General features: G+C 39.2%; 2 protein-coding genes, 2 long non-coding RNA genes and 2 pseudogenes across 6 annotated transcripts; 2 read left to right on the top strand and 4 right to left on the bottom strand.

Moving 5' to 3' along the window:
• Positions 1 to 1,495: 1,495 nt before the first annotated feature.
• Positions 1,496 to 4,498, bottom strand: LOC133738814 (putative laccase-9). Its single transcript, XM_062166466.1, has 7 exons — positions 4,342 to 4,498; positions 4,087 to 4,238; positions 3,480 to 3,724; positions 3,250 to 3,375; positions 2,421 to 3,015; positions 1,967 to 2,319; positions 1,496 to 1,825 (listed from the first exon to the last, which is right to left on the bottom strand). Exons 1-7 carry the CDS (start codon positions 4,444 to 4,446, stop codon positions 1,689 to 1,691), a joined length of 1,713 nt encoding a protein of 570 aa, XP_062022450.1. The 5' UTR covers positions 4,447 to 4,498; the 3' UTR covers positions 1,496 to 1,688.
• A 24,246-nt stretch (positions 4,499 to 28,744) lies between these two features.
• Positions 28,745 to 31,808, bottom strand: LOC133737491 (beta-glucosidase 24-like; annotated as a pseudogene).
• Positions 31,809 to 32,358: 550 nt separating this feature from the next.
• On the bottom strand, positions 32,359 to 34,267 carry LOC133739465 (nuclear pore complex protein NUP205-like). Of its 3 annotated transcripts, none has more exons than XM_062167244.1 (3): positions 33,719 to 34,253; positions 33,437 to 33,577; positions 32,359 to 32,804 (listed from the first exon to the last, which is right to left on the bottom strand). In XM_062167244.1, exons 1-3 carry the CDS (start codon positions 33,890 to 33,892, stop codon positions 32,739 to 32,741), a joined length of 381 nt encoding a protein of 126 aa, XP_062023228.1. In that variant the 5' UTR covers positions 33,893 to 34,253; the 3' UTR covers positions 32,359 to 32,738. The 3 variants fall into 3 exon arrangements, with proteins under 3 accessions (XP_062023228.1, XP_062023229.1, XP_062023230.1); XM_062167245.1 differs by having other exon boundaries at positions 33,437 to 33,574; positions 33,719 to 34,236; XM_062167246.1 differs by lacking the exon at positions 32,359 to 32,804 and adding an exon at positions 32,828 to 33,233 and having other exon boundaries at positions 33,719 to 34,267.
• Positions 34,268 to 42,142: 7,875 nt separating this feature from the next.
• LOC133741173 (uncharacterized) lies at positions 42,143 to 45,133 on the bottom strand. Its single transcript, XR_009861665.1, has 3 exons — positions 44,345 to 45,133; positions 43,993 to 44,260; positions 42,143 to 43,540 (listed from the first exon to the last, which is right to left on the bottom strand). It is a non-coding gene; the product is annotated as an uncharacterized LOC133741173 (long non-coding RNA).
• Positions 45,134 to 53,160: 8,027 nt separating this feature from the next.
• On the top strand, positions 53,161 to 53,772 carry LOC133735327 (18.1 kDa class I heat shock protein-like; annotated as a pseudogene).
• Positions 53,773 to 57,723: 3,951 nt separating this feature from the next.
• Positions 57,724 to 58,643, top strand: LOC133735176 (uncharacterized). Its single transcript, XR_009858802.1, has 2 exons — positions 57,724 to 58,027; positions 58,288 to 58,643. It is a non-coding gene; the product is annotated as an uncharacterized LOC133735176 (long non-coding RNA).
• Positions 58,644 to 72,089: the final 13,446 nt, after the last annotated feature.

The following is a 72,089-nucleotide window of genomic DNA, read 5'->3' as shown; positions in this document are numbered from 1 at the left end:
CTAATAGGATTGGAGATGGACCTAGAAGATCATTCAAACGCGATCCCGATAGCAGCCCGGAGAACCACCGGAGCCCATGGCAGCAGATCATTCAAGCATATGTTGATTAAAAAAAGCTAGGGAGCATCGATCTTTTATTTTATTTTATATTCTCTCTCCCTTTTGCAGTTCTCTTTTTTTTACATGTTCCAGATTCGATTTGCTGGTCAAATATTGAAGAGGGAATTGAATTTGGTGTGGAAAGTCAATATCAGAATGATTCGGTCCGTCAAATCCCAGCTAAATTCTGCAAGGGATGGTGAAAAAGAGTTTTCGGGGTTGAGGCGCATGGTGAATGATGAACACCCGGGGTTCCTCTCCTACACAACTAGATCCAAGATCCACTTCTAAAAAGTGATAAACAATCCAGCCAAGACCAGGTAGAACTCCACTCAGTTTGCGTAAAACTTAATTCACCCCAGTCTGCTAGCCACCCTCAATCTGGACGATTGTTCACAGAGGTTTTACCAAGAGAAAACGAGTAAAATGATCATGGTGATTTCTTGAACTGAAAACGAGCTAGTAGGTCAGCCGGTTTATATAAGTGAGTGGTCAGGATTGTGAGAACACATCTGACGGTTAGAAAGTGTGGTGATGTGCCCGAGCACTTCATGCTCTGAGCATGGAAGAACTTTCGCTATATATATATATGCAGGCCGTCTCTGCTAATGATATCCTTAACTTAGCTTACGGTACTGATTTTCATATTTTGACAACTTTTCGATCACATATTCACATCTTAATCGTTCAGTTTTTAGGTATATATGAGTGGATCACTTCTGCAAATTTTCAGCAAAATTGATAATCGTTAAGGCATCCAAAACTGCAATTTACACGAACGGTTCAGGTTTGTCAGATTCTGTTCGTTCGTGTAAATTGCAGTTTTAGATGCCTTAACGATCATCAATTTGGCTGAAAATTTGCAGATATGATCTATACATTATGGCCTAAAAACTGAACTAAGATGTGAATATGTGATCGAAAAGTGGTTAAAATATGAAAATCTGTACCGTAAGCTAAGTTAAGGACCTTCTTAACATAGAAGGACTGTGTGTGTATTAATTTCTATTAACAGTGCCGACATCCTAGGCTTATTTCACAAACTACACAATAGATGTCATTATTGGAACCATCTATCATTTCGATTTTTTACTAAAAATTAACTCTGCAAAAATTTCAGCCATGTGAAATCAAACGGTCATCTAAAATGATATACCATTTAGACAAATGTAACGTGTGGGATATACTTGATAAAACTTATAATTCAACTACTAAATAGTTTTCAGTTTGACGAAAAAATTGATGGTTTGGACTTTGGATGATCAAGCCTGATGGTATCCTCCGACTTTATTAAAAAAAAATAAAAATAAAAAATTGCTAAAGCTGCTGCGGTGTAACTCCATTATATGACTATATTAAATTATTAGGAAGAATCTTCAAGACACAAAACGAAAGATAAAAAAAATAGATAAGTTCTTGTTGGCCATTAACTTGCATTAACTTTCTTAAGTTCAAACTACTTTATGAATATTCCGACCATCATTGCCACGGATACAGAAGGCAATTATTAGTCCCACAAAGAGAGGGGAAGAAAACAAAAGGAAAGAACAAAGAACAAAGAACAAAAAAATTATTAGTCGAAAGATTAATCAACCACAAATTGGCAAGTTTCTAGGGGGTCGGCGAATACTGGTTCCTCTCTTGCTCGATCCATTCTTCACAATGAGTACTGTGTCCATTCCCCAACTGGCATGACGTTCCAAATGACAATGCATAAACCATACTCCTGAAATATGAAATTTTTTGTAATCCACAATTACATGTCCGATTCTTTGTGGAAATTAAACATACTAATCATATGTATTTGCATTTCAGTTTGAAATGTATACTTCAAAAGCAATGAAATAAGAGAAGAGGGATTATGTACCAGGATTATCGGCAACAAAGCGAATGGCAGTCCATCCATTCTTAGGAACTCCGACAGTGTTGACCGCCGGTGGATCGATCAAGTTGTAAGTGGCCGGAGAAGTGGTCTCATTCCAGTTTCCATAAGCTGATCCAACCACATAGAAGCTGTAACCATGCAGATGCATTGGATGGTTTTCTGGATTTCCGACATTAGTCCCTTGGAACACAATTTCAACTGATGCCCCGTACTCGATCAATAACACCTTTGTCCCGACTTCTGGTAACAAATAAGTTGATGAATTAACCCCTGAGAAGTTAAAGAAAAGTGGCGGTTGATCCGGGAAATCACTGTCGAAGACATTAGGTAAACTCCTGCATAATTGTTAAAAGCCAATTAATTAATGTCTCAGTCGAATCGATCAGGTACAATTAACTATACACATTTTATATATGCATGAAACTCTGTTTATTACCTGTAGTATGCTTGCAGTATATCAGTGGTTGGGGTATCAAAACTGATATTGTTCAAGCTAGCAGAAATCCTATTACCATTTGGACCACCACATAAGCCAGCACCAAGTTCACAAGGTAGCTGATTCACAGAAACTGTGATGAGGATTTGTTTGGTAACATTTTTCGGCACACTAATTGGATGGTCCCTGCTTGCCAAGGCCTTTATCTTGCTTGTGAAGTTATCTGCAGAGTCGTGGTCCGTTTGAATCGGAAGTGTTGGCATGGAAATATTAGTCGGGGCAGCAATTACGTTTGTGTATTGGAGAATGGCTGTAGTTGTGGTGTTGTCAAAGGGAGCTCCCGATTCGAAAAATGGCCTAGCAGCCATGTAGTAGTAGCTGGGTGGCTGGTTCGCTGTTAGTAAAATATCCATGGTTTGGCCTGGAGTTATCATTATGTAGCTGGTCAGTATGGGCTTGATGTATGCACCATCTTGAGCCACCACCGTGAAGTTGTGTCCGGCAATTGCGAAAAACATTTCTTCATTCATGACGGCACTGACTAGGCGAAGCAGGTAGGTCTTTCCGAACACAACTGGCAAACGAGATATAGTTTCTGCAACATAATTGAACAAAGTAAATTTTAAATTTTGTCAATTTAATTATTGGTAATGCATATTATACACTAGCTAATTAATTATCATGTACTTTTGTGTCTATTTCAAATAACATATTGAATATTAAGTGCATAAAAAGAATTAAATAAATAAAATAAAAATTAAAAAAACAGTAGATTCTGAAAAAGTGCTCGCTTCACAGACTAACTACTGTAACGTTTTTATATATGTACCATTGGAACAGTTATATAAAGCTCCTGGCCAGCCATTGATGGTGAAAGCATCGGACGGATCTGGGTCTCCTCCGATTGCCATGGCGTCATCGATTAGTTCCTTCACGTCAGTATTGAACCATGAAGCTGCAAATATAATACAAAACAGTCTCACATACTGAGAGATGAGGAGATAATAATGTGCAATAACAAAGTACGTATAGAGGATGACATAGGGGAAATATGTTTACCAAGCACAATGGTTTTCTCAGCATAAGGCTTGGGAAATGGATAAGATTTTCCTCTCTCGGGTAAAATAACAATAGGGCCATGAACGGTGGCACGTGACCAGTCACTATGTGCATGCCACCATAGAGTTCCTTCTTCATCTGAAAATATGACTTCATAGGTGAAGTTTTTTCCTGGCTGAATAGGACATTGCGTAATGTTTTCTGGACCATCTGACCATGGGTTTTGTGGCTGCTTTACTCCATGCCTACAGAGATTAAAAACCATTTCAGTTTGAGATGAAATTAGCATATTATTTCCATGATTACCGGCCATAAACTATATATCTACAACTTATAACAAATGGTGATTTTATTATGTATGTTAAACATATTATTATGTATTTCTAGTCTCCAAGAGGGAATAATTGCCTGCGTTGCATACGCAATTTACTATAAATTTACAGTCCTCCCCATGCCCCAAAATTGTTCAAACTGGCCCCTTTCTTTTTTGCAATTATTTCTTCAATGTGATACCATGGCCCAGGAGAGGGAGGGAGGGAGGAGAGAGAGAGAGAGAGAGAGAGAGAGAGAGAGAGAGAGAGAGAGAGAGAGAGAGAGAGAGAGAGACCAGTGAATGGTGACACCATATTTGCCATTGTTGTGGACATTAACAAAAGCTCTATCTCCTTTGCGAACAGTGATGGTTGGACCTGGGAACTGCCCATTTACAGTCAGCATTGGCTTTGTGGTGCATAGTCTCGTGAAATTGGTTTCCTTCAGCTGCAGTTAACCACAAGATGATTATATTGCTTAACATAAAAAATAAAAAAAACTTGCCAAAAATAAAACCAGAAATTCGACTGCTCATTATCTGAGTACTTACGATAAAGCTATAGCGATGAACGTTATAAGCCATGGACAGGAGCAGTCCATCCAGGAGAAAGATCCCTAAGAGCCCTAGCATGGAACCCATTTTCCTCAATCCCATATTGATTGATTAGCCTAAGTAGCTGATATCTTCAGTTCATTGTGAACTTTAGCTTTGCGTTTAACAGGTATTTATGGGCTAGGTTTCTGACACAAACCGTGTCTGGCAACACATAAACTATTCATAATTTCAAAAAAAAAAAAAATATTCATTTGAAATACCTACGACCACTTTCCTTAGTTAATACCTTCTATTCTATATTGGAGCAGCCTTTCATATCCTACCCAACAGTCTACTTAATTACCCAAGTTTAAGAAATATTAACTGGATTAACTATGTACCTCATATTCATGGATGTCCAGGTTGTTTTATATGTATATATCTCCATCTTCTTTTTTTTTTTTTTTTTTTTTTTGAATAAATTGCTAGTGCGGCTGAATAGGGGGGGGGATTCCTGAGCCCGCCGTTGGCGCCTCTCGGTTGGCGTTTTCCAGCCACTAGGGGGGGCGGACATTGAGCCTAAACCCCTGATTACAATAAACATCTAGAGAACGTCCTGAAATACTATCATGAGTTTCTACCAAATAATTATATTCAACTAGGTACCAACTAGCAAAGAGCACTCTACTGACGACTCTATTTGCTTTGATATAGCGGTGACATAACTCAATATGTAACCTGATTATAACGTAGCATAATGACCATACGCACAGCTTTCCTCCTTTAATTACTATCAAGTTTTTGAATCGGGCAAAATTTACAAATGTGAAGCCAACCATCAAGGTTCCACATGCATGTGGAAGAACCCATCTAGCATCGTAAATTCGTGTATAGCGGTTAGAAACAGATTTATTTATGTAGGTGTAGCATGACCAGTACAATTTTAATATTGTTTCTACTTTGTATTATATTTAATTTTGGGTGAGTGAGCTGTTTATTATTGTAACTTGATTAGTGTTTATTACTTATTTACAGTCAAGGCTAAGACTAAGATTAAGGGTTTAAAACTTATTAATCTTCTCACCACCCAGAACCAAAGAACTGAGAAGTCTAAACTGTTAGTCCAGGGAGTGAATATAGTGGCATATTGGTGATAAAGTAATTAGATTCCAACGTACTTAGTTTCCCATAATTGCGTTTTTTGTGATTAGAAATAAAAATAAAATTATAATGTTTTAAAAGACAATTTTCTGTTGAAGTCTAAGATATGATTGCTGCTAATTGTCAAATACGTGTTGAAAATTGTGAACATACATCGCGTCGTCCAAAAAGAAAAAATATATGAGTGTACCGATTTTTACAGACAATCTGTATATGTCTAAGAACTCGATGATCAGTATCCTAAACTAAAAAGTCGATCAGTATCCAATTTGTTTGTTATGCTAGCTTATGTTTACTTCAGTTGCCGGCTAACCCTGCGCGCTAGCTCGTTGGAAGCTTCTGTATTGAAGAGACATATAATTCATGCCGTGTGCCGTGTGCCGTGTGCCGACTCCAGATTCTTTTTTCTTTTCTATTTTCCTAGCAACTAGTTTTCAGTTCTGCAAAAGATGTTTAGGAAATTTCTGATAATTTATTCTTTTCATCCCGATAGTATATTGTATTACATTGTATAAAAATATGGAGGAGGACTCCAGATTCTTTTTTCTTTTCTATTTTCCTAGCAACTAGTTTTCAGTTCTGCAAAAGATGTTTAGGAAATTTCTAATGCTTTATTCTTTTCATCCTGATAGTATATTGTATTACATTGTATAAAATATATGGAGGAGCCTCAAAGTCTACACGTTATCCCCTCAACTCTCTCAGCCAGGGTTAGGTTTTGCAAGCACCTTGTCGAGTGTGCTTTTAGAATTCTCACGAGTAAATCTGGTTCTTTCCTTGACTCCTTGGAGGTTCTTGGCTGGAGCTAGCTAGCATGGAGGAATTATTGATGCATTTTTTTATTGATTTTTTATGTTGGTCATTGTGTTTCTAGACTGTTAGGGTCTGTTTTCATAGTCCGACTTAAAATCTAAACTCTCTATGGAGTTTAGAATAAAGATTCAACAATACTTTCAAACTAACAGTTAAATGTATATATGTTTTAATTTCTATATAAAAATTAGACGAATGATAATTTAAGAATTGCAATAATTGCGTTAAGGGTTGGCACGGTGCCATTTCTGAAAGCAATTAAGACGTTAGTTTATAAGAAGCTTTTGGCAGATCTTGCACTTGGTGATTTTGCCATTTTCTATCGCTTTGATGGAGACCTTGAGCAAAAGGAATCAATCAATCAAATGTGCCGTGTGGATAATGAACTAGCTAGCTAGAAGGTGTGTGTGTGTGTAAAATACACAATCAATTTTAAAGAATCAAAAGGAATCAAAGTAAGAGGTTGTCGACAACATAATATTAATCTTAAAACTTAATTGCGTACGTGTGTATCCCTCGACCATGGCCTGCTCGACATGTTTAACTAAAAAAATTTCACATCATGGAACAATATATATCTTGTTAAGCAATAGACGTGACATGGTAATCTTCATATGTAGTCTTTTTGCTTCATTACCAAGCAAATAACATTTATTCAAATTTGTTATATTCTCATGCTGAAACGTGCTTGGAATACGCAAAGTTCAAGAGCTGCTGCTTCTTCTTCTTCTTTTTTTCCTTAGATTATCTGATAACTATTAACGCCCAAAGTCATAACCCTACACATATGATTAGCATATGTTTAACCCTACATCATCATGCAAAATATAATATATTTTGAGGAGTGAAATCCACACTCTCTATTTTATAATTCACACTCCTTTCTATTTGTAATTCATATAAAGATACAAAATTTTTAAGTTATTAAAGACAAATCTTTAAATTACTAAAAATAAAAAGAGAGAATGTGAATCGTAAAATAGAAAGTGTAAATTTCACTATTCTACATTTTTTCTTCTTACATTGGAAGGATTATTATAATCCAATTCTTTTCTGTCCTTCACAACTCAGACTAATCTTATATGTATAGAAAGTCACCAAGCGTCTTGGGCTCCAGTTATTTATAATATTGCGCAAAAGATCAACTAAAATCATTAGGTGGGGGAGGAGGTGAAACTACACCCTATTTTTTTTTGCAAAACACACCTCTATTTTCCTCTTTTGTCATACATGTGTCCCTTGTAAATATAGTCATGCAAGATGGAAGAAGGGTGTGGTTTACAAAAAAGATGTTTCAATTTCACTCTCCATCATCAATTATTCATTATCATTCTATTGATCAATGGTATACTAAATATATTTTTATCTATAAATGAAAGTTTAGAATTTAAATAATTCGAATCGTCCACACGAGATTATAATGTAAAGTCGTTTAACTTGAAACAAAAGAAAAAAAATAAACAAACAAACACTTCTAATCAAGAGCCTGACTATTTCACATGTGATGTAATAAGTTACGTCATATATTCTCCCATAAACTATTACACCTTGATTAGTTTTGACTTTTGAAGGCGCGCGCTAGGATTTTAATGAGTCGATGACCATATAATTTACATGCATATTATACCAAAAATGTATTTTTAGACGACTCAATAAAGAAAGGCCACCATTGTTATAAGTTGTCATTAAATTCTAATTTGAATGCAGTTTAGGTACCATTATTACTAAAAGTGTGGTACTTATGGTCGATCATAAGGTTAGACTAGGTTGGAGAAAAGGCGCTTTATTTGAATAATGGCATATCACTTTACAATGAGGCTCTCTTGGTAGGTAAAAAGTGTTCTTCTTTTCTACAAAAACAGGAATGGATATAATGGTATGTGCCCATCGACAGTATATATTGTCTATTAGAATAAGAGTGTATCATATGCAGCGAATCTTTTTCGTTTGTTTAATTTCCACTTGATAATAAATCAATAGCTCCAACATGAGATGGGGGATTGTTAATGTTATTAGGGTTTCCCACGTTTCTGTAATTTTGTCTTTACATCTAATGTGAGGTGCATATCCAAAAGGGACAATTGCAGGAACAATATACTCATTATTCAAATGGATCAAGTCCAAGATCAAATAAGGGTGATCATAGTTATAATCAAGTTGGGGAGGTGCTAGCTTGTAAGAAGGCAATGGAATTTGTGCTGGACCATGCTTTCTTTCCTGCCATATTGGAGACAGATGTGTTGGTAGTTCAAGGTCAGTTGAGTGTTTCTACTACTGGTAATACGTCCGTTCTGGGACGATTATATGATGATATGGTGACTATGTTGCAGTCTCATTCTTTTGTGAAGGTGACTCATGTAGGCCTCCTGGGCAATGGTGTAGCCCATCAGTTAGCAGCTTATGCTTGCTCTTTGCAGCAAGATTGTTTTTATTTTTCTACTCGCAAGATTGTTTTTATTTTTCTACTCCTCCATTTCTTTCAGCTGCAGTTGCAGCGGAACTTTGTATGGTTTGATTGACTTTCTATTGCAATAAAGGGCTGACTTCTTCTTTCAAAAAAAAATAGTTATAATCAAGTTAATTAACCACTGCAAGTGGCATAGTGGTTCTTGCTTAGTTGGGTGTGCTCCTCAACCTAGGTTCGAATCCCGAAGCTGTCAAAATGGCCAGACAGACACTTGCTGCAATGCACAGTTAGAGCATTTCACATGCGCTGAAGGAGTTTATCTTGGGCCTAGGTAGCCTTTGGGTTCCCCTTGACAAAAGTAAAAAAAATAGTTATAATCAAGTTTCTTATTTTATCGGAAAATATAACGGTTACTTGTGGAACAGAAGCCACTAGAGTTAAATCTGAATCGCGTATTTTTTTAATATCATGAAATATTGACGCTGTTAATCTGTATTATTAGTGGAATAATATTTTTTTTTCCTTTTGATGTGCTCTTTGGATGTATATACACTTTAGCTGAAATGCATAACAATTTATGCATTTTTATTTTTCATAGTTGGTTGATTGAAATATTTTGCCACTGTGAAAAAAAAAAACAGTAATTGATAATTTTGCCACATGATATATGTGCACGTATGTGCAATTATTGTACCAGCACTATAAGAACTTAATTACTCAAAAGCAAACTTGTTTTGCTTTAGTGAAAACTCTATTTTAATGCTATATATTTTTTTAATTAGCACTTGAGTACATTGTCAAAGTGATCGATAATATGTATTATTGAAGTGGTCATATATTAAAAAATGCTAGAATGCTAGCATTTTTCCACGCATGTTATTGCAGAGAAAATAAAGTGGGAGAGAGAAAAGTGGGTTGTGGATATTTTTTTTAAAATTTTTTTTAATAAAAATACATTTTGTAAATGTCTTAATTATTCTTGTGATTTAATTAATTCTCAAAGTTTATTAATTTTCTGTCAAATTCTGTCAAAATTTTAGATTTTAACTAACAAAGCCTATTCTCTTAATAATAATATAGATATATACATGTATAAAAAGTCTACATGTACCATCATCTGACCTTAACTCAATTGGTAGAGCGAAGAACAATAGTGAAGTCTTTGGGATTAACCCAAATGGTGCAGAAGGGTTGAGAATTTGGTTATGATTAGGATTAAGTTAGAACATGATTGAGGTACGTGTATTTGGTGGGATAATTATTTTCAATTTAGGAGGTCATGTGTTCGAGCCTCATGAAAGGACAAAAATGGGTGGGGTTAAAAAAAAAAAAATTAGAACACGATTCGATTTTGGGTGATTCTAGTTAGACCTCCAAATTTGATATTTGGATCTCTCTTATTTATTAAACCTCCAATTCACTTTTTTGAATACTTAAATAGCTAAGTTCACCTCTATAATTTTACCAAAACACCCTTGAACAATTAAATTGGTATTTTCAACAACTTTTTATTTTTTTATCTCTATGAAATCAACCAAGAAGAATTTTGTGAGCTAACTGCCTACATTTTTGGCGTACTTTTAGTGGTAGAACCATAAAGTGATTCTTGGAGGGCCGAACAAGTACACAATTACAAAGATATTTTGTTAATTCAGATCATAGTGTTTTTTTTTTTTTTTTTTTTTTTGCTATATGGATGGTTCTAGAAAAGACTTTGGTTCTCAAATAATAAAGATATATCGATTAAATTGAATTAAAATGAGTCAATATCGGATCCTAATTAGTAACAACTGCACCAAAATATTCAACGAATTATAAGAAAATATCAAATTAGATTGTTTTGAATGTACTTTTGTATTAAATGATAGAGCCATGTATATAATTTATTATTTTTACTTAATTATTTTAGGTAAATTATAAAATTATATAGGTAATATAAGGAAATTCTGAAGAAAAAAAAACAATATATTGAATGTTACATGGGGGAGGTAAGAGCATCTTTAGCAGACTCTCTACTTTGGCTCCGTAGCTATTTTAGAGAGCATGTTTAGCTTTTTATCTATTTTAGCAGCTGTACCAGACTCCTAAGTGGCTCTCCATTATAACTTTTAGCTATCTCGCTCCTAAATATTGAGAGCGAGATGAGGCTCTCTATAATTTAAAACATTCATTTTGAGTTATTTTATGTAATTTATAAATACATTTAAACTATTTAATCTTCATTTAAAAAATAATTTAAATTCAAAACTAGCTAAAATAGAAAGCACTGATGCAGACGTATTTCTAAAATGGCTAGCCAAAATGATTTTTTAGCTACTTTGGCTAAAATTTGACTCAAAAATAGCTAGCATTGCTAAAGATGCTCTAAGAAGAGTATTTCTTTTTTCTTTTTCTCTTTTATCCTTATTTGTCTTTTCATATGAGTTGATAAAATCTATTGATAATTGAAAAAATATGGAGGTCCAAATATCAAATTTAGAGATCCAACTAGAACCACCCTTCAATTTTCCTCTAATATAACTAAAAATAATTTTTAAAAAATCTAAAGATACCGAGTCTCTCTCGTAACATAATTTTAAATAAAAAATAAAATATACCATCATATATAAGGATTTGGAAATGATCCTAATATGGGGATAAAGATATGATAGTAACAAGTAGGGTTTCTCTTTCGGAAAGTGGTCATTTTTTTAATTTTTACTTTTTCTTGCCTTGGTTGGCCCCAATGATGTTTCCAGAAAGGTCTCATTGTCGTTCTTAATTAAACTATTGAAATTGTATAGTTACGCCTATCAATAATTAAAGCTCTTTTATACCCAAACCATGTCATCTGTAGTTTCCACATGCATTGTCTGTCTGGCTTAACTAACTTTCGGAGAAAGTTAGTTGTTGGCTTGTTGCTATTGAATTAGTAAATATGCCAACACTAATTTGAGATTTTGAGGCCAATGAGAGCATTTTTAAGTTATTTTAGCTTTTTATTTATTTTAAAGAGCATGTTTAGTTTTTTTTTATCTATTCTAGCAGCAGCAAGTGACATATTATAACTTTTAGCTATCTCACTCCTAAATATAGAAAGCGAGATGAGGTTCTCTATAATTTAAAACATTTATTTTGAGTTATTTTATATAATTTATAAATATATTTAAACTATTTAATTTTTATTTAAAAAATAATAGAAATTCAAAATTAGCTAAAATAGAGAGCACTGATACAAATGTGTTTCTAAAGTGAATAACCAAAATGACTTTTAGTTATTTTGGCTAAAATTTAACTTAAAAATTGCTAGTATTGCTAAAGATGCTCTTATATTATTATGTTATCTATGTACAAATTGACTAATTGATTTACGTCATTGTCGTTTGCATTGTTCCACGCATTGTTCCACCAAAGTTTAACAAAGCACGATGGATGCCTATGAATATATAGCTCTTTTACTTAATTAGATTAATTAATTGTACATCTTTCGGTGATAAACATGAACATGTGCAATATTTGTATTTTCTTGATAAAACGGTCCACTTATTTTACACACATATTTATCTATATTGACTCAATAAAAAAATGACATTGAGGTTGAGTGACTCCATTCGAAATGATGACCCAAAAAAATTATAATACATGAGTGCAAATTGTTGCTCTTCAGATAACTTTTAAAAATGCATGTTGCTCTTTTATACTTCTAGTGTTATATCGGTATAAAAATAAACTTGTATCTAAGTGAAAAACCAAAAACATACGAGTCATAATACGTGAAGTGTATACCAACAAGTAACACTAAACCTGGTAATACAAAGTTTATCACAATTTTTAATCATCAACTGATGCGTGTTTTATAAGTTAGATGAATGAATTAAATTTCAAGCTAAGTCATATATATTAATGATTAAGATACTCGCATAGAAACAAGGAACCATTCTATATATGACATATGGCAATGCAAGCAACATAGGATGCAATTGTTTTTTAGAAGCTGGCATAAACATGTGATGCATATTTTATTTATTTACAATATGGACCTTCCCCTAGTTATAGCGTAGGGTTCATATACCAGGATCTAAGCTCCAAACCCGGATCATCTCTCACAGTATTTCTGTACATATACATGTGTTCGTATTTATATATGGATGTTAGTCGTCAATTACCAAGTACATAACATAACATGCGATCCTGAATCATGAACATGGCAGTACATGAAGGGAACCAGTTAATTAAAATGATTTGTATATAGGAAGAAAAATATTTTGGTAAAGATAAATTTACCCCAAAAGCACTCTCATATTTCCAGCCATCGATTCGGAATGGATTGAATCTTCTAATCCAAAATAAGACTGAAGCCAAGGATATGTTTTGAGTATCATCAGAATTAAGCTTGAAGATGGCAAAATAGTGAAGAGGGAACGATTGATTTTATAGCATAAACGAAGAGGTTTTGATGCAGTACACTATGTGCTATCTATCAAGTACAATTCATATATGCATGTACTACACCTTTTCAACACTTCCCTACCTATCATCGCTCTGTCCAGTAGTACTTCCCTCATATCTAAATTTGAATTAAAGAATACCAACTTAGGAACTTAGATATATAAGCACATATATTATATATAGCTCAAAGAATGTAAGCCCTCTACCAAACTTATTTTTTATCACTATTATCATAAAAGGAAGCCAACGTTTGGCGTCAAAGGTTTCATCAAATTTTAAAATCACTTGTAATTACAGAATGTATATGTATTTCTCATAACTAACGAAACTGATCAGTATGTCAACAACTTTAAGAATTAGTTTTAGGAGTGCAGGCCTATTCACATCCTAATACAGGATTGTAGTATAACTTGAATCCTAATCGAAACTGCAGATCTTTGATTATGTTATGTTTATTCAATTTGCCAAACCATCCAAAGTAAAATCATCACACATAACACAAGATCTGTTGACGCAGTAAAACCCTCCAAAGAGGTAAACAACTGCGGGCACTATGTCGGTGAACAATCCACTATATGAATAGGAAAGTACATAAAGATCTTACACAACTCATCTATTAGAACCAATCTAGTGGGCAGCAATGTCTTCTCGTCTTTGCTACTTTCAAATCAGTGAACTTATTCTCCTTTGTCAATCTTGAGATGACACAACTCTCACCTCGGTTGTCAATCACCTCAAGGCACAAATCATGCATGAACTACCAACACACATGAAGTATAAAACCAGAAAAAAATTTTAATAGAAAAAGCTTGGGATTTGATAATCCTTCAAAAGCTAAATAAGGAATAGCTTATGAAGGATTCTCACATGAAACTTTAGCTCAATGCTTTCTGAAGATAAAGGCAGAAAACTCTCAAGAAGGCAACGACCAAATATTCTAATATGTTCCACACCTTGAACAACCCTAAGAGAAACATATATATAGGAGAGTACGAGCTAGGGTTTCTGATGTACATGGGCTTTATGACGTCTTTTAAAAAGCATGGATTAAAATAGAATTATCATTTAGAAAAGCCCATAAACCAATTTAAGAAAGTTTGAATGCTTTGGATAAAACCATTTGAAAATTCGCAGATCAGTACAAGAGGATTGAAAAGAGGATCACATCCTATAATAGGATTTAAAGGCAAATTCAGTCCTAACCACTTTACAAGCATGCACATGTATGCAAGACATACTTGATTGATGAGAGTTGTGCATGAAGATTGAAGCATTCCATTCTTCTAAGGATCCAAGAGTAGAAAGCTATTACATGAAAACATGACTTTTGGTTGTTGTGCTTAGGAAATGCCAATCAATTAAACATTGCACTAACAATCTCCCCCTTTGGCATTTTCTAGGCAAAACAACATATACATTAAACCATACAATAGTTGATCCTATACTACCATGACCCAAGAAATATGAACTTCCAAGTTGTAATCTGCACACAAGAAACATAACACCCGTGAAGAACATGTATGTTTGAAGTAGTGTAGGCATAAGCATATGAAACATTAAGCTTGGTTGAAGTAGTGTAAGCATAACCATATGAAACATTAAACTTCCAATATCTCCCCCTTTTTGCCTGGAAAGGACAAAGGGACCAAAGCATATTGTGCATAAGATTTCACTCCCCCTAAATTCAATACTCATGTATTGGTAGCAGCGGAAACAAACATTAATCAGGGGGCTAGGAATAAAATGTCAAACTGATCCTGCAATAGAATTGAACCTTCAAACACTCTTGAATATCAGTATGTTATGACAACTTTCAAAAGATCAAGAAGAATAGTGTATATGTTTGAACCAAGGTAACCTGCACTTTGTATCAGACACAATTGAGAAGAACCAAATAGAGATGATGCATGAGACAGACTATTACCACACACAGAGCAATCAAGCAGAGCTTTTCCAAGATAACATCAAAATGAACACTTCTCAAGAGAATCAACCAGCAGATTTGAAAGAGAGCAGGTCTCAGTAATTAAACACTATTTATTTCAAAACCAAATTGAGTTAGGGTACGACTAAAGGTGCTATGCTGAAAAGTGAACCCAGGTCATCAAAGGCTTTAGAGAGAGTATCACGAAGAGGCACAATATATATAATTTTTTTTTAGTAAATATAAAGGGAGACAAGATCTTGGAGGGTACTTGGAGCTTTGAGCAACTGATATACCTTTTTGTTTTGTTGCTACCCTCTTATTTTTTTGTTTTTTGTTTTTAACACAAAGATCATAAGTCAAACCATCCCCGTTTTGATCTGAAACACACTAGCTTTACAAGGCAGGTGTCCCATCTACATTTGGAGATAGCTTGACTTGCCTAGACCACCACCGTTTCAACCTGAAACACACTAGCTTTACAAGGTAGGTGTACCTACATGTACGTTGCAAAGCATAATTAGCTATAATCAGACACACTCATCGTACCGCCAGAGGTACCAACTATCATCAAAGGAGTAACCCACAGATAGGCAGCCAGGCGGGCCACGGCCGGAGCACAAGAGTTCCCCAGGATCACCGCTGACGCGCCGCCACGCACTCTGCCAAGACGGCATCAGAAGCTACTGAAACTGGGAACTGAAGCACATCAGTCCCACATCGAAAACAAGGAGAAGATCAGACCTCTCCTCACCTATAAAAGGTCCTCTCTTCTCCCTTCATTAAATTACGCATTAACTCTCATTTATTACTATGCTGCCTATATATATCAACTGACTTAGGCATCGGAGAAGTGAAGACCGCCCAGCGCGGTCTCCCTCTGACGCCCTGCCTTTCATTTGGCAGCTAGCAGGAATCACCAAGTATACAGAGTAGCGGTCCGCCCGCCGGACCCGCGTTAAACGAAGGCTTGGCTACCGCCAGACTTTGAGCATTAACATTGGCGCCGTCTGTGGGAATCCTTGAACAAGAGGTCATCCCATCACAACTACCATGACTAGCGGTAGCGGGGGAAACGCCCATGAGCAGGCAGACCAGTCCGCCATTCCCCAACCATCCAATCCAGCGGTAGGTGTTAACCGCGCACTATTCAACACCCCAACTAACCCTGGCGGTGAGACGGATCCAGGCAGCAGCCGCCCACCAGGCCAGGACCTCGCCGCCATGTACGAGTTGGCACTGGCAGACCTTCACAAGGCAAACAGAGAACGTGAAGAGGAGCGCAGAGAGAAGACCGAGGCCCAAAAGCAGGTGGCTGCGCTGATGTCACGTTTTGATGACCTGAAAAGGACGTTAGAAAGAACCGCCAACCCGGTACAAAGCGAGCATTCGCATAGTACAAGGCGTAGTCATCCCAACGCTGGTGCATTGGGACCGGAACCAGTTGTACAGATGCAGGTCCCGCTAGACCCCCCTGAACTACTGGGGATGGGACCACCGCCCATTCCCCAACTCATGTTGGAGCAGGAAGCAGAGTCGGTACCACGCACCAACCGCTCGGAAATTAGGGCAAGAACTGAGGGTGGTCTGCCTGCGCCAAGGCATAGGCAGACCCAGCGGAGTACATGTGCAGGACCCGCTGGCGACGCAACAGCCCAAATTCTGGAGAGGATGCAGCAGTTGGAACAAAGGCTGGTCCGGGCGGAGTCGGGCGCCGCGCCATCAACTCAAAGTCCACTTTTCACGTCCAGACCAGGGCCCTTCACCGCTGCAATCCTACAGGCTATCAGGCCTGCGTACGCAAAAACTCCGAAAATGTCGCATTACAGCGGTACAACCGACCCCTTCGTCCATATGGACACCTTCAAGAAGGTCACCAACAACAAGGGATTTGACGACCCCACTCTGTGCCACTTGTTCAGCGAAACACTGGACGGGGAGGCAATTAATTGGTTCTTCAAATGTCCGCCAGGATCCATCGACTCATTCAACGCACTGTCACATACCTTCCTCTCCCGGTTCATCTTACTGTCCGCCGGACATCATAACACGAGTCAGCTGTTCAGCGTCAAACAGGGAGAGAATGAGTCACTCAAGGCATTCGTCACAAGGTGGCGAGCGGCGGCATCTCAGTGCCGCGATCTGGACAAATCGATGGCATCGGCGGCCTTCAAGCAAGGACTCCTCAAAGGGCCGTTCCTCTATCACCTCAACTACAATCATCCAAATGCGGCATATGACCATATCATGAGTGAGGCGGTCATTCACGCCCAGGCGGAATTCATTACATATGGAGAAGTCCCACCGCCACCGGTAACGCCAGCAAAGGCCACACAGCCTACCTCCAGTCATGAAACCGTTAATAAGGCACCCGCCGCATCACCAACTGACAAGAAGAGGGAATGGCCACAGGGTCACTACCAGAACAAGCGGCAGAAGGATCAATACCACAAGGGAAACCGCCCAACCCAGGAAGATAACCGCAACAGGCAAACGGAGTCTTCTCAACGGTATGCAGTGTTCACGGTCCTCACAACCTCGTACGAGGAAATATACAATCAGTGCAAGGATCAGATCCCGCCACCTTCTCCAGCAAAATACCCAAAGACGGGCAAACCCAAAAACACCGGCAGATGGTGCAAATACCACGAGGACAGCGGCCACAATACCAACAGCTGCAACGCACTCAAGACGGCAATTGAGACCTTGTACCGTGAAGGCAAGATGGAACAGTTCAAGGTGCGCCAACCGCCACCAGTGATCGCCAACGTAGAGACGTTGGGCCGCATCAACACAATCGACGGCGGTGCTCCAATCACGGGCTTGTCTCACAGAGCCAGGAAGCGTTACGCACGCGTTAATCACCCAAAGGAAGTCTGCAATATCCGTTACGAGAGATCCGCCAAGGTCCCAAAGGTTGGTTGGGAACCTATCACATTCTCTGAGGAGGAAGAGCGCGGGGTGCACCTGCCCCATGATGACCCCTTCTTGGTCGACGCCATTCTTGGTAGGTTCTCAGTGGGGAGAATATTGGTAGATAGCGGGTCCGCTGTCAACGTCATATTCAGCGGTTGCTACAGCCATCTCAAGCGGAATAACAAGTTGCTCCAGGATCATGAGCCACTGCTCAGCTTCTCTGGTGACGTCACACAGCCGCTTGGTTCTGACTACATGCGGTTGACTATTGGCACTAGTCCGTGTATGGCGGAGGTACATACAGAATTTATAATCGTTGATTGTCTCAGCTCATATAATGCCATCCTCGGACGACCGGCGCTCAACAAGCTTAAGTGCATTATCGCCGGGTACATGCTTCTCCTGAAGTTCCCCACACCTAACGGCACTGGCAGTGCGAGGGGAAGCCAGCAGTTGGCACGCGAGTGTTATTCAACGACTATGGCACGGTCAACACGCCGCCATGATGTCCTAACGGTAGGAAACCAGGCACCGCCACCAAATATCTTCGAGGACCCTAGGGATGAGGAGAAGAAGTATGTAAGGAAGGAGCCGGTCAACCCGGACAAATCCCTGAAGGTTGTCTGTATCTCGGACGAGCACCCTGAGCGGACGGTCCGTATAGGCGCCCAACTAGATCCAGAAGTAGAGGCAGAACTCATTCAATTCCTACGTCATAACGCCTCCGTCTTTGCATGGTCCTACGCGGACATGCCAGGTATCTCCCCTGAGATTATCACTCATAAACTGACCATCAAACCCTCTTTTTATCCCATCAAGCAAAAGCGGAGGGCCTTCGATGAAGAAAAATACAAGGCAATCGGAGAAGAGGTCGCCAAACTCCAGGACATTGGATTCATCCGCCAAGTCATCTATCCCCAGTGGATCTCAAATTTAGTAATGGTCAAAAAACCCAGCGGCAAGTGGCGGATGTGTGTTGACTTCAAAAACCTCAACAAGGCATGCCCAAAGGATAGTTTCCCGCTACCCCGTATCGATCAGCTGGTCGATTCCACCGCCGGACATGAGCTCCTCAGCATGATGGACGCTTTCTCCGGATACAATCAGATCAAAATGCACCCCAGTGACCAGGAATGCACAACCTTCACCACCGACAAAGGCCTCTACTGCTACAATGTCATGCCTTTCGGTCTGAAGAACGCCGGTGCCACTTACCAGCGGTTGATGAACGCCATGTTCGCGGAGCATCTGGGAAAAATCATAGAGGTCTACGTGGACGACATGCTAGTTAAGAGCATAAAGGCCGGCGGACACGTGGCAAACCTCAGGATCATAGTAACCATTCTCTTGGCCTATGGTATGCGCCTCAACCCGGAAAAATGTTTCTTTGCGGTCACCGCTAGCAAATTCCTGGGATACATTGTCAGCGAGCGGGGCATCGAGGCTAACCCAGACAAGGTCCAGGCCATCCTTGACTTGGCGGACCCAGAGTACAAGGTGCACGTCCAATGCCTCCAGGGCAAGTTAACCGCCCTTTCTCGATTCATCTCTCGACTCACTGACAAGTGTGCCCCATTCTTCAAACTCCTCAAAACAACGCACAAGAAGGTCATCGACTGGAATCCGGAATGTCAGGCGGCGTTCCAGGGCCTGAAGGAATATCTGGCGGCAGTCCCTCTCCTCTCTGTCCCTGTCCAAGGAGAAACCCTATTCATATATCTAGCGGTATCTGCATCAGCGGTAAGTTGCGCAATTGTCCGAAGGGAAGGCCAAGATGAGCTCCCGGTTTTCTACGCCGGCAGAGGCATGAACGGAGCGGAGACAAGGTATCCTCCCTTGGAACAACTGGCCCTTGCACTTATCGTTGCCGCCAGGCGCCTCCGCCAGTACTTCCAGGCCCACACGATCCATGTGTTAACAAATCAACCGCTGAGACAAGTAATGCAGAACCCTGAACACTCGGGGCGCCTCAGCAAGTGGGCCATCGAGCTCAGCGAGTTCGACATAGAATACAAACCAAGAACCGCCATAAAGGGCCAGGCAGTGGCGGACTTCATCGCTGAACTCACCGAACGTCAACCTGAACCCGGTGTAGAGATGGTACCTGGAGCGGAAGTGGTAACCGTCGGGGAGGCAGGTCCCCTCCAGTCGGATTGGAACCTACATGTGGACGGATCCGCCAGCGCCAAGGCCAGCGGCGCCGGAGTCATCCTAACAGGACCCGGGGGACTGAACGCGGAGTACGCGTTGAAATTCAACTTCAAAGCTTCAAACAATGTGGCGGAGTACGAGGCACTGATCGTCGGTCTACTTCTCGCCATTGACTCGGGGGCTGACAGCGTCAACATATTCAGCGACTCTCAATTAGTCGTTAACCAGGTCAACGACAGCTTCCAGGCAAAGGACCAGCAGCTGGCGGCATACTTGGGATATGTCAAAACGTTGCTCAAAAAGTTCAACTTTCACACTATCACACAAATTCCCAGGGAAAAGAACGCCAAGGCTGATTCCCTGGCAAGACTGGCAACCGCCCAGCCACATCAAAGTCCAGCGGACACAAAGGTGGAATGCCTTGACAAGCCAAGCATCACGAAAACCCTAGCGGAGATCTTCAACATTGAAGTCAACCCCAGCTGGATGGACGAGATCACTGCATACAAGCGCAGCGGCACACTACCAGAGGATAAGGTCAAGGCACGCCAAATTCAGCGGAGAGCAACCCGCTACAATATCCAGAATGGCAAGCTTTACCGACAGGGGTTCACTCACCCCAACCTCCGCTGTTTAACCCCGGAGGAAGGAAAGGTCGTGTTGGCAGGAATCCACGGCGGGGAGTGCGGAAACCACTCGGGCGCCAGATCCCTGGCCAATCGTACAATGCGACAGGGCTACTTTTGGCCTACGCTTGGTGAGGACGCCCGGCAGGTGTCAAGATCTTGCCACAAATGCCAGCAGTTCGCCGATCTCCCGCATGCGCCAGCTGAACCACTTTCAGTCATCATCGGTCCATGGGTCCACTCTACATGGGGCCTCGACTTAATGGGAAAATTCCCAACCGCCAAGGGACAGTTCAAGTACATCATTGTCGCTATCGACTACAACAGCAAGTGGATAGAGGCAGAGCCACTGACGGCCATCACTACCGCCAAAGTCATTCACTTCCTCTGGAAAAACATTTACTGCCGCTATGGTGTCCCACACACAATCATTACAGACAACGGCACACAGTTCAACAATGAGGAGCTCATTTCGTTCACCGCCAATCTGGGCACCAGGATGAGCTTTGCCTCTGTCGCCCACCCCCAAACCAACGGCCAGGTCGAAGCGGCAAACAAGATAATCAAGAAGCTGCTAAAAAAGAAACTCGACACTGCCAAGGACCTGTGGGCGGAAAAGCTTCCAGAAGTGCTATGGGCCATCAGAACGACTCCATCCTCCGCCACTGGTGAAACCCCCTTTTGTATGACGTTCGGAACTGAGGCCGTTCTGCCTGTCGAGGTAGCTCAACCCACCGCTCGGGTCGAATGCTACCACCCAGAGACCAACGGCGATGGCATCAACCTGGACTTGGACCTCCTAGAGGAAAAACGACACAAGGCCCATTTGCAAAACCTGCAAAACAAACAACGAGTTTCGCGTTTCTACAACGCCAGAGTCAAGGCCCGCAACCTCCAACTGGGGGACTGGGTAATGAAGGAAGTCATTCCAGCACCAACAAAACTCCGCCCAACTTGGGAAGGTCCATATAAAATAGTAGAAGTCGTTAGCCCAGGCACCTTCTACTTAATGGACAAGGATGGAGTCACTACGACCCACCCTTGGAATACCGAACACCTTCGGTATTACTACAAATAGTCATGTCGCTACCCAGGAGCATCTTGACTTAGCTAAATTTTTGTTCAATATTTAGCTAAGGGAAGCTACCCAACGGGTACATCCCCACTTTTGTTAACACTGACCAGTCAGTTATCAATGAAACGAGGAATTATTCAAACCATTGTTACCAAGTCTAGCACTGAGGGCAGCTGGCAACGCCGGCAATCGTCAGCGGACCTCGTCCGCTACGTTGTGCACTTGGACCAATCTTAATTCCTTTAATTTTTCATTGATTGCAAAAGAACATCCTAAGTCAAAACTCTAGCGGTATAGACATGTCATCACACAACGTCAAAAATTCCATATTTCATATATTCAGGGCCGGGACTCCCCACCCAAAAATTGTTCATTACATTCAAAAAAAAAAAAAACAACAAAAGTACATATATTTTCAGCCTCAGCGGCTACACAATCAAAACAGGGCACGTCCGGCATGTCAGGGGTTGGCCTCGGCGTCGCCTACTTCAGCCTGCGACGGCTGTTCACAGCTTGCTTGGTCAGTCCCTCGAGCGGTAGGACTTGGCGTCTCAATGGTCCCATCCGCCGGAGTCTGATACCCACTGCCTGAGCTGCCACCTCCTGCTGGGGGACTGGGTACTGGCGGGGGTCTCTTCGTCGGCGCTGCATTTTTTGCCTGCGGCGCCTTGGGCAGGGACGCCTTGGCCCAATCAATGGTACCCTTCGCTCGCAACATCTCGACATTCGCCAGGGCGCCGGCCTTCGCCGCTTCATTCAGCGCGTTTTTGTATTCCGCGCTCTGCTTGAAATTCTCCACAGCGGCGGCGGCGGCTCGGCTTCCATCATCCCTCAGCCGGGTCAGCTCACCCTCCAGTCTCTTCACTTCCCCTTGCCTGGCGGCAGACTCCCGCTGCAGGATGTCAATTTTCTTCTCCTTGGCGGTCACACGCTCTTGCAGCAAGGCCTTGTCTTGCTCCAGCTGGGAGACTTGATCATTTCGTTCTATGTCCCGCTGGATGGCGACGTCTAGCTTGCCTCGAGCGTCCGCCGCGTCACAGTCTGCCTTCATCAGGCGTCGCTCCACATCTGCCAGCCTGTCCTTGGCTTCCCCCAGCTCCCTCTCAAGCCTCTTAACCTCCTCCCGGAGCTGACCCTCAATTCGAGGTTGCTTGGGCGCCGCCAAGAACATTTCGTTCAGCCCCACCGCCAGATGCCCAAAGGCTGAGCTAAAGGGCGACTGCTCGATCGCCGTTGGCCGCGTCATCCCTGCCAGACCGCCGAACCCCAACCGCTCGCACAAATGGTAGAGAAACTCCCGCTCGCTGTCGGTCATGAACTCGGTGAAGGCAGCGAACGAGTCCAGATCGCTCACGGGCATTTCTCTCTCGGCCGTCACAGGAGCCTTCGACGGGCCTTGTCGGCTCTTCTTTTGCCTGTGGACCTCGAGGGTCTCGTCATCATCCTCCTCCCCGCCTGAGTCACACTGGCGCCGCTTCCGCAGAATCCCCCGTGCATCTCCAGTGGGCGCAGCCCTGGACCCCATCGGCGGTTGTCTCCCCACCGCAGTCGCGGCAGCCCCCGCCGGCGCCAGAACTCTTTCTTTCTGCGTCCCACGTCGAGTGCCAACCGCTCTTTCCTTCTGCGGCACGGTAGAGGATCCCTTTTTTCCCCCGCCCGCTTGTCCATCCGCCTACACGCTGGGCAGACCGTCGGCCCCTAGGTGCGAGTGGTGCGGCATGGGCAGCGTCACCGCAACCTCGGATGCGCTCACCTCCAGCGTCTCCGGATTCACAACTGTCATCTGGGCCGCCTCGCCTGAAGCATACATTGTCTCCAGGAAGTTGTCTATCTCCGCACGGTCCATGGCTTTGTCAAAGGCGTCACGGCTCGCTTTGTTGCCTGGCGGAGTCTCTGAGAACATGCAAACACTTGTCAGCTTTAACCAAGTTATCAAGAGATACAATGTGGCGGAGGCCTCTTACCAATGGCGCGCGTTAGCTGCTGATCGACCAACAGCTCCCAGCCGGTGAGGAGACGGAAGTCCAGCAAATTGCGGTTCTTCCAACAACCTTTGATACGCGGAACCCGGCACTCTTCCTCCCGCGTCAGATTGTAGCGCAGGCCCGCTGTAAAACAACAGAAAGTGTCAGTCAAACGATTGCAACATATATACCATAAACCGCCAGCTATGTTCAGAGGAGATCGACGGACAACCTCGGATTGGCTGAAACTCCGACTTAATCCTAAATGTCGGCTCCCCCTGGTTGGACTCCGCTTGATACTCCCACCCCGTCGTGGCCACGCAAAACGTCCCCCGCCAGTAGGACATCGAATCCCTCAAATTCTCTATCAGCTTGGGCGCTCCCTGCCGGCGGCTCAAATTTACTTGCCCCCTACACCCTTGGCGATTAATGTACACCAGTTCGTAGAAGTGCAAAACCTCCGCCACCGTCGGCCCCTCGCACCCGGATAGCCGCCACAAGGAGTTCATCGCCAGCATCAACCGCCACATGTTGGGACAGATCTGCCCAAAAGCGACGCCGAACTCACACACCAGGATCTGAAGGTTGGGCACTAGCGGCAACGTCACTCCTTGGCGGAATATTGCCTCGTGAACGGCGGCGAACCCCGCTGGAAGAATTGAGGCCTTTTCGTCCGCAGTCGGTTGGCGCAGCTTCACCACTCCCGGCAGCCGGTATGTCCGTTTCATCCGGTTGACCACGGCGGCAGTCATCCGCCCTCCCGCCTCGTCGACGGGGGTCCCATCCGGGAGCACCCACGCCGACTCTGTTTCCTCCCCCGTCACGTTTCCCCCGTCAGCAGAACCACTGGCGGCACTATTACTTGCTAGCCGCTCCTCACTCCTCTCCCGCGCAGCAGCTTCCTCACCCGCCCTAGAACTCTCCGGACGCAACGTACGGCCCATGACAACTTCCCAGGGTATGGTTTGCAGCGGCTCGATGTCTAACGGCTCTGGCAGTAAGGTTCCTGCACGGGCAGACGGACGCAACGAGTCAATAAAAACCCTATCCGCCGCACTGATTGACACGTCAGACCCGGAGTCCTCACTGCTCGAGATCTCTACGACGTTGGCCATCCCAAAAACCCTAAAACCCAAATCAGTTAGCCCACAGAAGGATCTAACCTATCCCTATATCAGCCATAGCAAAGCACCACGAACAGCTACCCAGGAAATACCAAAACATGAACAAACCCCTCCCCACTCAACCCAGATTCAACCATCTAGCAAAACCCTAACTATCAACTCTCTGTCAAAGCATCGTAACCTACCTCAAATCTCATCTTACACCCCCGACGAGCATCAAGAAACCCAGTTCACACACCAATCCCAGACACAAATACCAAACCCACAATTCGACAACAACACAAAACCAAAGAGAAGGATAACCAGAACACTAACCTGTCGTTAACTCGCCGGCGTACTGATGCTCGCTTTGCCCCGACGACGGAAATTTTCGTCTCTTCGACCACGAGAACTCCACCAACTCACGGCACTCTCTCTGCAAATCTCGGCTGGGCAGAGCTTGAAGACGACAAACAGTTCGAATGGATTTTCTGATCTCCCTTCTCAATACGTTCCCCCCCTTTTATGTCAACATCAGCGGCTTTTGGGCCGTCCGCTAGAAAACGACATCACACCCCAGCCGTCCACGTGTCCCCTGTCCGCACTAACCCTCCGGGTTAACCGAGGCGTCGCCTCGGTTACGAAATCCATCATTACTCGCATTAATGACGAGAAGACGGCCGGACTGAGGAGACGCGTCTCCACACGCTAACCCTCTAGTTACTTGCCACGTGTCAAGGCGTATCACGAAAGCAATCCAGGGTACACCCCTCTCCAAGTGAGTCTCCGCTGAGCGAAACCCCGCCAGCGGAACTTCTCACTTGTCCTCTCCAAGTGAGTCTCCGCTGAGCGAAACCCCGCCAGCGGAACTTCTCACTTGTCCTCTCCAAGTGAGTCTCCGCTGAGCGAAACCCCGCCAGCGAAACTTCTCACTTATCCTCTCCTAGTGACGTTCTCCGCCGGGCGGAACCCCGCCAGCAGAACTTTTCATTAGCTGTTATTTACGAAGTCTCCTAAAAGCGACACTTCTCCCTTGTCATCATACAAACGGGGCACCTTCCGCTACGCACCTCTAGCGGAAACCTCTTTTATCTGACAAATCGCGTACTTTATTCAGCGCGGTACCGCTCAATAAATTAACACCAAGCACGTCCACTGGACGCTGTTTACTGCTATAAACCAGCGGGGGGACTCCCGCCAGCGGCGGATCCCGAGGCCACGCCTCATTCTGACAAATGACCGCCACGCGGCATTACAGTCAGATTGTCCCTACGGGACACGGGGACTAGTCAACAGTCTACGACGACCCTGATCAGGTACGTTGGCCCCCGTCACTCGGGTCCTAAAGATTGGGTTCGCTACCCAACACCCTCTGCTCCGTGCAGCTCCCCCTCACCAAACAAATTTCGCGACCATCCGGAGGTCCATCTTAGCCGGGGAGTGGGGGACTCCCTGGGGGGCCTAGCAGGGGCCCACCCGAAAGGTATAAAGCGTTTGCTCAGTAATATCCATGGTTGACAACGCACTGACGCTAATTATGCTTCTGCAAAAGTCTAGCGGAAGAAAACGCTTCACACCGCCGATCAACTCCCCAACCAAGATTGCCCTCCTTGACTGGGGACTTGGGGGACTTGTACCTACATGTACGTTGCAAAGCATAATTAGCTATAATCAGACAAACTCATCGTACCGCCAGAGGTACCAACTATCATCAAAGGAGTAACCCACAGATAGGCAGCCAGGCGGGCCACGGCCGGAGCACAAGAGTTCCCCAGGATCACCGCTGACGCGCCGCCACGCACTCTGCCAAGACGGCATCAGAAGCTACTGAAACTGGGAACTGAAGCACATCAGTCCCACATCGAAAACAAGGAGAAGATCAGACCTCTCCTCACCTATAAAAGGTCCTCTCTTCTCCCTTCATTAAATTACGCATTAACTCTCATTTATTACTATGCTGCCTATATATATCAACTGACTTAGGCATCGAAGAAGTGAAGACCGCCCAGCGCGGTCTCCCTCTGACGCCCTGTCTTTCATTTGGCAGCTAGCAGGAATCACGAAGTATACAGAGTAGCGGTCCGCCCGCCGGACCCGCGTTAAACGAAGGCTTGGCTACCGCCAGACTTTGAGCATTAACAGTAGGTGTCCCATCTACATTTGGTGGTAGACTGGATGCCTTCTTAAAGAACAAACGGTGCCATTACAAGAGTGATAACTCAGTCTGCATACCCCACTCAACATCTTAGGTGTGCAAGTGTAAGAGACAAAGCAAGGCTTCAGTTGCCGTAAACACAAGAAGGGCAAAGGAATATGGTTTAATTCTGGACCTTTAAACACTAAAAAAAAAACAAGAACAGATCACTACAGGAGAAGGCCAAGTTATGTAACTAAATCTCAGTTCATGAGTTGCTCTTGAGGTGATAATGTACTACAATGCACATGTTAGGATTGCAACAGAACACGCATCCTAAACTAGGATTGAAATAAACCTGGAATCCTAAATGCAGAAATTGCAACAAATATGCAGATAGTCAAGTAACTCGAAACTAAATGAGGACAACAGTAATCAAATCTATACTACATGCAAACACACAGCTGTTACAAGCACAAGTTAAAAACTGGGAACCAACTTAGATCACAAATTCTAATGAATCGCTTGAGATTGTCAATACATACTTAATCCAAGGGCATTGAAAGTTGGCATTCATTTAACATGAACTCAAGTGCAAGAGAACTTCTTTCAGCACCATTTAAAACACCACATGATATGTTCATATTATTAACCTTACCTGTCAACTTACCACAAGATAGATCGGATTAACCTGATTCACACATTCAGTAACACCATTGTGAAATTTTCCAAGGCATTGAGTTGTTGATGCCAAAGTTCCAGACCAATTTTTTTTTGTTTTAAACTTCGGCAACCTAGCTTTCTTTGGAAATTGAGCATCCAAACATTCATCCATTAATCCTGCAACTCAACACTCTCAAACAGAAATACCCGTGAGGTATGGTATGGTATGATATAAAATCAAAGCATACACTTCAGTTTTGCCCTTTTTTTTTGAATTAAGACTAAACAAAAACAAACCTAAAAAGAGAAAAGAACATCTTATAGAAAAATGCAAAAATAAACACACAACTACTAAGACCTTAGGATTGAAAAGAACATTCAGTCCTAACACACTAGCGATAAGAAAAACTAATGTAAACAGAACAACACTACTCCCCCTATATATGTGCTTATGATGAAAAATCAAGCTATTGGCATCCAAGAATATATTTTTCACAAGCACACACTACACCAAAAATCTTATCAGACAACGGCAGAAAACCGTTGTGGGATTTGGAGTCCCACCGTTGTCTGATGAAAAATCAGACAACGGTGGAACACAGTTGTGTGAGAAACACACAGACAACAGGTATGTGTTATAACTGTTGTGTGATAGCTCGGCAGATGCCAAGCGCAGCTGCGCAGCAGATGAGGCGCTGTCTTCAAACAACAGTGCCAGTTTTAAGCTATTGTATGTTAAGCGTGTCAGACAACATTTTTTTATTTTGTCTGTTGTCTGATTGATCTTCAAACTTCAGTTCTTGGACTATATATGTTGTGTGATTAACTTTAGGACAACAGAGTTCAATTGGTTCTGTTGTGTGATTAACTTTTCCTACAACAGAGTTCAATTAATTCTGTTGTCTGAGTATAAATTAGAAGACACTAATTTGTTAAAAACCGATGTGTGATATGATTGATTGCAATGTGTTTCTGTCCTATTTTTGGCCATTCAGGCAACAGGCAATCGTCAATATTATATCTAATATGTTGTGTGATCATTTGAACATCCTATTCCGGAATTAAATTGTGTATTCATTTGGTCCATTTACCAAATGAACAGTAGTTCATCAAATACAAACATTACAAACCATCAAATGAGTCATCTAAACACTTTAGGCTCTATGTAGAAGCTGATTGTATGCCCATCTTTGAATGCATCCTCACCCCACAAGATTTATAGTTGTTGCCTATATATGTTCAAATAGTAAGATTTAAATCTATTAGAATCTTTTGCCCTTTTGTTCCAAGGCCTCGCGTAGCAATTGGTAGGCGCACAATTTTCTTCTTTAAAGGTTCAGGTGTAATATCTACTTGAGCATGCAATGGAACAACATCTGGTGGGATAACAGGGGGTGGGGGTGGCAATGCATGTTCTGCCCCGTTTCCATCTGCCCTGTTTTCTCCATTTGCGTCGTTTTCTACATTTGCGTCGTTCTCTCCATTTGATCCATTTGTCCCATTTCCATCAGGCTCAAATGAATCCATAGCCTAAAAATGCACCAAAAGATATTAAAAGGTAAACATTAGTAGAAGGTAATTTCATTAGGAAAAAAAGAGCATGAATGATTAAAATTTCATTTATAGTACAAAAGTTAATTTGGAAAACAAACTGAACTCCCAAGTATAGCACCAGAACAGCTAAAAATGCACCGTGTTTATATGTGAATAAGGTAGCATGCAATAACCAGACAACTAAATGGATGGATAAAACACCAACTCGGTAACAGCTTTACAGAAGAAATCAAAAGCACAATGGACCAAATAATCTACAAATAAAACAGAACTGCTTCCTAAAAGTGGAAATACAAAACTGCAGAGCAGGACACTGCCACTAAACACTTACTTAATAGACAATAACAAATTACACTCATCATAAGAAGCACATTGGAAAGTCAAAGATGCACAATCAAGACACATAAGAAAAGTAGCCAAAGCTTCAATAAGCCACATTCAAGGATGCAGAAAATAAAAGAAATTACATACATGCAACAGGAGTACTTAGCTGAGAACAAGAAATAAACTGAAGCATGAAAACTAAATCTTTTCCTTTGCAAATGCATAAGACCAAACCATGGGACTGAAACTAAAAAGTAAAACCTGACCTTATAAAAAGTCACAAACAATTGTTTGCAAGTTATAAACAGAAAGTGTTGCAAATAGAGAAAAGGAAAAAACAGGAAGAAAAAAAAGTTACAAGTTTCAAGGATAACGTTCATCAGAGCACAAAATAAGAAAAATTGAAAAAGTTAAAGACTTGACCATGGACTTGGAACAATCGCTATGTTTAAAAGTCTAAAAATGTAATCTTGCCATAAAAGTCTAAAAATGGAATTGAAAATCTCAGCACAAGACATGCATTTCCATGAAAACCTATAAATGCTAAGAATATGGGAAAAAAAAAATACTACCTTAAAAGCACAAGAAAACCACTTCCTAAAACCCAGCCGTGTCGCTTCCACATACCCTGTAAAACAAACAGAGATCGATCATAAGCGCAAGACATACCCCAAAACCAGTCCAAAAAGGAACTGCATTGCATCTATGAAGACCAAGAAAATCCCTTACAAATCTAAAATAGTTAAACAGAAAATAATCAAAAGGGTGGGTTTGTTTCCAAGGGTTTGTTTACTAGTATGTTTAACCACTTTTACTTTTTGTTGACAGTTCTCCATTCTATGCAAGGAAATTTGCTTATGGTACAACCATGTAGAGCTTATGTCTAAGCTTATACGTACATATATGACATCCTAACCAAGAAATTTGGTAGCCACTTAGCAGATTCTTTAGGAATGCGCTTGAGATTGTCTTTGTAGTCGACATAGTAAAGTCCGAACTTGCAAGATAGCCTTCCCCCACTCAAAGTCATCGAATAGAGCCCAGTGGAAATATCCTTTGACATTCACCCCATTCCTGCTAAAACAGCAATCACAAGTAAATACGGATATATACCATCTATCCTCAACCCAGTAAGTATGTAGAGTAATGCCTCACAATTAGTTAAATGGATGACTTACTTCATTGCCATCCTGATCCGGTACAAGTGTCGAAGAATGCATTCAATTCTATGTGGATCCTTGACTGCTACATCTAGTCCAAGATTATCGTCCTTTTCTTCTGTAATTCCATTTTCAGAAATGTAGATTTTAGGACTTTGGTAGTTTTGCTTCATGAACTCCAAAAGTTTCTGAAGACCTTGTGGATAAGAGAAGATGTAGATGCTTCCATCAGCCTGCAAAACAATTAATTAACAAGTCTTTAAGTTCTCTTGCTAAGCATTGCTACATTTATACAATGACGGAAAGAAACTCAGGCACCAATTCTCTTACATGAGGACCAATTAAGACTCCATTTGCATCTGCAACAATTACAGAAATATGAGGTAAGAAAACATGCACATACAACACAAATGACAAGCAATTAATAATGGTAAGGAGGTTGAAGTGTACTTGTTTCAGTTGATGTAGCCAAGACGTCATTGTGATAACTCAATGGTTCAGCTTGACTTGCTGGAACGTTTTTACCATATCTCGTGGTATAATAGTTGATGCCAATGAAATCGAAGGATCCCTTAATCAATTTTTTCTCTTCTTCGGTGAAAAGGGGTAGCCTTTCCTTGACCAAATCTCTCATAATCTTTGGATAATCTCCAAATACTATTGGTTCCATAAACCTAATAAGAACCACCATCAGTATAATTAGCATAAGATTAAGGAGACTTCTTGCTCAAATCAAGCAAGTAAACTTAGGTTCAGTGTGGATGTCACTAACCATCTAAGTTCGAAGTCTAAAATTCTTTTTGCTGCAGCTTTGTCTTCTTCTGTATCTGAATAAGGCTCAACATACTGACCTACAAGTGACCGTCCAATTTGTCCACCTTATTTTTCCTAAGACAAACATTGGCCAAGAAAAATTAATTTCGTATCATAATTTTGATACTATACCTTAGAAATTATGATACTATAAAGTCAGAAGGTGTCAACTTTGATACTAACATCAATTAAAATTTGACCAAAAAGCATCAAATTTTGAAAAGGAGAGCTAGTACATACCTGCAGTAGAGTGCAGGCTTATCCATTAGGCCACCTCGTGCTAACATGCTTATTTATATCTAACTTAAACCAACTAGCAGGCAAAATTTCTTTCACAAAGGGAAAATAAAATGCAGATCACCGAATAAAGAAAATAGCCAATCAATCATCAGTGAAAACACATACACCTTAAATCATAACGTTCTCTCAATAATCAGTTCGAGAATTATCCCTTATATAATTCAGTAGACTTTCGTGTATCTCTCATTATATTGCTTAAAAACTAAATATGTTCATCACTCGAACATATCATTAGCTTGTTACTTTTGCCAGGGAAAATGAAATACAAACTGAGCACTAAACTAGGCTTTAATTGTCACTATTTTTTTTTTCTTTTCTTTTTTTTCACCAGCTATTACTTGTATTTTCTGTTCGCTATTGCTTAAAATACCTTCAACACTCAAACTTGCATTACACATATATACAATTTCACTTTGAAAGTAAACTGCACCACAGCTAAACCAAATTCTCTGAGAAATGAATCTAGAAGAACCTTCACATTAAATTGGCCTACTTTCCCAAGAAACTTAGGGAGTACCTTTTCTGTATATTGTCAGATGATGAAACACTACTTGCCAAGCCTACATATTGATAAGTTCATCCATGTCCTGTCTTGATACTTCATTTATGTCTCAAATCTGCAGTCTATACATAATAGTTATTTGATGTTCAGAAAATGGATATTATACCTCTTTCCTGACCATTTAACGATTGAAAAAGCCAATTTGCTAGCCATATTATTGAAGCTGACTTATAGAAAGGGAGATTGACCGCACCTTGTTTAACTAATCTTATGCAAACAAAAACACACTTATCATTCATACCTTGCTTAGTATACCAACAACAGGTTTATTTGCTCCGTCACCATCTCAACAGCTTGGAAAGTGTCTTCCTGAAGAACACGATCACAAAGTGATCTATGTCCCTTGACAAAATCTATGCATGACTTCGCGAACAACTTTGTTCTTGACTTTATTCTTCACCTAATTATGCACCCAAATTGTTACGCAATGGGCATTTCTGGAATGCAATACAAGGGAAAACTATACATAGAAATCAAAGAGAGAAGACTGACTGATTACTTTAAGGAAAAGAGTAAGAACCAGAGATAAGTATTTCAACGGTATACAGAAACAAGAGGCTGCCTATGGTGTGCCTAATATTAACTTTGAAAAACAGAAGTTTATAGAAGTCAAGTTGTAAGAACCTATAAGCTAACGATGCATGGATTTGTAATAAAATAGGTAATACTAATATCCATGAAGGATTCTATACTTCCTACCATTGCTTTTCTGTTCTCCATAAAGCTATACAGGTTTATCATTTAAAACTTCACTATGTTTGAGAAAATATCATATCCTCTTGGACCAAGTATTTGACAGGACTTGCAGACTGAATTTGAATTAAGCTTTCTGTAGAAATTAGACAATAATTACAATATTAGATGGCAATCTTCAATTCACAAATCATACTCAAATCCGCAGGAAAAACGGACTATTTAACAGATGAAATCATGATCAGACCATGATTCTTGGACAACAGAGCAGAAACTTCCAAAATTTCTTGAAAAAGAAACAAAATTCTTTCTGATTAAACAAAAAGGATGATGGCTAACCTCGTAAAATTCAGATGTAGCAACTAGAGGCAACATACAAAACACCAATCTCAGAATAGGGGTTACAATTATCCTTTTCTTGTTGATATCCACAGAAACATCTCTTTGGATCTTCGTGTCGACCCATCGCAAACTTTCCTGCTAGTAGTATGAATTAGGTGAATGGGATACAAGAAATTGCATAAAGTACATAAGCAATACTTTCGAAAAAGTTGACTAGCAACAGAAAAATATATATTAGAAGATTTCAGTCCAAATTGATGGAGAGAAAGATGTGGGTACCTCTTGAATCGGAGACGTAGAGAAGAGTGAGGAGGCTTTAGTTCGGAAAACGAAGCAGGCTTCGGTGTAGCTGTTATCAAAGAGAAACTGGTTGACGAGGAAGGCGATCTGCACGGGTGTGACGGTACCCTTTCCCAAATTATCCAATTTCTTGGCTTTAGATTGCTTCGTCATTGTTCTCCGATTGATAGATTAGGGATCTGAGGTATGGGTTTCAGTGGAGAGAGGGTGAGATCCACTGGGCACGCTTCGATTGGATGAGGGATTTTATTTTGAGTTGGACGCGGAGGTTGGTTGTGGATGAAGAGGAAGGTATTTGTGTTTTGGGGGAGAGAAGGAGACTGATGAAGAAATTGTGTTTTCATGGTGTTTTGTATGGCGTAGTTGCTAGCTCTAACTTAAGTTGTCAAACACCGGGCAGTTGGCTCTTCTTATTTTGTATTCATGAATCACAAAACACATAAATGAAGTTATGTTAAATGAAGTCTTTAAGTTTGAGCTGAGGCAGCAAGGAGGGGAAGTTCCCGCTCTATGCAATCAAAGTTTCAATTTTAAGGGGGGAATGAGTGGTTTTTGGAGGCACATCCAAACCTCCAATATATCTTTCTTGATCAGACAACACAAAAACAGAAACTGTTGTATGACATTTTGCAAGCTACACTCATACAACAGATATAACTATTCTGTTGTACAATGTAGTACAAATTTAAGGCCAAATCTGAGTCATGGTAGGAGGGAAAAATGCCGCTCATTTTTTTTTCATTCACACAACGGATCATTCTTGTAAGTGTGGTACAATTACCTTCTTGCTAAAATTTTTTGAATTTTAATAGCCTTATACAACGCAAGTTTTTTAAACGTGTTGTATGATTCACTTTCTCTCATCACACAACGATTTTTTTTTTTTCGTTGTGCAAAAAGTGTTGTGTGTTTAAGTTATTGGTGTAGTGACATATTGGAAAAGTTCACTTACCTGTACGTGAAAGCTTAGAGAGATGAGGTTCTTTTCGTATCCAGACTTGCTTCATCTTGGGCACAGGTGAGAATGGAACCGAAACAAGTCTTGCTATCTTATTTACTTCTTTCAAAAGAAATTCCAGCTTTTCTTGAAGATATTCTTTCTTTTTGTTCATGAGTGGCTTCTTGTCATTCGAAGAATTCTTTCTTAGTTGATTGCACCTCGGTCTTATATGTCCTCGCTTTCCACAATGATGACACACATGCACAAAATTCTTCAACATTGGTTTAGGTTCTTCATGCACAGGGAAAGTGGATTGTGACGAGGAATGATCATAACCTTTTACAAACTTGGTGACATGCTCTCCTTTGGATGAACTTTCAGCATCATATCCCAGGCCATGTTTATCTCCAATTTTTTTTACCAATCATTAGAATATTTTTCAACTTTTCACCACTTGAAGAATCACATCCAGCCTTGGTTTTCATTTGCTCAAGCTCATATAACAGACAATCCTTTTCAGTTTTAAGCTCCTCAACTTTGTCACATCTCTCTTGGTACTTTTGTCGAAGGGATTGAAAGTCCTCCACAAGAGACTTTCTTACTGCATCACCTGCCTCCAATTGGGATTCAAGTTCTCAACTTCATTACTCAACTCTAAATTTTTTTTCTTCAATTCTTTTGAAGCCTCAGACAACATGATATATTGTTGCATTACTTCCTCTAGATCAAATTCTTCAACTTCAGACTCATCACCAGTAGTCGTTAATCCTACCAAGGCCACCACTTCAGAATCACTTTCAAGCACAGGATCATCATCACTGTCACTCCAAGTAACATTCATTGCTTTATTCCATTTATTCTTAGACTTCTTCAAGGTATTTGCACACTCAGATGCAATGTGACCAAAACCTTCACATGCAAAACACTTTGGAGCATTATTGGTTCTTTTTTCAGGTGCTCTTTCAAACCTTAAAACCTTATTACCCGGCTTTTCTCTTACTCTTGTATTCTTGGAGCTTGAGTCAGACCTTGATTCACTTCTTTTGGATTTCCTATCCTTGAGAAATTTTCTGAATTTCCAGAAAATTTCCTTGTGACAAGATCAATTTCATCTTCAATGTCTTTCTTCACTTTAAGAGCTATGCTTTTGCTCTTCATTTCATCAGGGAGTTCCATCTCATATGTAGTTAAGTTTCCAATCAGTTCTTGTAGATTGTAGGTATTTAGGTCCTTCGACTCTTGAATGGCTATCTTCTTGGAATGATATTTCATAGGAAGAGACCTGAGTACTTTCTTGACTATCATGTGTTGAGGTATGGGATCTCCTAAGTTGAAACAACCATTCACAACAACACTGAGCCTAGCATAGAAATCAGCAAACTTGTCATCATCACCCATCTTCATATTTTCAAATTGCTGGATAAGTTATTGAAGCTTAGATTCTCGGACAGCTGTAGTGCCTTCATGAGTAACTTGGAGAATATCCCATGCTTGCTTTGCAGAGCAACAATGAGAAATAAGCTGAAACTTATCAGAGGATACCGCTGTGAAGATAGAGTTTAATGCTTTCTGATTATTTGTACTCTTGGTGTTCTCATCTGCAGTCCATTCACTCATAGGCTTCTTAACTTTGGCTTCAATAGTAGAACTACCCTCTCCAGTCTCTTTTGTATCTACCTTTTCAGTCTTAGTTGGATACTCCCAACCACTTTCAATAACAGCCCATACAGCTACATCCTTTGCCCACAAAAAAGCTTTCATCTTAGCCTTCCATGCTACATAGTTTGTTTTGTCATCAAGAAACGGAGGGTGACTTGTTGACCCAGCTACACGATCACTTATACATTCCATTCTGTTTCCTTCGAGGATCTCACTACGTCCATCTAGTGACCTAATTTGGTACCAATTGTAATTACAGAATGTATATGTATTTCTCACAACTAACAAAACTGATCAGTATGTCAACAACTTTAGGAATTAGTCTTAGGAGTGCAGGCCTGTTCGCATCCTAATACAGGATTGCAGTATAATTTGAATCCTAATCAAAACTGCAGATCTTTGATTATGTTATGATTTATTCAATTCGCCAAACCATCCAAAGTAAAATCATCACACATAACACAAGATCTGTTGACGGAGTAAAACCCTCCAAAGAGGTAAACAACTGCGGGCACTATGTCGGTGAACAATTCACTATATGAATAGAAAAGTATATAAAGATCTTACACAACTCATCTACTAGAACCAATCTAGTGGGCAGCAGTGTCTTCTTGTCTTTGCTACTTTCAGATCAGCGAACTTGTTCTCCTTTGTCAATCTTGAGATGGCACAACTCTCACCTCAGTTGTCAATCACCTCAAGGCACAAATCATCATAAAACCAGAAAACTTTTTTGATAGAAAAAGCTTGGGATTTGATAATCCTTTGATAGGAGCGTAAAATGTGACGAATTTATAGTTTAACCCTTTCCACTTTTGCTTAGTTATTTCGTTAAAAAGATCAAACTAATTTTGTTATTTTCTTAGCAGTTTTGTGGAGCAACCGTGGAGAAATAGGAGTTCAATTGGGGGAAGTTAAGGTTCTGATGTATAGTAGTGATGCAAAAGATGAAATATGACCATTTACATGGTCAGAAACAAGAAGGAAAGCTTGTGGAAGAATTCGTGCAAAACAGTTGCCGAGAAGCAAAATCTGGAAACTAGAATCTGCCTTATTTTCTTCTGTATTTGGGAGCCATTTTGAAGATATCTCTCTCGAGTGGACATTGGCAGGAATTCTTGGATACATTTGAATATCAGATGTTGTACTACAACTGGAGCGAAAGCAGTGGTCAGAAGAATCAAGGATGAAGTCAGAAACGTTGCACAAAGTAGGCATCTCGAGCAGTTCTCTCCAACAGTCTTATCTGCGAAGCATTTTTTAGGCATCTTTTGGAGATGTTATTGGAGAGTCTTCTGGAATTTTATAGCTTGGACTTAAGGATATGATTTCATAGGGAATCGTAGGATCAACAAACGTTTAGAAAGATTGCTGCAAGGTCATTTTAAAAGCCAGTCAAAGTGAGAAGAAAATAAGGAAAATCTGGAAATTTCTGACAGACTTTATTTTGAAGACTTTTCAAGACTAGTTGAGAAGATTTCTAGAAGGTTTTTGCACTGTTTTGAAGATCAACATCAAGACTTTTACCTGCCTAAAAATCACGTTCAAAGTTGAGGTGGAACCTATTCAAAAGATGGGCTAAAGAGGCTATCCTAATTGAGGCAGGAAAAGGAAGTTTCGCGCAGTTACCTTTCGTATCTCTTGGCAGATTGTTTTGAGGCTTCTTGGGGATTATTTTCTGACTTGTACACATCCCATATGAGCTGTGAAGGATCTTGAAGTCCAAGGATTCAGCCCAAGAAGAGGAATTCCAATTGGAGAAGGAAAAACTTAACCTAACTTCAAGAGGAAGCCTTGAACTTGTAACTCCTATATAAGGGGCCTCCTTCCACATTTTTCTACACCACATACACTCCATCTTCTGCCCTAAATCAGAAACCTCACCTCCATACTCTCTCCTCATCATAGCTCACGAAATCCCTACCCCAAGAAGAAGCCGCAACCTCCGTCTTTCATCAGATCATCCTCCACCATCCTGTCGTGCTCCTGCTTTGAAGACGCCTCAATGCTTTGAAGACGCCTCAAGCTTTCTTGAAGAATATTCAAAGTGAGACCGTGATATCTACTGCCCTCTACAGTTTATTCCTTCTGTACTTTTCAATTTCAATATGTATATGTTTTTGGATTTCCAGACTATGAGAGAGTAATTTTCTTTGTTGAGAACTAGTATGAAACCCTAGTTATGTGATGGATTTTTACCTTTTGAATCTCTTTTTCGATTACAAGGTATTGTGAATGCTTTGTTTGGTTTGTTTTATAAAATCTTTTATATGTTTATGTCTTAGATTGATCACCTAAAATATGAGCATGTAATTGGAGCTAGTTTTAAGGTGTAGTGTGTTCACGATCTTAAACACTAAAGTAGTAAAGCCTACATGTTAGGTGAAATCAAACAAATAGAATGCATGCTAGGATGACGTTCCTCACTAGTTTTGTACTCTGAAATCAATCTTTCCAAATAGCTTAATGTGTTTATGTGTACTTAATGAGTTAATTTGATAGGGTAGCGTTCTACACCTTGATTGCATATAAGCAAGCTTAGGATGCAGTGCGTTCACGGTTGTAAGTAATTTTGGGAAAAATAAGGCTTTAGCGGCGATCCTAAAGTTCTTGATTGGTTTCATTCACATGCCATAGTAATTGAAGATTAGGTTAAATTGTCTTTCTCTGACCATAACTAGTGGTGGGTTACGAAGTTCTCAACGTCCATACATCTGATTTAGAAACCCTAAAAATTGCAATGTTTTCTTCCTTTTATTATTGTCTGCGTTTTCAAACCCTAAACCCCCCCCCCCCCCCCTTTCATTTAGTTTTTGCGTCAACTTTTTTTTTATTTTTTTTTTTATATAGTTTTGTTCAATTAACGAAATTTGTGAACAATCCCCGGATTGAACGATCCCTGCTTATCCTATACTAACAATTGTCTTTTGCAGGGTAATTTTGTGCGCTTAATTTAGGCGTATCATCCTTCAAAAGCTAAACAAGGAACAACTTATGAAGGATTCTCACATGAAACTTTAGCTCAATGCTTTCTGAAGATAAAGACAGAAAACTCTCAAGAAGGCAACAACCAAATATTTTGATATGTTCCACACCTTGAACAACCCTAAGAGAAACATATATATAGGAGAGTACGAGCTAGGGTTTCTGATGTACATGGGATTTATGACGTCTTTTAAAAAGCATGGATTAAAATAGAATTATCATTTAGAAAAGCCCATAAATCAATTTAAGAAAGTTGGAATGCTTTGGATAAAACCATATGAAAATTCGCAGATCAGTACAATAGGATTGAAAAGAGGATCACATCCTATAATAGGATTTAAAGGCAAGTTCAGTCCTAACCACTTTACAAGCATGCACATGTATGCAAGACATACTTGATTGATGAGAGTTGTGCATGAAGATTGAAGCATTCCATTCTTCTAAGGATCCAAGAGTAGAAAGCTATTACATGAAAACATGACTTTTGGTTGTTGTGCTTCGGAAATGCCAATCAATTAAACATTGCACTAACATCACTACTATTATAGATGGAGGCCGTTCTTTTGGTGTCAAAGGCTTCACCAAAATTTAGATTGCCATATATGCCCTGGGAAAATGAAATAAATAAATTAATTAATCTCTACTACTATAAATGGAGGGGAAATTTTACAATGTATTAATGTATAACATACATACAATTGCCTTAAAGTGATAAAATGAGTCCTTAAAGTGATAAATTTTCTTAGCTACCACATGCCTCAAGTGGTGAAATGAGTCCTTAAAGTGATAAAAATAGTTGATGTATGAGAAATATTAAAATATCATAGCCTTATCCATAAATGGAGGCCCTTCTTTTGGTGTCAAAGGCTTCACTAAAATTTAGATGGCCATATATGCCCTGTGAAAATGAAATAAATTAATTAACCTAAGATGTCATTATAGTAAAATACCAAATTCAAATATAAAAAATTAGAAAAAGGAAAAAGAGTGAGTGAGAAACAGAATTTCAATCCAAAAATTACTGCAGGTAGTTTTCTAAATTTTATTGTATTTAGTTATAGAAATTTGAGACTAAAACACATCAAGTTCCTACTTATTACTCTGGCATCGCATGGGTATAATGCTAGTACCTATAATACCATTTAGAATAAAAATTAAAACTCAAGTGAAATTATTTAAAATCTTATATAATTAAGCCAATTCTTAAGGGAATGGTTAAATTTTTGAACTACTATATATGCCCTCACATAATATAGATATTAATAAATAAATTGTTTCTATATGAGGATAAGATAGTCAATTGACTATATAATATTTCAAAAGATTGCAATACCTCTCATGAAAATAAAAGCCAATTGACATGTGAGGAGCACATGTTAAGGGGCTAGTAGTTATTATGGTAAAATAAAATAAAAAACAAAATAAAATAAAATTGAGAAAGTGAATAAGAAAAAAACTCAGATTCTCCTTATTTCAACAACCACGTTCATCTCACGGGTATGGCGCTAGTTTTAAATGAAGTAACGTTAACACCATAGATTTCAACAACTGGAACCATCAATCTTTTAAATTCTAATTTGATAAGTAACTCTGCAAAATTTCAACCATACTAAAATAGTAAAACATTCACTACTACAAAATGTCATCACACAACAGTGAAAAACCGTTGTATCACGACCAGCCTAACCGTCGATTATCTTGGTGTTGTGTGATTAGAAAATCACATAACGGTGATTTCATCATTATACATGGATCATTAGCTCAATAGACTAGTTATTTCTGTTATGCTAATTTTGCGCAGGCATGTGCCTGGCATGGCATGAGTGGGGATGCCACGGCATTGACATGGTCATGCAGAAATAATACTCAGAATTGTAGCTGTTGTGTTTTGGTTCATTCAGACAACAAAGTTATTTTTCCTTGTGTTGGTTATCTCATACAACATAATATTTTTTCTTTTGTTGTTGGTTGTCAGTTCACACAACAAATATATTTGGTTAGTTGTGGTGTGATTATTGTAATCAAATTGGCTAACAACCAATGACTGTAGTAAGAGAAGCCTTAATTTTGAACCCTTTACAATCATACAACACGTTGTTTTGTATTGTGTTGTATGACTGAAACTCGGACAACTGAGACTGCCTTAACAAATTGTGTGAGGAGAATTGAGATAACAGATTCTTTTTATCAACCACTGTGTGAGCATTATAAACTAGTTGTGTCGGTAATATATGATTTGTTATCTGAGCTTGGTTCTCAAAACGTTGTTGTGAACTGCTGTTTGTTCATTATGTTATACCTAGCCTGGAACATTTTTCCAGAAATAATGCTCCATATATATTACCACAGAAACATTACATATTACCAAATAAAACCACAGTGGTCCATATCTTTAGAGTAACTGACAATTTTCATTTTTCAAGTACATCCAAATATCCAAACTAGATAATTAATCTACCAAATTAACAAAGAAAGCATTCCAAGAACATGAATTAAAAGCTGATGATTGTTCCAAAAACATGTGCGCATATGCAACATCATGTGATATTTATCACACAAGTAGAAAATGCTTTCCAAAAACATACACGATGGCTCCTACACATAGCAATATCCACTTGGCAATAAACATGGTTGCATGAAAATCTTGAGTTATGCGGCAGCATGAAAATCTATACAGGTTTTGCAGTATCAGTTATCCAAACCTGAAGCCCAACAGTCAGACTCAGAAGATCAATTGTGTTCTTCCCAGATGCAAATTCGACAGGGATCTCCATAGAAACCTTGGCATTGCCACTGTTGCCTGTTCCACTCCCTGAAAATGATTAAATTAGAAAAGAAATCCAATAATAAAACAACGAAAACAATTCCAAGTGACAGTGGTGGTTGGTAGTCAAGAAGTTTCTTAACTTTGAAAATTCAGGATTGTAAGTATCTAACCATTCGACCACTAAGTTAGAAAGAGATCAAACCCTAAGTTTAATTGTGACCTATGAGAGGCACAATTTTAAAGATTTGTTGCACTGTAGTTGGCAGAAGATTTATCGTTTAAACTTTCAAAGTTTACAAGAATTGCTAATTAAAACTAACTTAAGAAAAGGCAATGGTCATTCCTCAACACTCCTCAGAGGAATCCTATCTTAGGAATGATCTCTCCAGAGTATTTGCAATTGTAACCAAAGAAGCCACCAGATTTACACTAAGGAACCCAAGCAAATACAAGAAATGTATAAAATTAAAATTTGAAACTCAGAAAGGGCAGATGGGTATAACCAAATATATGTAATTCAAAGTAGTTAATTTATAGATCACCTGCAAGCTTTCCATTGACAAAAACATGAAAAGCATGACCAAGTGATTGCACGTGAAGATCATCTTTATATCCATCTTTGACATCAATGCTGCCAAATTGATGTAGAAAGGAAATTTAAATGTTGAAAGAAAGACGACTAGCTGAAAAGGTAATTAATACATCTTGAGAAAGCTCTAAGTTCAGAATCCCCAGATATCACTTCTCAGATATTCTAAAAGTTTTAGCTTGTCTAAGTTGTAAGCTCTATTGCACTGTTGAGCTGGTAAACACTAAATAGGTAGTGCCAAGTCCGCACTATATATATGGCCATATGGAGCCATTCACCTAGGCTGGGATCTTGAAAACCAGAACTCAAGAAGAAGTTCAGCTACATATTCTTATGATAGTCACAAATCAATCTCAAACAAAAGTAAAGGATTCTACCTCAATGTTTTGACCAAGAAAAGAAACTGTTGGGTCAGTGGCCACCATTGCAGCTTCACAAAGCTTTATCGCTTTATGCACATCTTTTAGATGACCCCATTTTGGCTGCCTAAGAAGTCCTACAACATAAATGAATTGTTAAGTTGATTCTCTATGGCATTCTTAATGCTGACAGCAACTTATATTAATCTGCCGAAGTGCAGCAGCATATATTTTGAGTGTTAATGATCTAATAAGTATGTCTTCTCACAATAAAAACTACATTTCAAGATTAAAGTATTGCCCATCCCCTTGATGTCGAAGCATCAGGTTGACAGAAAATGTCAGTTCATTTACACTCGCTAATGACGAAGAGTTCTATATAGATAGTAAAGCATTAATACAGAGATACCACATGCCATACTCATCGAGTGGAGCATCAGACATAACTTGTAGCAATAAAAGGTCCTCCACTAGACTGGCCAAAGTTGGTTCCACCATGGTACTGTAAAAGATCAACACAGAACAAATCACTGCATGTTTTTTTTTCCTGGTTTGACCAAAGGCCACATTAATATCTGCCTACAAGCTTTCTTAATTCATAGGTCATGAGCGAAACTAACAACCCATCGTTATAGATGACAAAGTAAAGTAGAAGAATGAATCCTAAAGACCTCTTGCATCATCCAGATCCAGAGGCCAAACATACTAGATATGCGCAATATATGTAAACAGAAAGGATGTCAAATTGATTCCAAAAACAAAACAAAAAAGAGGACAAGGGAAGCAATTTAGGTGATATGCATTTGGGATGTGAATATTCAAAATATTTTATCAATGGAGCATATGAACAACCATCATTGCAAGTGCACAAGATTCCAACATGAAGTAGAGATTATCATAAGTAAAGCATAACCATCAGTGCGCTTCTAGATATATGGTGTGAAGGTAACATACAGCAAAAGGTTGAACTTTCTTCCATATTCCATGGAGATTTGTATCCTTCGGAGGCTCAGGACCCAGGCAACATAATCCAAAAAGACAGTATATCTTAAAAAGTGGATATTTGCTAATGAGTAGAGTCCCCTCACACTGGGTGGCCTTGCTAATGAGTGGAGTCCCCAAAGGCTCCTTACCATCCACTCCAATTCTCGGTCCACATTTTGGGTGTGCTGTTAGAATTTGGGGTGAATTGATCACAGTAAAATCCATTGCAAGTGTTGATCTGTATAGAAAGCACGGTGAGAATGGATGCTATTTTACACAAGGCCAATGCAATACAAATGAAAAGTGAACAAGAAACTCTTACCACTGAAGAAGGAGCATCTGCTTGCTGGCACATGACCCAGGGCACCTCTGTATCCAAAGACACAGCCATGTTTGCTGCCCAATTAATGTAGGTTTTGGAAGCAGGCCCATATGCTTTACCAATGTTTCCATACTCGTTTTCAATCTGAGATATTTGACAGACAACATTTAATCTCCTTTACTCCTTTAGAAACTTCAACTTGGGATAAAATGATGGGTCCTCCCTGAGATGCATAAAGCTTCTCATTCTTCATCAGTTTAACGATTTAACAAAACTGAAAACCCAATTCCAAATAAAATTCGAGACAGTACATAGTATGTACTACATACACAGTGCTCAAAGAACAAAGCCCACAAAAGTTCAAAAACTTCCTCGTCAGTTTCTCAGCAACCCAGTGAAGTAAAATTCGAAATATGAAGTCAGACAAACCCTAAATCTAATCACAATTACTCGTAAACGCTATATCTAAGAGAAACTCGCAATCATTAGAGAAACACAATGACCAACAAACCCATTTCAATTTCTGTAAACAAAACCCAGGCAAACCTAGGCGGAGGAGGACGGTGAAGGACAGCAATCCAAATCGGACGATCAATGAGAGGTTTTATGTTTTAATTTTTTGCTTTTGGACAGATGTTGGTTGTTGCTAGGTATGGGGACACAATTAAACTTCAATAAATTCTCGAGTGGCTCACACAATAGAAAAGTACTGCACTGTCGCAAGAGTATTACATAAAAATAAATGTCAAAATATGGAGGGAACACATATGGTTTAAAATCTTCACTGTCGCCTACTTCATTTTGGTTCAAAATCTTACCGTCTATGTTCCTAGTTCAGACAACAGAATGGCTAAAATCTGTTGTATAATTTCTGCATCTTGCACTAGGTGTATATAGTAAAACTTGCAACCAAGACATTAGCCATTCAAGCGAGCTTCCTCAAAATTTGGCGCTCAGTTTTCAGTCATACAACGGAAATAGCTAAACTGTTGTATTTTGTAGCCCAAATTTCATTGTTTTGAAAGGAAATTATGACTTGAGAGTGGAGGGAAATTAATCTGCCACTAAATTTTTGTTGAAAACTTGAAACCAGAAAAAAGAATTAATTATTAATTATGTTGGTCCAGTTTTAAAGCCCAGCTTAGCTTAGCAGTACATGGTGAGTAGACTCCTTGTCATATGAAGACTCTATGTCGACAAAGCAAATGAAGGGGCAAAAGAAAAATGGTGATCAGCTACTATACAATTCAAAATGTTGTTATCCAACTAAACTTCAATTATCAATCTTGAAAGATAATGATAGGATGGAAACGTGAAACATGCATGCAGAGTACCATTTGAAATTCAAATTGAATTGACTGGTCAATATATACACATGCTTTCGAGATTAAAGGATCAAGATGGTTTACAAACACTCAAATTCAAATATGAGTTCAAACATGATCCGGTCAACATCGACTTTGATATATAAATTAAACAGATCATAACGCAGCAGAGAGGAGAAAACGTACGCTATACAGCAGAACAAAAGAAATACAGAGAAGAGGAGACGCACGAGAGAAGAAGCCGCCAGAGAAAGAAAGAGAAAAGAAACAGGTATACATATGCCTTCTCTGTGATACATGCTTCTCCAATTAATCCACGTATGTCTTACAGCCCTTCAAGACTCTAATAGGCCGTTCATGAACGACCACAACTATTAGAGTCTTCCCATGCCTGTCAAATTGACGTTGTTGCTGCCTCAAATGCTCAAGCATTGAAACAAGAGTGGTTGTTCATGAACAGCCAAGTTTCATGCTCAAAACTCCTCCGAAATGGTGCTGCTCCTGCAAGAGTTATTGCATAAAATTGGTTGTTCACGAACAGCCGTTAAAGTGCTAAAAACTCCCCCCAAAATGACGCTACCATGGTCGTCCTACCAAAACTTACGAGAACTGAGGTTGTTCATGAACACGACCAAAGTTTTCTCCATGGTCGACTAATGCTTTCAGTTGATTGTTATTTGAAGTTGACAAGAAGTTGTTGCTGATCATGATCGACGCCACAAAGTGAACAAATCTGCAGTCAAGTTGTTTTTGCACCAACAAGAAATACAAAACCTAAAGCTAAACACCAACTGTATCAAGCAAAGCAATAAGAGCCTCACCCTTAATCCTTGGTTCCAACCTTCTCTGCGACCTGCAAACAGAAGGGAGGTTTAGAGGAATTCAAAACCTTCAGGCTCAGAACGACATTTGCTCAGAGGTTTCAGACTCACCTTGCCAACTAGATGAAGTCGAGCTGCCCCCTTACTAAATGAATACAGAGGCAGTGGTAGTGAAGCAACCAAGTCTGTACAGAAGATTTGAAACCAATTGTTAATTAACCAAATTCCTTTCCTTGTTGATGGAAGTAGTAATTTAATTAACAAAGAAAGACAAAAGAGGCCAGCTTAATTATGGGTGAATGCTTAAACGGTGGTGACAATCAAAGCAAAACATGGTGGCAAATTTAATTAATGGAGCAACCATTTTGACGTAATAATTGTTTAATACATGGTCAGAAAGAAGACATGAGGCAAAGCTTGATTTTAAGAAGACAAAGAATGGTGACAAGTGCTTTTAATCAAAGTGGTGGTGACGTGGTGTGATAGCAAATGGGAACACCTTTAAGTGTTCAGGGACAAAGCTTAATTAGAATAGCAATTCAAATCTGAACATTTGTTTCATGGTGGCAATTATGTTAATCGAAACGGTGCTATATACATTCAGAATGGTGTACTGTACCAGAAATCAAATTGGGTTCCCGCTAACACTGCACACCAACAGATCGACGAGTTTCTATTGGGCCTGACGCGGAATGAAGCTAAAAGGCCCGGAAAGAAAAGATGGGTGTCCAAATCAGTTTTATGGGTTGGCCACAAATTTCGAAGCACTACCCACTTCAAAACAATTTACCTTTGAAGCTTGAGCCCTATTAACTTGTTCGTTGACAAGAGCATAGGCAGCATAAAGCCCATTTCAAATCTTGGGCCCACTGCAAAGCTCGGTACATCGGGTCCCCGGATCAAGTCAAAAGACACTCTAACAAATTGGGTGTCCAAAAGAAATACATTTGACGGGTTCAAAAAAGTACATACACCCGTCAAACCCAAAAGTTGGTACAAAACCAGAAACACCAATTCTCTCTGAACTACAATGGTTTGATCCCTTTACAGGGTATGTAGGCAATCTAGCGACCCACTAGATGCAACTACAATTTCAAATCGAATCCCTGACTCCACCAGTCAAATTCACATAAATCCAAACAGAATCTCTGACTTCACCAGTCAAATTCAGCTAGTCCTAAATTGAATCACTAACTCCAGTTGAATTCTTCCAACACCAGAAATACAAATTCATTTGAACTACAACGGTTTGATTCCTTTTCAAGGGTATGTAGGCAATCTAGAGACCCGACTAGATGCAACCGCAAGTCCAAACAGAATCCCTGACTCCACCAGTCAAATTCATCCAAACAGAATCCCTGACTCCACTAGTCAAATGTCAAATTCATCCAAACACCAGAAATGTCAAATCATTCCCAAAATGACCTTAGACACAAATCGAATCCCTGGTTCACTCACACCAAATTCGTCCAAACACTATTCTCATTCCAAAAAACAATACCCTCCAATGGGTCATTTACCCATTGAAATTCTTGAACTACAAATGGCTTGATCCCTCTCCAAGGGTACGTAGGAAACCCATTCAGATATTCGGGTGCAGCCGCAAAAACAAACAAACACACACTGATACGCTCAAAGCAAGCGCATAATTTAACCCTGAAATATCGTTAGTAGTATAAGCAAATAGGGATCGTTCTATTCCGGGGATTGAGGGTACACCTGTCATTGTCAAACAATTAAACAATTAAAATTAAAACAAAGTACAATATTCACAAAGATATTCACAACTATAAACATTTTACACGAAAAAGGGGGATTTTGTTTTTGGTTTTTCGAAAATAAAACTAAGTTAACAAAACTAAGTTAACAAAACAATTAAAATGCAAAAACATAAAAATACAAATGGAATGAGAGAACAAAGATCAAAACCAAAACTATGATTAAAATCGATTCAATTTCTAACATTGTTCATCAAAGTCATGCAAGAGGAGTTGATCATGTGAAACGTTAAAAGCAAACAATTTCCCATATTTTACTTTTCAATGCTAATTAATCTAAGTGAAAGCACAAAGACTAATCCTATCAAACATGCATTCAAGCCCTAGAAAGCTAGTCAATCAAGACATGTTCAACGCAATAAGCACCTAGAAAGGCTATCAACTCAAGTGTGCAACTTAGTATGAAAAAGTACACCTAATTGCAATCCTCTTTGATTAAATCCGATTTTTGCACAAAACCTTTACTACTTATCGATTTAAGAACACAAAACCAAAAAGTTGATTCATGTTCTTAAATTCGTAGCACCACTCATACATAAACCCTAAAAATTTCGAACCATTTAGAATTAACATACAAGAGTTATCAATCAAACAAATTCAATCAAACAATCACACATAAGCAATTTTGAATCGCAATACAAGAATCTGAAAATTCCTCAATTAATCATAAAATTTCAGAATTAATAATTTGTTCAAACATATATGTCAACTAGTTCATAACCAACGAAATTCAAAGCAAAGGTTACAAAGGAGAATCGGATTACACCGTGGATGAAGATGAAATGGATGATTCACGTTGTGGTTTCTTGAAACTCGAAAGCAAGCTTCAAGGATGGATATGAATGGTGATGCTCACGGCTTCTCTTCTTCTTCTTTGGCCTTGCTTGAACTCGTGGAGATGACTAGAGGATGGAGAAAGGACTCAAAAGCTCACGGCAAGAAGAACAATATTCTGATTTTTTCTAAAGTGTAAAAAAAAAAAGGAGAGGACCCTAGACGTCTTCATTGAGGGAGTATATATAGGGAACGAATTCTTGCTCTCCAAGCCTTGACATTCTTTTTAATATTCCATAGAATTTTATCTGAAAATGCCACATAATTTCCTCCAATAATAGCTTGCCAAATAAGCCCTATGATATGGTCCAACCAATCACAAAACTCCATTTTAATTCCCTAATATCTTGGCCGAAATGTATAGAGATATTTTCTGATTTTGTAGTTCAATTTCGGCCAAACTTCCTTTAAAGAAAATAGGGAACGAATCTAGACACCTTTTAGAGCTCTTTGTGTTCAACACATATTCCCTTTCCTTGAAAGTCTCCCAATAAAATCTCCACGAAATCTTCTTATTATTTTCTGATTTTTCTCACGGAAAACTCCTTGTTTATCTCTAGGCTTTGGACGGCAAACATCTCTAGGGTTTGTTCCATGCGTCACAAACCCTAATTCCATGGGCTTTCATGGGCCTTGATCCATTTTGCCGAAAATCCACTTCAACTTGTAGGGTTCTTGGGCCTTGTTGCTTCAACTTCAAGCCTTGTCTCTTTCCAACGTCAAAACACATTATCTTTCCATTTCTTTTTAATAGTAACGTTGGAAACTTCATTGGTAAGTTTTCCTCCTTTTCGCAGAGTTTCCTGGTTGAAGCAGGAAAACTTCTTTTCTTCATTTCTGCTCATTTCTGTGGTTCATTGTTCCTTATTTTTGCTCCCCTTGACTTTCGCAAGCTCCTCTTTCCATTTGTGAGTTCATCTCCACTTTTTAGCTCGGAGGTCCTGAAAATAGAAACTAATAAGAAAAATAGAAACTTTCCTAAAATGAAAAATGGCAACTTTCCTAAACTGAAAATGGGAAACTTTCTAAAAATGAAAAATAGAAACTACCGAAAAATGGAAACTTACTACAAATGATAAATAGAAACTACAAAAATAGAAACTTTCTACAAAATAGGAACTTTCCCAATCAAAGAATGGAAACTTTCCTAAACAGAGTTTTAATAAGGAAATAACGCAAGAATGTAGGGAAAAGCAAGTAAAACGTCGCATTAAAATGCTCCTATCACATACATCCCTACAATTGGTTTCTTCATAAATGGAATCAAATGGTGTTTCCCTGTAACAAGGGATTGTAATTAAGAGACACATTCTGTCTTGAATGGGTCGAACCCGAAATAATTAAAACTATTTACTAAATGAATACGAGTAAAATTATGTTAGGTGACATTTTCGCTCACTGTGTGCAATTTTTACTCAACAATTTTGTAAGACTAAACAACGGACTATACTTAATTATGTTTTGCAATGTAATTCTGTGAAAAAAGTTATTAATTTGCTGACATTCACACAACAGAACATGACTAATAGGGTTGTACAATAGTGTTCACTTGAACATATAACAGGCAACCTTTGTTCCGTTATCTGATGAATGTTGTGCGATAACATTCTTGCAGTAGTGATTATTGACAAATATAGAACGTCAAATATAATTGAATGGTAAATGTCTAATCAAATGGTTAACAATTTTCGAATGGGACTGAAATTCAGCACGAATCATATATTATGAGTGACCTATAAGATTAATAAGACTGTTGCATGTTAACATTTCTCATATGTGTTCTATTTCATATAATATTTACCACTTCCTAAAAGTGGTAATTTTATGTGTATCATATGTTAACATATTGTATAATTTTTCTATACACACACACACACACACACACACACACACACACACACACACACACACATATATATATATATATATATATATATATATATATATATATATATATATATATATATATATATATATTTATCATTTTAAGAGATCGCTTTTGAAACCCACTATTCAATTATATAGTGGCATCTCAACCGTTTTTAGCTTTTAGGTCTCTATAAGTAGGTCACTTATGCAATTTTAAGCTTTAAGTTACCTAACTAGATCAAATCAATGCATGAACCAAATTTGGCCAACATGAACTATTCATTTTCATAATGATAAATCCTGAATATGAATACCTTAATGATTTTCAATTTGGTTGAAAATTTGCTTAAGTGATCCACTTATTGAGACTTAGAAATTTGACAGTCAATTTTCTAATATGTGATCGAAAATTGAATCTCTCAAGTGACCCCTTATCAAAAAAAGGATCTTTTAGTGTGTGTGTGTCTATATATATGCCCTTTCAAATAGAACGTCCTCTTTTATCTATTTTTTTTGAGGATATGCTTATTTAGCTAATTTGCTATACAATTTGATAATCGGAACCGCACATTGATCTTTTAGATTTCATTACAAGGATTATCGTTGAAAAAAGTCAGTCAATTTCGGAGATCACTAGGTCATTCCATTATGTCTACAATTTATAGAGTAATACAGTCTCTCAAATAAATTTGAAATGATGATTATGTAATCAATAATGATTAAAAGCTGTTTGATTTGAATGAATTTATTGGAAGAATGATCCTTGATGAATGATCATGTATATGGATTATTCTGATCATTAGCTTATTATGTCGGAATAATGGCATCCTTGCTTTTCTTTAAAGAAAACACCTTCTCTCTCTCTCTCTCTGTTCGAACAACGCTCTGGAAAAAATAACTATTAGATAAAAGAGCAAAGCAGGGTAGATTATTATCTCCATTAGCTTCACAGTGAACACGATAAAAAGAAAAATTAGGGAGATGTAGTGGTATATCACATTGCACCCGTCTAAAAAGACTTTCTGTGGTACAACAGGAGAAAGCATGATAGATTCAAACAAAAAAGTAAACCTTTGATAAACCATGCATTAATAAAGCCATATGATATATATGCAGGTCAACCCACAAGAACTTGGGTGAGGGTTCATTTGAGAATTGAGCAAAGACTAGGCCAAAACTATATCGGTAACTTGATTAATGAGGTGATTTTGTATGTAATTCAGATCATCTAAATTCAAAGAGGGCTTTACAACTTGATGCGTGGTGTGGGAGCTAGAAATACATGGCAATGAGAGAATTGGATGACTTCTAGGTCATGGTTCTAGGAAATTCTGGATTTGGAAGAGTTTGAGAATGGTTGAGAGTGCCAGATTGTTTGAGCATCTGCAGGTGAATATTGTTGGATTCCATTTCCATTGTCAAAGCGCCCTTTTTGTAAATTCCATTCGAGGGGATTTGATATTTTAGAACATTTGAATTTCTAGGTAAATAACGTTTTCTTAATCTATACATAATCTCGGACTTATAAATAGGAAAAGAGATATGCTTACTTGAGAAAACGTAATGGTTGCTGTAGTAGTCAATATTTGTTGCGGCAGAAGCTATATATTGCCGTGACAAAAAATAAGGAACAAGGTAGATGAGAACATTTGAGAATTGTAAATTCATCATCTAAGGAAGAAGAAAAAGTTCCTCATCTGGTTACAAAGGTTCTCATCCACCAATTACTAGAGAGAATCATTCAATCTCAGGGATTTTGGCTCGCTCTGTGTATTTTAGGTTGCTGCAAGAGGAGAAATGAACTGGAACGAAGGAGAGAAAGGGGAATTTGGCCTTTTGGCATGAGTTTTGCGCTTTGAAAAAGGGTGATCCAATTCTCTTATTCACTATTTTGTCTTTAATTTAAGTTATCGAGTTTGGATTTCAGATTGAAGACCAAATTCCCGAACGACGTTAAATCAATAAAGGAACATTATGTATTTTTGCTACCTTCTACACCACACCCACTTATGTGAGCCCCAAAAGCGTAATTGTAGCTTAGATACACATGAGTGGAATGACAGTTTGAGAATATATAGCTTTTTGTCTCTTCGGATATTGTTTGCATTGTATTTCCTTACAGGAGTGAAATTTGCACTCCCCAAATTGTAAACCACACACCCTCTTCATTTTTTAATATTTTCCTCATCTTTAAGGCATGTGATTTTTCAATACTAACCTTTTACGTTATTTCTAGATCAACTAATCATATGAGAACCAAATGAGTGAAGCAAGCAAATACTCAAAACATTCTGATCCAACCAATCGATTCACCATGTCGCTCATTCCCAATTTTCGACGAAACATTATCTTCAGCCTCGATCTCTTGGACCCATTCAAAGATTTCCAATTCTCTTCCTCATCACTCTCCACATTCGAGAAAACTCAGCTTTCATGTCACCAGGATCGACTGGAAGGAGACCCCAGAAGGCAAAAGCCCATGTGTTTAAGGTTGATATTTCGGGGCCGAAGAAAGAAGAGGTCAAGGTTGAGATTGAAGATGACAGGGTGCTGCATATCAGCAGAGAAAGGAAGATAGAGGAGGACAAGAACGGCAAGTGGCATCGGATCGAGAGAAGCAGCGGCAAGTTCTCGAGAAGGTTCGAATGCGAAAGTTAATGAGATTAAGGCTGCTATGGAGCATGGGGTTCTCAATGTGACTGTTCCTAAGGCAAAGGTGAAGAGGTCTTATGTCAAACCCATTGAAATCTGGGTTTGGTTCTTCACCTTTGCTTGAGCTGAACATGAAGGTTTTGATGAGATTGTTGGGGAAATTCTCGGAATTGGTCATGGTTTTCTATGGACTTTAGTATAGCCCATAAAGGTAAACGAACAGAGAGATCTAGAGGTGATGATATAGTGGATTTTGTTTTATCTGAATCACAAATTCTTTAGGGTTTTTGTGAGAAACTGGTGAATATGATTGTGGGATTCTATATGATGCTTATGTTATGGTTTGTGTTTTGTGGAAGTAGTATATGAGGATTGCAATAGAGAAGTTTATAAGCATCAGAGCAGAAGTAGACAAGTTCCACACAGAGAGAGAGAGAGATAGAGAGAGAGAGAGAGTCCTTGTAAAGGCAGAATAGGAAAGATATGCAAAAGAAATTATAAAAGTATAAAATATAGAAAGTGGGAGTGTGGTTTACAATTTGGGATATTGACCCAATGCCCAATTTTGAGTCAAGTTACTCCCACTTACTCCACTAACCAAATTTTACTCCCATTTACCCAATTTAAACGTAAGTGACATTTTTACCCCCAATCTAATTAATAAACTACAAACTTCTCTCTCTCCCCTCCGATCAGACTCTCTCTCTCTCTCTCTCTCTCTCTCTCTCTCTCTCTCTCTCTCTCTCTCTCTCTCTCTCTCTCTCTCCGTCCATCCATGGAGGCTTCGCCGTTCCTCAGCAGATCCGCAACTGACCCGAACGACAGGTGTGGCTGACCCGAAATTCTAGCAATCGGAGCCATCGCCGAAGCTTCTTCAGCCTCCAGAAACTCAAGTTAAAGAATCGACGATGTATATATATGATCATCGACTCGTCGTCCAGAACCGAATTCGGGTCGACCGGAAAGTCGTTGACCGACAAATAAGCTTCGGAAGCCGGAGACGAAGTCACGGTGAGTGAGTAATTAGGGAGCAGAGTCTGGATTTTGGTGCCGCGGTGGAGGTAGGGTAGGTTTTCGACGGAGAGTCGTTGCAGTGAGATGTGGTACCGGAGCAGAGGCAGCGACCTTCCTCCTGGCTCTCTTGGTAGCTCTCTCGTTCACAACCATGGTAGATATGAGCTTTGTCGAAAAACCATGGTAGATCTGAGAGCTTAGCTTGTTGGTATTCGTGTCAATTTTTGTCTCAATATATGTTTGGTGTTTTGAATTTCAAAATTTTGACAGATTCACCCAAGAAATACATCTGTACAGAAAAAGAGTGAGGGGACTCACTTGCTCTTAAACCCAGAAAGAATTAGGACTCTTTAGATAAGAAACAGAAGAGAAGAGGGCTTTAAATAAACCTCTGTGTATCGTTTGTTTTGATCTGAGTTGCTGCGTTTTGGATTCCTCTGTGTATAAGTTATTGTTTTGTTTATTATGATTTGGTTGGGCAATAATAAGATCATTAGTGGGCAATAAAATGATAATTGAAAGATAATAATAAGATTATTGGGGGGTAATAAAATATTTATTGGACAATAATAAGATTATTATTGGGCAATAATAAGATTATTACGGGGCAATAATAAGATTATTGGGGGGGGGGGAATAATATAATTATTGGGGGCCAATAATATGGTTAGTGGGTATTATTATGGGGCAATAAATTCAGACGCCGGAATCCGGTCACCGGTCGCCGGATTCTGGTCACCGGAGTCCGCGGCCGGCCACCGGTCACCGGAGTTCGGCAATGTCTCCTATGACTTCTCTCTCTAAGAGACAAAGAAGGAGAGGGCAAAAATGTCCCAAAAATAAATAAAAAGGAATAAAAAAATAATTAATTGGGTATTAGGGAAATGATCTCTTAGAGTGTTTGGGTAAATGGGCAATCTCTTAGAGTGTTTGGATAAGTGGGCAATTTTTATCCTAAAATTGTGTAAATGGTCATTATCCCTTACAATTTAGGGAGTTGCACTCCCGCAAATTTGCACTCCCCTTTCCTTAATTTGCACTTCCCTTTCCTTATTGCATGCACATATTTTGCTTTATAGAGTATCACCACAATCTTGATAAGGTGTGAACACGTAATGTACAAGTAATAGTATATACCAAAGGTTCAAACCACAATACCAACTAGGGATGGCAATGGGGCGGGTTGGGGATGGGGATCACAATACCATCCCCATCCCCGAGGTCATTTTCCACCCCCATCCCCTCCCCAATCCCCAATAAAAATATATTGGGGATTTCCCGTCCCCATCCCCACTGGGGACTAAGCCTCCAAACCCGCCCCAAATCCCCAATAAGAATTTAATAAATAAAATAATTTTTTTCTCATATTGTCTTTTTTAAAATCAAAATCTACAACAAATAAAATTAAAACATGATTAAATTCATAAATCATAATTCAGTGAGTGCAAAAGTAAAAAAAAAAAAAACTATTAAAGTAAAAGTGTAGCCATTAAAGTAAAGTAATAAATGTATATATTTGTGATTTATATAATAAAAAATAAATATATATATATATATATATTATTGGGGCGGGTTTGGGGATGGGGATCACAATACCATCCCCGCCCCATCCCCAATCTTAGATAGCGGGGATTGGGGATCCCCATCCCCATTCCCCATTTGTCCCCGAATTCTCCCCCCATTAGGGGCGGGTATCCAATGAAGCTCCGCCCTGCTGGGGATTTTTGCCATCCCTAATACCAACCCCTTTAGAGTTGGTCTAAGTGCAACATACAACATTCATATTGAGCTATATATGCCAACTAGCAGGGGGCGACACCCATCGAAAAGCAAGAAGCATAAGACATTTGAACTTTAATTAGTACATTCTTTTGAATAAATAATAACAATAACTTTAGTATATTCAACAACCCAATGAGGTAATTCACTACTTTCATTCCCCTAATTAGTCCATCAGAGATTACTTGTGATATGGTTGAATTGCCTGCATCTTGTTAAGCAACTCAATTTCAGAATTTCACATATCTTTTGAGAGGGAAACATGGTAGCTGGGTATAAACCACCACAGGTGGTCGAGTTGGTAAGAGCCTCCAGGTGTGGAACCCCCATACCCGGGTTCGAATCCCGCCGACGCTTATTGGAGTTAAATCCCAATATATTCTTGGTGGCCAGGGGGGAGGAAGCGTTTTGACAAGATCCCCCGAGCACGGATTAGTCTCTGGGCCTAGGAAGCCTTTGAGGACACCGTGTGATTGAACAATCAAAAAAAAAAAATGGTAGCTGGGTATGGAGCAAATCACATGGGATTGTCTTGGTGGGATGACCACCCCCTGATTTTATTGCAGAAATTTATGATAAAGATCTTAGTTCCTCGGTTTACTTTGGTCACGTACTTGTAATGTTAAAGTACTCTTGTTTTTTGTTTCTTCTATTGATGTTTTTGTTAACTCTGTACTTTTTATGTTGTTTTGTGTTTCATGGGAGTGGTTTTGGCCTAGTACCCCCTCCTTTTTGTATCTTTTTTTTTTATCAATAAAATTTTAAATAAAAGTGAGGAGTTAGCTCTTATTTCGCTTCTCTGAGAAAAAAAAAAAAACAAACAAAAAACAACAACAAACTGAAAGACTTTCCTAGTTGATGGTGATATTCCCTCTTCTATCTTGCCAAAAATTAAAACATGTGTGCATGAATTTGATTCATATTATTGTGGGAAAGTTAAGAAATATGACTAATAAGATGACAAATGGCCTTTAGAAACGTTGTTCTTACTTCCATGATTTGTTTTTTTATATCTTAATGGGATATCAAAATTCTTGATATCTTCATTATATATTTATTTTGTTGTAATCATCGTATATTTTCTATTATTTTTCATAAACAATAACCCTTTGTATAGCGACTTGATTTGCACCTCATGAAACCAACCATATCTTATTTTCGGATAACTAACGAAAATTCTTCAATACACGGTGGTGGAAGTACACGGAGTGCCTGATAGACACGTGGTATAATCTGAGACGTCCAATGTGTGGGGTCAGCTTTCTAGTCATCTCGGCCATCGATTCAAACTAACTCTTAGTCTGACAGTCAACGTCTGTGTTCTCTTTATGTAAAAAAAATTGGATGGTAAAAAACGAATAGCTAAACCGTTGCGTGGGTTGCTATCCAGAGTGGGAAAACGAAGATCGGAGAGGAAGAAGAAGATGGAGATAGAGAGAGAGAGATATGCACCAGACCCGAGTCCGTCCAGATCAACCGCCCTTTTTCTAATCGAGTGAGAGGATCGGCTGCGTACAAATTTCAACCAGTTTCAGTAGGAGTCATCATGAAGAGGTTTAGCAGCTCAGATTCTTTGGGTGCCTTGATGTCCATCTGCCCAACCAAAAGCAGGTTGATTTTCTAATAAACAAACCCCTTTTGATCAAAGGGTGCCTTTGTTCTTTTGTCTCTTACGATTTTCATGATTTTATTAAGAAAAATTGAACCTTTTGGCACTAGTACTTTGTGATTTGAAGTTTTGTCATCTTGAATTAAAACCATGAATCCCGTCCTTCCTGTATGGAATCTGATCTAGCTGTAGTTATTACTTATTTGGTTAGTCCGTTAGTCCGATAATTCATTTCTCTGTTTATTTTTGCTTGGTTGAGCAGATGAACAGAGTCCAAGAATCAACCATGTTTGCAGCAGAGACTTCCAGTCCATGCTGGACGGCTGAGACGAAGAAGGATGCGTGGAAAAGTCAGGTCTGTTGCTGAGAAGAAGCGCCGGCTGGCGTGCCGCCGGAATGGAAGGCACAGAGGTCCGGGTTTGGTGTCGGACTGTCGGGAGTGATTGGATTCAGATTTTGGTTGGAACGGGTTTGGGCCTCTATTTGGGCCGGGTGTAGAGCTGATCACTGCTCTGGCCCAACTTAGGTGTATAAAGCTCTTATAACAAAATATTTTTAAGTTGATAGATTGAATATCAGTATTAATTAAGTAATAAGAACTAAAGTTAAATTTTATTATTCCGAACTCCATCCTTTACTTAATTAAAATTCTAAAAGTAAATGGTTAACATTCACTATAACTGTAAATATTTTTAACTCATTATAACATTTAATTTAATGTTTTGATGATTACAGTCATTCTCTCAAATTTATTTTAAATCATTGATATAGTTTAATTGTTTAAGCATACGAGAGTGCGGACCAAACAATGCGTTAACAACAAGAATGATGACAGAGTTATTGACATTGAGTAGTTCTTTTATTGTGTTCGACAATATTGATCAAGATCAGAACAACGATGACAATGGCTAATATTTTTATTGTAGGTAGGTACTTCAATTCCATATTATATCATCCAACGGTCAAACTAATAAATTGAGATGTTCATCCACCACATCATTAGTTTTAAAAAAAAATTTGTTCATGATGACCAAATTAATCCAATTGTCATTTCAGTATCAAACAAAGCGGTTTACGTACTCTTTATATGTTTATACTTCTCCAAAAGGAGCTGAAGCTGCTGAACCATGAGAAGATAAACTTCCCAAATTTTTTGCGTTAGTTGATCTAGCTCATAATCATGAGAGTGGGAGAGGCGATAGATCGAAAAAAGAAGCCGTGAATGAGCGGTTATGAGTATATTAGTTTTATCTGGTATTTAAGGTTTAGGGTTAACTTATTAGATCGAGACCCAAACGACGACGAAAATAGTTGAAATTTCTGTTCCGATTTCATCGATCTAAAATGACTATTTTGGTTTCATCTAAAATGTTTTGTAACTGTTGTTGTTTTCTGGTCTCATTTTGGCGACCCTCATTCTGGTCTCATTTTTATTCATTTGGTGTTTATCTCAAAACTGTTTTATTTTCCTACCGTTTAAGGTCCCACCTTTTAAATCAAAACAAATTTATTTCCAAAGATACAAAACTCCAATTTTAGAAATTATTCACCAAAACTAGAAGTAAAATTTACTTAATTGAATAGTTAATATTAATTTAACCTTTTTGATAAAAAAAAATAATAATAATTTAAATTACTCCTAGGCTCCTAGCTCACCACATAACAAGGTAACTAGTGTATAAGAGGGAGCCCCTAAATTATTTTGCACAGAGTTAAAAAGTCGCTCTCGCTGTGGAGAACGAACGAAGAGAGGCAGCCAATCCAAGGCCGACTTTCAGCGATTCTTGTCCGGTGGTGTCGCCGACATGGTGATGCTGCCGAACGGGTGATGGATGGAATATGGTCCACTGACCTCTGTTTTTGCTTTGCCTTCGGTTTGGCAGTGAGGTTTTTTTGGATTTGTTCGGATCGAAGCGGCGGCGGACTAGCTTCATGCTCACTTATTCAGGAAGGATGAGGGCAGCGGCGAAATGGGTTCGGTCCCAGATGGCGGCAGCGACTGTGCGGGCATCGTTGAAAAGGCTTCTTGCGGCTTGGATGTATGGGGATTCGTCCCTAGATCTACCTATGGCGCAAGGGAAGCCTTGATGGCGGAGCATGACGGTGGTCTTTCTTGAGGCAGGATGACAGCTTGAGGTGGTGGTCTACGGCGGGGGTGGGCAGCTGTCGGCGTATGAGCGGTGTGCAAGTTGTGAAGATTGGATGAATCTGAGCTTTCGTTGTTGGGCCTAGGGTTTGCAGTCAGGGTCTTGGGCTTCTAAGCACTCTTGTGCACCTATGTTTTTTGCCCAATTTTAAGTTTTATTTTTTAGACTTAGCCTATTTACTATGTTTTTTCATAATGTATAGGCTCGCTTTTAAATAAGTGAGCACTGGTTGTCTAATGAGTGGTGCTAGCATGCGACGTCCTAGACTTGCCCATAGAGTTGGCAAGGGAAGGTATGTATCCGTCTCATTCTGGCTTGAGTTGAATGAGAATTGATTTGGTTCCAAAAAAAAAAAAAAAAAAGGTAACTAGCGTATCGCGTATATTCAATGTTAATCGAGATGAGCCATATTAGCGTTCAAACGATCCATTCGGCACACTAAAATAATTGTATGTAATTTAACTAGTGAAATTTTATAGTGAGAGCTGACAAATCGAAAAAATAAGTTGAGAATAAACATATTAGTTTCATATAGTATTTAGGGTTGACCTACAAGATCGAGATCCAAACAATTTCGAAAAAAGGTGAAATTTTGACCATAATCATATATTCTTATCATGACAACATCCAACGGTCGATTTTGATAAAGAATATTTTCTCTACATTGTTCCTCATGGAAGGTATACTATTTGATACAACTAATAAACAATTTAGACCACATTAGTAGATATATAAGGATTTTGTGCGATCTAAATAATCGAAATTGGAAATCGATAAATTTGACATTACCCATCTATTTATAGCATACTAATAGGTATTTTGTAAAAATTTAACTCGATTCGCTGTCATTTCTACATTAAATAAAGCGGTCAACCCTTTATATGCTTCTACCTCCCTAAGGGGAGCTGAACCACGAGGAAATAAACTTCCCAAATTTTTTACATTAGCTGACATAACTCATACCCACGAGAGTATAAGAGCTGACAGATCAAAAAAATAAGTTGCGAATGAGCAGTTATGAGCATATTAGTTTTATGTGTTATTTAGGGTTTAGAGTTGACCTACTAGATCGAGACCCAAACAACTTCGAAAAAAACTGAAATTTTGACCATAATCATATATTCTTATCATGACAACATCCAACGGTCGATTTTGATAAAGTATATTTCCTTTACACTGTTCCTCATGGAAGGTATATTATTTGATACAACTAATAAACAATTTAGACCACATTAGTAGACATATAAGGATTTTGTGCGATCCAAATAATCAAAATTGGAAATCGATAAATTTGACATTACCCATCTATTTATAGCATACTAATAGGTATTTTGTAAAAAAATTAACCCGATTCACCGCCATCTGGACATTAAATAAAGCGGTCAACCCTTTATACGCTTTTACTTCCCTAAGGGGAGTTGAACCATGAGGAGATCAACTTCCCGAAATGTTTACATTAGCTGATATAGCTCATACCCACGAGAGTGTGAGAGCTGACAGATCAAAAAAATAAGTTGTGAATGAGCGGTTATGAGCATATTAGTTTTATGTGTTATTTAGGGTTTAGAGTTGACCTACTAGATCAAGACCCAAACAACTTCGAAAATAGCTGAAATTTTGATCATAATCATATATTCTTATCGTGACAACATCCAACGGTCTATTTTAATAGAGTATATTTTCTCTACATTGTTCCTCATGGAAGATATACTATTTGATACAACTAATAAACAAATTAGACCACATTAATAGACATATAAGGATTTTGTGCGATCCAAATAATCAAAATTGAAAATCGATAAATTTGACATTACCCATCTATTTACAGCATATTAATATGTATTTTGATTTTATTATGAAACGTATAGGGTCGATGCACCAATAAAACCTACCGACTCAGAAAACGACCTAGCTAACCCTAAAATATATGCTGTATACTACTTTTTTTATTTTTCATTTTTACATTTGATATAAGAAACCCTATTGTCGTGTTCCTAAAAAAAAAAAAAAAAAAAAACTATTGTCGTGAATAATAATATAATATATATTATTAAATAGGGATTGCAATTCAATTGGGCAATTATTAAAGCATAAGGGTTTTCTTGACACGTATTCATTTACAAATTTCCTGGGGAGGGGAAGCTTACCCGCCTCCAATCACAAAAAAATGGCGGCCAAAATTGAAAAAGCCCTCCCAAAATTTGAAGTAGACTTAAGATTCCCACCATATTGTTTCCCCAGCCAGATATACTCATTAAGCCCTCCCAATTCCTTTCAGCTAAGGGCGCTTCCACCATCAGATTCGTTTCATTTCTATTCCCAGCTCTGACCTCCACTTCTTTGGTCGCAGCTTCCCTTTACTCGACACCCATTGCCCATGTCCCTATTCTAATTTGGTCTGGGTTAAATTTAACGAACTGGTGTCCCCAAAGCAAGCGTTCAGCACCAGCGATTTCATCAACCTCGCTCTGTGATTATAAGGCGATTCTTCGCTCAATGAACGAACCTGCAGTTGCATTCTCTCTGATTTGGAATTAATTGTCTCAAAAGAGGATTCATTTTTGGTTTTCAGTTTTCCTCTTCAGAGTAACAGTGGGACATGGAGTGGTGTAATTTTATACAAATGAGCCTATGATTAATGGCCCAAGCTTTGTTTTCCATATGATTTGGTAACCTCTGTCTCTCGTGTTTATATTTTGTACATTGATTAATTTGCTCCTGTGAAATTCTCAACATGCTAGAAATGGATAGTTCCCTGACCAGAAACTGACCTTTAAATAATGTATGATATCTCTCAGCATAATCAGAAATTAATCAATACTAGTTTCCTCTGTATAGAGATTTGGTTTCCTAGCTTAGTGAAGTTTGGTCTTTGTTAGAAACATGTATATTTGATTCTAGCATTATCGATCCTAAATCATTTTGTCATGGCAATTTAGCTTCAATGTAGATTCTTGTGGGTTTGATTGTTTGTGAAAATGTAAACACAAGGGATTTTGGAGTAATCATTTACTGGAAGCTATCTTTGTGCATCTGTGTGTTCATTTGAGTGTCCAAAACTTGCTCAGTTTGGAATAATTTCTTTGCTTCTTGATTTGACAAGTGATAGATGCATTTAGGTACATTTTCTTCATTGTTTATGGTTAGCTTTTGTTTATAAACATTTATAGGAAGCTATCTTTGTGTATCTGTATGTTCATTTGTGCAGCCAGAAGTTGCTCTATTTGGAATTATTTCTTTGCTTCTTGCTTTACTTTAAGTGATAGCTGCATTTAGGTACATTTTCTTCATTTTTTTTTTCCCTCATGGTTTCTTTGCAGTAAAAGACGGGTAAGAGGCAGAGAAGATGGCTACTGATGTCAATCCATATTATGCAGGAATCAATTGATGCTTGAAACTTGCTTTATCCTCTCTGACTTCTACAAGAAGAATAGAAGCCAATGTCAATAGGCCTCAATATGGGACAGTCGACTGCTTTTTGGTAGCTGAATGTAGAGAAGCACAATCTAGTATCAGAGCAACATTATCTTAGCATTTTTGCTGCAAAAACATGTTGGCCATGACTAGCAATTTAATCATATGCTTAGACATTTGGGAAAAGAAAGTTTAGCAACTTTCCCGTGGTTAAAAAAACAGCTATCGTTCTCTTAAAATCCACTAAATGAACAAAAAGGTAACCATTCATTAATCATTGGAAGGGTTACAAACTTACAAATATTAGCATTGATATTTATCAATCTCATAAGCCATTCAGGCCCAATTTCAATACAAAATATATCAATACGTTCCTTCACTATGAATCTAGCTAACACATGAACCACTCTGTTGCATTCCCTTGGTTGGAAGCAGACCTTGGGTGCACCAGATTTCTTCAACAGCACTTTCAGGTCCCTTTGGGGATGTTTGATAAAATAAGAGCGACACTATTAACCCCCTCTTTGCCGCCAACACATCTTGTTAGAGACTACCAAGCTACTAGCCTCTATACTATCAATCTCCACTTCAAGACGGAGAATTCCAATTTCAAATACCCTGCTTTCCAAGCCATCAAATTCCATTGTCAAAGGAGAAAAAATCCTTATATCTGGTATTGCAAAAGCACCCATTAAATTCCCCCATCTCATTTCTAAAAACTGCCCCATCTGTGGATCTCTTGTGATTATTGAACCAGAACAAACTGATCATAGGCTCCAATAGGTGCATTGACTGCATTTTAAAGTCATTCCCGTCATGATTTTCACAATGTGCAGACACATCACCTAAAAAAAATAGGCACATCATTGTTTATATATTTGCAATACTAACAGCTATTTGCATTATGATTATGACCAAAATTGTTGAATTGGGAATGCAACACCTTGCAATTGAAGTACATAAAACTATCAGTGCAAATCTCTATTGAATGAGGCAAGTAACCAGAAGTGGTTCATAGCAACTCAGAGGAAATTATTAAACCCCGAGTTTGCCAAGCTACCTTTCTTGCATGCCATCAGTGCAAACATTGAATTAAAGACAAGTTTACATGATATTGTTTCCTACATTGAATTTATCTGCATTTAATTGCCAAGCATTCACTGTAAGTTTCAGCAAACAGATGCTATTTTATGTGTCAGAAAGACATCCATTGAATAAACGAAAGAGGTATTCCGTGCAATACCAGGCATTAGACAAGAAATGACCACCTTATGTGCTGCTCATTAGTGAACAGTCTTAACTCTCAACTCTAACCATATCGGTGCAGTAAATCACTCATGTTTTTATTTTTGAAATTAATGAGAGAAAACAACCCAGAATTTGTCTGTAACTCTTCAATAAAAGGGACAAGCTTTCACTGAGATTTCTTTCATTTCAATTCACCCAACTATGGCAAGAGCCAAAAATTCCTAATTTACTTCAAAGAAAAGATGGACTATAAAGAAAATCGCCAAATAGCTACAACTAACAAAACACTCTCCTAGCAAAAAAAAAAAAAAAAAACTAGGAGAGCTATTTTAATATGTAAAGAAGAGCAATTATGTAATCAATTCCCTCATTGTTCAATTGAAATTGAAAAGAAGTCAAAAGCCTTGAAAAATTTGAAGATAGATTAATTAATACATATACCAAAGCTTTCATTCAACCAATATATAAAAACTTTTGCATCATTGATCGTTACCTTCACCGACGAACTGGCCGTTACCAACAATACGAACCCTTCAATCGGCTTCACTACAATGTCGTATTCGTCCGGATCCAATTGCAAATTTGAAAACACATAAATGATTGAAACACCCAATTTCGAATTAAACTGTAAAATTGAATACAAAATTAACGCCAGGAACTTGGAACCTTTCTATGATATTGGCGTTGTCGGGGTTAGCGAGAGGGAGAGGAGGACCGAGCTGCCACGAATCGGAGAGCGCTTGAGGATTCTGGAGGAAGTAGGAGTGGGAGAGAGGGTCGAAGGCGAATTCGAAGGTGTATGGAGTATGAACATTTGGTTATGGTAAAATTTTGTTTCACTGCGTTCTCTGTTTTTGGTCTGCCGCGTTTTTCTTCCTCACTAACCCCCATTCACTAACGCCGTCCATCAATTTCGGTATCACGTGTGCAGCACATGGGCCGTGTATGTACACGGCCGTGTACTGAAGACTCTCCGGATAACTAAAGTCCCTAGTCAGACAATTAATCCAATAAAGAATACTGTTGGTCGTCACTTCACTTTCGAAATCAACGAAGTCATCAAAACTTAGTTTCTCTATGTCAACTACAGTACTAATGTTTCGTACCATATAAAGACGATTGAAGAAATTCATTACTACAATCCAGTTTGAAATCGACTTTGATAGTTATCTAGTAACCACCTGTGAACATCTTGATATATAACTATTCACTTCAAATAATGTACAACACAAATTCACACATTTGTAATGGATCATAGTCCGCTGATTGGCATTCCGCCTTTACTTCGTAACCTCTTTCACTTCACTTCCCCTTCACTTTGTTTATTTCATAACCTCTCCCGATGGTCGATCTCTATACCCTCTCCTTTTATAGTCGAGCTACTTCATCCTTCTCCTTTCAGTCCACTGAGTCCAGTAAGTTAATTACCTCCGTAAAGCGGATTTATCATAATAGAAAGAAGGGGAAGTGAATGTATAGTCAAAACAAGAGATAATTTTGGCTGAATAACTTCGATATCTCATTCACCTTACAAGAATAAATTATATACAAATTACAATTGCGCCTAATAAGACAAGTACTACTCCTAAGGTAAGTAGTAAACCTAATAATACTACAGATATTACATAATATTACATATCACAGAATATTACAGAATATCTACATAAATAAGGTAAGCATGACTCACGCCAACACTCCCCCTCAAGTTGGCGCATACAGATCACGAATGCCCAACTTGTCAAGTGAGTTATGAAATGCCTTACTCGATACTGCCTTTGTGAGAACATCAGCTAATTGTTCTTCTGAGTGGACAAAAGGAAAAGAGATAAGCTTAGCATCGAGCTTCTCTTTAATGAAATGTATGTCAACCTCAACATGCTTAGTTCTGTCATGTTGAACTGGGTTGTGAGCAATATCCACCGCTGCCTTATTATCACAATACAAATCCATGGCTCGTTTGGGTTTAAATCCCAAATCACGAAGTAAATTTCTCAACCAAAGTAATTCACAAACTCCATGAGCCATACCTCTATACTCTGCTTCAGCACTTGACCTGGCCACAACCTTTTGTTTCTTACTTCTCCAAGTAACAAGATTACCACCTACAAAAGTGAAGTAACCAGAAGTGGATTTTCTATCCGTAACACAACCTGCCCAGTCTGCAGCTGTATAACCACTAATATCCAGATGATTATGCTTTGAAAACATCAAGCCTTTTCCAGGTGCAGACTTTAAATACCTCAGAATACGGATCACAGCTTCCATATGAGTTTCACTTGGATTATGCATGAATTGACTCACAACACTAACTGCATATGCAATGTCTGGCCGAGTATGTGAGAGATAGATTAATCTGCCAACTAACCTCTGATAGCGAGCCTTCTCTGTCAGAGTTTGATTAGGATACTCAGCCAGTTTATGATTCTGCTCAATAGGAGTATCAGCAGGTCTACACCCTAGCATTCCTGTCTCTGTCAACAAATCAAGCACATATTTTCTCTGGCACAAGAAAATTCCTGAACTCCCCCTGGCGACCTCAATCCCCAAAAAATATTTAAGAGAACCAAGATCTTTCATCTCAAACTCTGATGCAAGCAGATTTTTTAATCTTTCAACCTCCTCTGAATTATCACCAGTAATTATCATATCATCAACATAAATAATCAAGGCAGTTAATTTACCTTCATAGCGTTTCAGAAACAATGTATGGTCAGAGTTGCTCTGCTTGTACCCAAAACGACGCATAGCTTGAGAGAATCTTCCAAACCAAGCTCGTGGTGATTGTTTGAGTCCATACAAGGACTTATTTAACTTACACACAAATCTACCTCCTGTGCTTGCTCATATCCTGGTGGTAGATCCATATAGACTTCTTCAGATAGCTCTCCATGTAAAAAGGCATTCTTCACATCAAACTGTTGCAAGGGCCAATCTAGATTAGCTGCTAGAGACATCAATACTCGAACAGTGTTAATCTTTGCTACTGGAGCAAAGGTCTCCTCATAATCCACGCCATATGTTTGAGTATATCCCTTTGCAACAAGTCTTGCTTTATACCTGTTCACTGAACCATCTGCATTGTGTTTGATAGTGTACACCCATCTACATCCAACGACTCTCTTTCCTTGTGGAGGTGGCACCAACTCCCAAGTATTATTCTTCTCCAATGCCTCCATCTCTTCATTCATCGCTTGAGACCATTTGGGATCCTTGCGAGCATCCTGCACTTTACTGGGAACACATACAGAGGATATTTGATTCACAAAAGAAGCATGGGATTTGGATAATCGGTGGGTGGATACAAAGTTAGCTATGGCATACTTAGACTTAACATCTAAACTTGGTTCATATTGACGAGGTGGTTTACCACGGGTGGACCTAGGAGGCAAAACATACACACTATCACCAATATCAGAGTTAGAAGAAACACCACTAACCTCAAGATTGGGACGCTCCTCAGGGATTGATTGACAAGGGTTATCTGTATCTAAGAGGGGTGGAGGAGCTTGGCCTTCTTGGAGGGTAGACGATTCGGCAATTGTCTCTTCTGTTTCGGAACTCGCAATGCTCTGTTCGGCAGTTGCATGGCGAAGGGTAGACGATTTAGCAATTACCTTTTCTGTTTCGGAACTCGCAATGCTCTGTTCGGCAGTTGCATGGTGAAGGGTAGACGATTTAGCAATTGCCTTTTCTGTTTCGGAACTCGCATTGTTCTGTTCGGCAATTGCCTTTTCTGTTTCTGCAGGAGTGTCATTGGCTTCAATGGGCTGAATTTTAATCCCACAAGACTTCTCTTTCAAAAAAGTGTGTTTCTCCCCCTGAAGTGAAGGATTGATGGGAGAAAAATAACATGCATCCTCATAAAAGGTTACGTCCATGGTAACAAAAACTTTCTGTGTAGGAGGATGAAAACACTTGTAGCCCTTCTGATTAACACCATAGCCCACAAAAACACACTTTAATGCCCTGGCATCGAGTTTGGACCATTGATTCTTAGGAACATGGACAAACACAACACATCCAAAGACACGAGCAAGGAGATTAGAAAATGAAGGGACAGATACATGATTTGAAAGGGCAGCATAGGGGGTTTTACCATTGAGAACAGAGGAAGGTAGCCTATTGATGAGATGACAAGCAGTGAGAATTGCATCTCCCCAAAGATACTTAGGCATATGAGCACTAAATAGAAGAGACCGGGCTATGTCAAGAACATGACGATTCTTTCTTTCTGACACCCCATTTTGTTCAGGGGTTTGAGGGCAAGTAGTTTGATGAATGATCCCATGAGATTGAAAGAATTGGTGAAACTAAGAATTGACAAACTCCCCCCCCCCCCCCCCCCATTATCAGAACGAAAGACTTTAATATTGGCTCCAAATTGATTTTGAACAAGAGCAAAAAATTCTTGGAAAGCAGAGAAGACTTCATATTTGTGTTTTAATAAGGCGACCCAAGTAAGACGGGTATAATCATCAATAAACAAAACAAACCAATGTTTGCCAGACAAGGTTGACTCACGGGAAGGTCCCCAGACATCAGAATGAATAAGCTCAAAAGGAAAAGAACTCCTAGTAGTACTCAAAGCTGCTTGGACTAAAGGAAGGATGTCCTAATCTCCGATGCCATAGCCATAATTCTTCAACTTGATTAGTAACCCCAGTCGAAATCAACGCTGCTTGGACTACCTTCTCCGGCTTCATTCCGGCGAACATGCAATCCAGATGAAATAGTCGACCCCTCAGATAACCCCTGCCGATTATTTCCCTGGTGAGGAGGTCCTGAAAAATCACATACAATGGAAAAAATGTTACAGAACACCGAGATTGAGTATTAAGCTGAGGCACAGATATAAGATGATGAGAGAGATCAGGGACATAAAGAACATCATATAGTGTCAAAGAAAGGGTGAGACGAACAGACCCTATTCCTAAAACAGGAAAAGAATCACCATTGGCATTGACAACAGAGGAAATAGAGGGTGGATTGAGAAAAAGAAAGAAACTACGATCATAGGTCATATGGTCAGATGCTCCAGAATCAATTATCCAAGTATTGCCACCAGTAAAGCTAGAAATTTTTAAAGCAACTCCAAGCTTACCATTACCACCGCGACTTACGGATGCGGTATCCTTACCAGCAAAGTTGGTGTAATCTGGTTCTGTCACCGCATAGTAATCTTGGTCTTGAACAAGGTGAACAGCAGCCTTTCCCTTGGGTTTGTTGTCTTGAGGTCGGGACCTATCAAAGTAGCCTGCTGGAAAACCGACTAGCCTATAACAATTTGCTTTGATGTGGCCTGGATTCTTGCAGTAATTACAAGTCAGATTTGAGGAAAACCCTGGAGGAGGACCTTGAGGAGAGGGACGCAGAGAAGAAGGAGGCCGATTGCCTGAGAGTGACCGATTACTTGAGGGATTGGATGGCTTTGATTGTATTGCAAGGCCTGCAACTTCTGAAGTAACTACTCTAGTTCCAGCCCTCTGGGTCTCATCTTTGCGAATATAAGCAAAGGCTTGCTGCAAGGTTGGTGTGGTAGTCCGGCGAAGCAACTCGCTCCTTGCATTCTCAAATATTGGATCTAGGCCAGCCAAAAAAACATGAACTCTCATGAGATCCTGCTCCTCCTTATAAATCTTGACATCATCCGGGCACTTCATGTGACATGGACGCATCTGATCAATTTCTTGCCAAATCCCCTTTAGTTTTGCAAAATACATGGCAACTGGTTTTCCATCTTGTGTCATACGGGAGGCTTGAGTGCTCAACTCATAAACCTCGGCAAAATCCGTTCCGTTAAAGTAGATCTCCTTAAGGCTATCCCAGATTTCTTCAGCTGTATTACACCCCATAATCATCTGTGAAACATCTTCAGTCATGGATTTGTAAAGAATAGAGGTTACCGAGCCATTTGCAGTCTTCCATTTTGAATAATTGTTGGCTGCAATTGTGGTTCAGTAATCGAACCATCAACATAGCCCACCTTATCGATTCCACAAAGGTGAGCCTCCATCATCCTCTTCCAGGTTCGGTAATTAGAGCCATTGAGCTTGACACCTCCATAACTTCCAGTTGAATCATCTTTAACAGAGACAGAAATTTGGTTGGAACCATGAGAAGTCTCACCATCTCCATCTTGCTTGATCACGGTCGAAACGTCTTGATGTTTCACCATGGTGAAAACGCAGCGGAAGGAAAAACAACAAAGTACTTGGAAATATAAGAGGCAACGGTGATGAAATGATCAAAGGACAAGGAACAAATCCAAGCACAAAGAACAAGGGTCAAGGATCAAAGAACAATTAGTCAGAGTCCAGGATCGGATCTCTGCTCTGATACCAAGTCAAAACAAGAGATAATTTTGGCTGAATAACTTCGATATCTCATTCACCTTACAAGAAGAAATTATATACAAATTACAATTGCGCCTAATAAGACAAGTACTACTCCTAAGATAAGTAGTAAACCTAATAATACTACAGATATTACAATAATATTACATATCACAGAATATTACAGAATATCTACATAAATAAGGTAAGCATGACTCACGCCAACATGTATTCCTTCCGTTAAAATGGGTAGCCCCGTGATAGGAGCATTTTAATGCGACGTTTTAACTGCATTTCCTTACATTTCTTGCGTCATTTCCTTAGTAAAACTCTGTTTAGGAAAGTTTCCATTCTTTGATTGGGAAAGTTCCTATTTGTAGAAAGTTTCTATTTTTGTAGTTTCTATTTATCATTTTTAGTAAGTTTCCATTTTCAGTAGTTTCTATTTTTCATTTTTAGAAAGTTTCCCATTTTCAGTTTAGGAAAGTTGCCATTTTTCATTTTAGAAAGTTTCTATGTTTCTTACTAGTTTCTATTTTCAGGACCTCCGAGCTAGAAAGTGGAAATGAACTCACAAATGGAAAGAGGAGCTTACGATCACCAAGGGGAGCAAAGATGAAGAACAATGAGCCACAGAAATGAGCAGAAATGAAGGAAAGAAGTTTTCCTGGTCCAACCAGGAAACCCTGCGGAAAGGAGGAAAGCCCACCAATGAAGTTTCCAACGTTACTATGAAAAAAAGAAATGGAAAAATAAAGTGTTGTGACGTTGGAAGATGACATGGCATAGAAGTGACGCATGGAGGCCCAAAAACTCTCAAGACTTGTTGGATTTTCGGCTAATTGGATAAAAGCCCACCAAAGCCCATGGAACTAGGGTTTGTGACGCAAACCCTAGCCCTAAAGATGTTTTGCCGTGAATTT

The sequence above is a fragment of the Rosa rugosa genome, chromosome 3 (assembly GCF_958449725.1).
Source record: "Rosa rugosa chromosome 3, drRosRugo1.1, whole genome shotgun sequence".
NCBI classification, from domain to species: Eukaryota; Viridiplantae; Streptophyta; class Magnoliopsida; order Rosales; family Rosaceae; genus Rosa; species Rosa rugosa.
The sequence above is the reverse complement of the archived record's forward strand: the minus strand, read 5'-3'. Positions and strand labels throughout refer to the sequence as shown.

Excerpts from the sequence above, each read along its gene's own strand:
- LOC133738814 (XM_062166466.1), bottom strand. The coding sequence starts at position 4,446 with ATGGGATTGAGGAAAATGGGTTCCATGCTAGGGCTCTTAGGGATCTTT. Across the intron at positions 4,239-4,341 it reads TTCATCGCTATAGCTTTATC|CTGAAGGAAACCAATTTCAC; the intron begins GTAAGTACTCAG and ends GGTTAACTGCAG. Across the intron at positions 3,376-3,479 it reads TGAGAAAACCATTGTGCTTG|CTTCATGGTTCAATACTGAC; the intron begins GTAAACATATTT and ends TTATATTTGCAG.
- LOC133739465 (XM_062167244.1), bottom strand. The coding sequence starts at position 33,892 with ATGACGAAGCAATCTAAAGCCAAGAAATTGGATAATTTGGGAAAGGGT. Across the intron at positions 33,578-33,718 it reads CTACGTCTCCGATTCAAGAG|CAGGAAAGTTTGCGATGGGT; the intron begins GTACCCACATCT and ends TCATACTACTAG. Across the intron at positions 32,805-33,436 it reads CTACATCTGAATTTTACGAG|GTGAAGAATAAAGTCAAGAA; the intron begins GTTAGCCATCAT and ends GTGCATAATTAG.